At 44.5% G+C, this 72,089-nt stretch overlaps 3 pseudogenes; 1 reads left to right on the top strand and 2 right to left on the bottom strand.

Moving 5' to 3' along the window:
• Positions 1 to 14,158: 14,158 nt before the first annotated feature.
• Positions 14,159 to 19,607, bottom strand: LOC125521336 (annotated as a pseudogene).
• Positions 19,608 to 23,350: 3,743 nt separating this feature from the next.
• On the bottom strand, positions 23,351 to 26,369 carry LOC125521290 (annotated as a pseudogene).
• Positions 26,370 to 41,274: 14,905 nt separating this feature from the next.
• On the top strand, positions 41,275 to 51,168 carry LOC125519115 (annotated as a pseudogene).
• The last annotated feature ends 20,921 nt before the right edge of the window (positions 51,169 to 72,089 follow it).

Below are 72,089 nucleotides of genomic sequence, written 5' to 3'. Positions count from 1 at the left end.
AGACAATCTGAGAACAAGCTCAACAATTGAGCTTTTCTCCCTTAGTTGCAGGCTAAGAAAATCGTCGGAGGTCTTATACCTCTTGACGTGGGCACGAGCCTGAAATCCCAATTTCAGTCCTTGGAACATCTCATATGTTCTGCGATGTTTCAAAAACGTCTTTGGTGCCTCAATTCTAAACCATTTAGCATTACGCACTGAACTATCATGTAGTCATCAAAACGTGTATGTCAGATGTTCGCAACATCCACAGACGACGTTCGAGGTTCAGCACACTGAGCGGTGCATTAAGGACATAAGCCTTCTATGAAGCAATGAGGACAATCCTCAGTTTACGTACCTAGTCCGCATAATTGCTACTATCAACTTTCAACTAAATTTTCTCTAGGAACATATCTAAACAGTAGAACAGAAACGTGAGCTACGACATAATTTGCGAAGACCTTTTGACTATGTTCAGGATAATTAAGTTCATCTTATGAACTCCCACTCAGATAGACATCCCTCTAGTCATCTAAGTGATTACATGATCCGAGTCAACTAGGCCGTGTCCGATCATCACGTGAGACGGACTAGTCAACATCGGTGAACATCTTCATGTTGATCGTATCTTCTATATGACTCATGCTCGACCTTTCAGTCTCTTGTGTTCCGAGGCCATGTCTGTACATGCTAGGCTCGTCAAGTTAACCTAAGTGTTTCGCATGTGTTCCGAGGCCATGTCTGTACATGCTAGGCTCGTCAACACCCGTTGTATTCGAACGTAAGAATCTATCACACTCGATCATCACGTGGTGCTTCGAAACGACAAACTTTTGCAACGGTGCACAGTTAGGGGGAACACCTTCTTGAAATTTTAGTGAGGGGTCATCTTATTTACTACCGTCGTTCTAAGCAAATAAGATGTATAAACAAGATAAACATCACATGCAATCAACTAGTGACATGATATGGCCAATATCATATTGCTCCTTTTGATCTCCATCTTCGGGGCTCCATGATCATCATCGTCACCGGCATGACACCATGATCTCCATCATCGTGTCTTCTTGAAGTTGTCTCGTCATCTATTACTTCTACTACTATGGCTAACGCTTTAGCAATACACTAAAGTAATTACATGACATTTATGTTGACACGCAGGTCATAAATAAATTAAGACAACTCCTATGGCTCCTGCCGGTTGTCATACTCATCGACATGCAAGTCGTGATTCCTATTACAAGAACATGATCAATCTCATACATCACATATATCATTCATCACATCCTTTTGGCCATATCACATCACATAGCATACCCTACAAAAACAAGTTAGACGTCCTCTAATTGTTGTTTGCATGTTTTACGTGGCTGCTATGGGTTTCTAGCAAGAACGTTTCTTACCTACGCAAAGACCACAACGTGATATGCCAATTGCTATTTACCCTTCATAAGGACCCTTTTCATCGAATCCGATCCGACTAAAGTGGGAGAGACAGACACCCGCCAGCCACCTTATGCAACTAGTGCATGTCAGTCGGTGGAACCGGTCTCACGTAAGCGTACGTGTAAGGTTGGTCCGGGACGCTTCATCCCACAATGCCACCGAATCAAGATTGGACTAGTAACGGTAAGCATATTGAACAAAATCAACGCCCACAACTACTTTGTGTTCTACTCGTGCATAGAATCTACGCAATAGACCTAGCTCATGATGCCACTGTTGGGGAACGTAGCATAAATTCAAAATTTTCCTACGTGTCACCAAGATCTATCTATGGAGTCATCTAGCAACGAGGGAGGAGTGGATCTACATACCCTTGTAGATCGTGCGCGGAAGTGCTCAAGAGAACGGGGTTGATGGAGTCATACTCGTCGTGATCCAAATCACCGATGATCCTAGCGCCGAACGGACGGCACCTCCGCGTTCAACACACGTACGGAGCAGCGACGGCGTGGTGGTGGAAGTAGCGGGATTCCAACAGGGCTTTGCCAAGCGCTGTGGGAGGAGGGAGATGTGTCATGGGAGGGAGAGGGAGGCGCCAGGGCTTAGGTGGTGCTGCCCTCCCTTCCCCCCACTATATATAGGGCCAAGGGAGAGGGGGGGCGCAGCCTTGGCCCTTCCTCCAAGGAAGGGTGCAGCCAAGGAGGAGTCCATCCTCCCCAAGGCACCTAGGAGGTGCCTTCCCCCTTTAGGACTCTTCCTTTCCCTTATCTCTTGGCGCATGGGCCTCTTGGGTCTGGTGTCCTTGGCCCATATAGGCCAAGGCGCACACCCCTACAGCCCATGTGGCCCCCCGGGGCAGGTGGACCCCCTTGGTGGACCCCCGGACCCCTTTCGGCACTCCCGGTACAATACCGATAATGCGCGAAACTTTTCCGGCGACCAAAACAAGACTTCCCATATATAAATCTTTACCTCCGGACCATTCCGGAACTCCTCGTGACGTCCGGGATCTCATCCGGGACTCCGAACAACTTTTGGGTTACCGCATACTAATATCTCTATAACCCTAGCGTCACCGAACCTTAAGTGTGTAGACCCTACGGGTTCGGGAGATAGGCAGACATGACCAAGATGACTCTCTGGTCAATAACCAACAGCGGGATCTGGATACCCATGTTGGCTCCCACATGTTCCACGATGATCTCATCGGATGAACCACGATGTCAAGGACTTAATCAATCCCGTATACAATTCCCTTTGTCTAGCGGTACGATACTTGCCCGAGATTCGATCGTCGGTATCCCGATACCTTGTTCAATCTCGTTACCGGCAAGTCTCTTTACTCGTTTCGTAACACATCATCCCGTGATCAACTCCTTGATCACATTGTGCACATTATGATGATGTCCTACCGAGTGGGCCCAGAGATACCTCTCCGTTTACACGGAGTGACAAATCCCAGTCTCGATTCGTGCCAACCCAACAGACACTTTCGGAGATACCTGTAGTGTACCTTTATAGCCACCTAGTTACGTTGTGACGTTTGGCACACCCAAAGCACTCCTACGGTATTCGGGAGTTGCACAATCTCATGGTCTAAGGAAATGATACTTGACATTAGAAAAGCTTTAGCATACGAACTACATGATCTTGTGCTAGGCTTAGGATTGGGTCTTTGTCCATCACATCATTCTCCTAATGATGTGATCCCGTTATCAATGACATCCAATGTCCATGGTCAGGAAACCGTAACCATCTATTGATCAACGAGCTAGTCAACTAGAGGCTTACTAGGGACATGGTGTTGTCTATGTATCCACACATGTATCTGAGTTTCCTATCAATACAATTCTAGCATGGATAATAAACGATTATCATGAACAAGGAAATATAATAATAACTAATTTATTATTGCCTCTAGGGCATATTTCCAACAATAGTTGTCCATGTTGCATTCTAATCCCTTATTTGAGTTGATGCTTCCTGATTATCCATGTTGCATGTGAATGTGTTGAGTAGATAGAATTGGAGTGAGCAGATCACTATAGGACTAAGGAAAAATCAAAAAGTATGTGTAGGAAAATATCATCGTTCTTGCTCACTTTGCAAAAATGACGAGTACTAGAAATTGTCCCCTTTCACTAATATTTGCTGTTTGCTGATGGTTATACGTCTTTTGCTTGATCTATTATGATTCATGCACACAGGTTGGCTAGAAATAGCCCTGGTTATAGATATTTTTATTATTTTATACATTAATGTATGCTGTTATTATTTGTATGTGTGATGCTTTCAGCCTGTTTTACTGTTTCCTCCTCGATTGATCTATTCATGTAATGTTCTGTTCTTGTAGGAAGGCAAGTTGTCGCACCTGGAGAACTTGCCCATCAGAGGGAGCAATGAAGACATTGTTAGGACAGTACCATATGTGCTCCTACATGTTGAACAATGTTATGTAGTAGTGAGATAAGGCAAATTATGTAGACATTGTTAGGACAGTACCAGATGTACCAAATCTGCGTGTTGAACAATTCCTGTGTAATGAAATTTTGTATTCCCTGTGTACATGTTGCTTTAATGCCAGATTGTGAAAATTACTCAATTGCCATGATAGTATTGGGCCTGAATTGGCCATGACCCAGAAATAAACGTGGCACAAACGTGGTCTGGGGTGAAAAGGCCATGGCCCAAACAATATTTTTCTGGAAGAACAAAAACTAATAAGAAATGCATTATAAGAGGCCATGGCCCAGAAATAAAAAGGCTAAAATTTGGGCTTGGCCCATGTAGTCAGCCAAATTAATACGGAAAAAATATACAGTAAAAAGGCCGAATTGTTGGGCTAGGCCCATGTAGAAAACTGAATTGGACCGGGCTGAATCTTATGCCACATCAGATTGCCACGCTGGATGCCAACGTGGCCTGGGGAGGTTGCTAGTGACCAAAACGCCACAGTGGACATATTTTGGTCATAAACGTCTTCGACCATTCCAGAAGAAAGGTCGCTATAGTCAGTTTATGACGGCCAGCTTTTGACCTCATGTTTTTGGTCACAAAAAGGTCACAAATGGAAATTTGTGACCATTCAGTGACCAATAGTGGTGGTCACAAGTTGACATATTTCTTGTAGTGTAACTCTCAGATAGAGCTCACGAGGTTCTTCATCTTCTTTCATTGCAAACTCATCGGCTTCATCTTGCACCACTTCATAGTTGGAACGTTGAATGCTTGCGCTTCCTCGATAAAGGGAAACCACCTTGTGCCAAGCATCTTTGGCTAGGGAGTAGGGCCGGAGATGAGGGAGGTCTTCGGGAAGGATTGCTTCTTGGATGATGAAGAGAACATTCTCATTGAATTGATGGTCCACGACTTCTCTAGGAGAGAAGTTGCTCGGGTCATGTGGATAGAAACCTTCTTCAATGATTCTCCAAAGGTTAATGTTCACATGATTTAAATGACGCTTAAAATGATAAACCCAAGAATCAAAATCCTCCTTTTTATCAATCTTAGGAGGTGGACCGGCATGATTCAAATGAGTAGAAGGAATCGGTCCACCATAAACGGGAGGAGGTTGCACATGGGTAAAGATGTCGGTGCCATTCTTACCACTAGACGAGGGGGCTTTCTCACTAGTAGCTTCCCCCTTATCGGGGTTAGCATCCGTCCCTGTGTTGGCGGGATCACCCACTTTCACGGGTGCGGTGGAAAGTTTAAGCCCTTCTAGGAATTCCTTAAACATGTCCTTGACCTCGGTCGTCATGGAGGTTTTCAATGTGTCCAATGCCACATTGAATTCCTCACGTGAGATCGAGTTACCCCCATCTCTCGTAGACGATATCGGATTCGCACCGGAGTGCTCTCCCACATCGTCTACAACATCAACCATACTCTTCGGACGGTAAAGTCTTTAAAAAGAAACCTGGCTCTAATACCAATTGAAAGGATCGATATAGTTGACTAGAGGGGGGTGAATAGGCAACTAACAATTTTTAGCTTTTCTTAACCAAATTAAACTTTGCATCAAAGTAAGTTGTCTAGATATGCAACTAGGTGGACAACCTATATGATGCAATCAACACAAGCACACGAGCAAGCAATGATAGAAGCACAAATAAGCTTGCACAAGTAAAGGGATAAGATAACCAAGAGTGGAGCCGGTGGAGACGAGGATGTGTTACCGAAGTTCCTTCCTTTTGAGGGGAAGTACGTCTCCGTTAGAGCGGTGTGGAGGCACAATGCTCCCCAAGAAGCCACTAGGGCCACCGTATTCTCCTCACGCCCTCACACAATGCGAGATGCCGTGATTCCACTATTGGTGCCCTTGAAGGCGGCAACCGAACCTTTACAAACAAGGTTGGGGCAATCTCCACAACTTAATTGGAGGCTCCCAACGACACCACGAAGCTTCACCATAATGGAATATGGCTCCGCGGTGCTCAAACACCCAAGAGTAACAAGATCCGCAAGGGATAAGTGGGGGGAATCGAATATCTCTTGGTGGAAGTGTAGATTGGGCCCTTGTCACCCAATCCCGAGCAAATCAACAAGTTTGATTGGCTAGGGAGAGAGATCGGGCGAAAATGGAGCTTAGAGCAACAATGGAGCTTAGAGGTGGAAGAGGTAGTCAACTAGAGGTAGGAGACGCCCCTTATATAGTCTAAGAAAAGATCCAACTGTTATCCACTTAGACCAGCCTGCGACACGCGGTACTACCGCTCCAGGGGCGCGGTACTACCGCACGGCCACGCGGTACTACCGTGGGGAACCACGGTACTACCGCGGCAGCTGCAGAGACTATACCATAGGCAGAACTACCGCTAGCGCGGTACTATCGCACCCACCTGCGGTACTACCGCGAGGCAGGTTAGGTAAGGTCTGGAAATGGCACGGATGAATAAAATTACATCCGTGCCTACTTCCGTGGTAAAAGAGACGATGCAAATATCCGTCACGGTACTACCGTCCATAGGGCGCGGTACTACCGTGCGGGTGCGGATGTAAAAAAAGTACGTCCTCCCCTACTACCGTGAAGCCACGGCACTAGGCCAGGGAACCACGGTAGTACAGCTCAGAGGGAGCGGTACTTCCGTGGGACCCACTGGTACTACCGCCCTAGGCGTGCGATACTACCGTGCGGGCACGGACGTAAAAAATTACATCCGCGCCTACTACCGCGGTACAGCGGTACTTAGCCTAGCCGCCACGGTACTATGACTCCGAGGGAGCGGTACTACCGTGGGCTCCCGCGGTACTACCGCGCGTTGGCACAGTACTACCGCGTGTGCCTGCGGTACTACCGCTCCAGGGAGCAGTACTACCGCAAGCTCAGCAACAGTAGACAGACATTCACATAGAGGATAGACGGGGAGAGCTCCAAGGTGCAAGAGAAAGGAGGAGACAATGAAGAAGACGTGTACGTGATGATTCCTCCCAAACCTTTCCGACGCGGACCCCCTCTTAATAGTACGGCTTTCCTACGACTCAAATCCACCAAAAGAAACGTAAAACAATGCCGTATTCAATAGTCTCGAGGGGCACCGAATCTTCTCGTGCCTAGTGATGAAGCGTCTGAGAAACTCAAGGCACACGATTAGTCCGCAAATGCATTGTCATCAATCACCAAAACACCTAAGGGATAAGTATGCCCACTCATCAATGGAAATTCTCATGGTTTTGAGAGACTCATTGATATCATGCTTAGGAGGAATAGATCACAGTTTTAAAGAATCAACATCAAGAGAAATTCTATCAACGTTCCTAGCCAATTCATCAATTTTAAGCAATTTTTCTTCAAGCAAGGCATTGAAACTCTTTTGCGAATTCATAAATTCTTTAACACTAGTCTCAAATTCAGAGGGCATCTTATTAAAATTTCCATAAGAATTGTTGTAGGAATTACCATAATTATTAGAAGAATTGCTAGGATAAGGCCTAGGATTAAAGTTTCCTCTATACGCGTTGTTACCAAAATTATTCCTACCAAAAAAATTCACATCCATAGATTCATTATTATTCTCAATCAAAGTAGACAAAAGCATATCATTAGGATCAGAAGAAAAAATCTTAGTAGCAAATAATTTCATAAGTTCATCCATCTTTCCACTCAAAACATTAATTTCTTCTACCGCATGCACTTTTTTATTAGTAGATCTTTCAGTGTGCCATTGAGAATAATTAACCATAATATTATCTAGAAGTTTAGTAGCTTCTCCTAAAGTGATTTCCATAAAAGTGCCTCCCGTGGCCGAATCTAAAAGATTTCTAGAAGCAAAATTCAATCCGGCATAAAAAAATTGTATAATCATCCACAAATTCAAACCATGAGTAGGGCAATTACGTATCATTAATTTCATCCTCTCCCAAGCTTGTGCAACATGTTCATGATCAAGTTGCTTAAAATTCATAATATCGTTTCTAAGAGAGATGATCTTAGCGGGAGGAAAATACTTAGAGATAAAAGCATCTTTGCACTTATTCCAAGAATCAATACTATTTTTAGGCAAAGACGAAAACCAAGCTTTAGCACGATCTCTAAGAGAAAAAGGAAATAGCTTCAATTTAACAATATCATTGTCAACATCTTTCTTCTTTTGCATATCACACAAATCAACGAAGCTATCTAGATGAGTAGCGGCAACTTCACTAGGAAGGTCGGCGAATTGATATTTCATGACAAGATTCAACAAAGCAGCATTGATTTCACAAGATTCAGTATCGGTAAGAGGAGCAATCGGAGTGCTAAGGAAATCATCATTGTTGGTATTGCTAAAGTCACATAATTTGGTATTATCTTGAGCCATCGTGACAAACAAGCAATCCAACACACGAGCAAACAAGAAACGGGCAAAAGGAGGCAAACAGAAAAGAGAGGGCGAATAAAACAGCAAGGGTGAAGTGGGGGAGAGGAAAACGAGAGGCAAATGGCAAATAATGCAATGCGGGAGATAAGGGTTTGTGATGGGTACTTGGTATGTTGACTTTTGCATAGACCTCCCCGGCAACGGCGCCAGAAATCCTTCTTGCTACCTCTTGAGCACTGCGTTGGTTTTCCCTTGAAGAGGAAAGGGTGATGCAGCAAAGTAGCGTAAGTATTTTCCTCAGTTTTTGAGAACCAAGGTATCAATCCAGTAGGAGGCTACGCGCAAGTCCCTCGCACCTACACAAACAAATAAATCCTCGCAACCAACACGATAAGGGTTTGTCAATCCCTACACGGTCACTTACGAGAGTGAGATCTGATAGATATGATAAGATAATATTTTTGGTATTTGTATGATAAAGATGCAAAGTAAAATAAAAGCAACAGAAATAACTAAGTGTTGAAAGATTAATATGATGGAAAATAGACCCGGGGGCCATAGGTTTCACTAGTGGCTTCTCTCAAGAGCATAAGTATTTTACGGTGGGTGAACAAATTACTGTTGAGCAATTGACAGAATTGAGCATAGTTATGAGAATATCTAGGTATGATCATGTATATAGGCATCACGTCCGAGACAAGTAGACCGACTCCTGCCTGCATCTACTACTATTACTCCACACATCGACCGCTATCCAACATGCATCTAGAGTATTAAGTTCATAAGAACAGAGTAACACTTTAAGCAAGATGACATGATGTAGAGGGATAAATTCATGCAATATGGTAAAACCCCATCTTGTTATCCTCGATGGCAACAATACAATACGTGCCTTGCTGCCCCTACTGTCACTGGGAAAGGACACCGCAAGATTGAACCCAAAGCTAAGCACTTCTCCCATTGCAAGAAAGATCAATCTAGTAGGCCAAACCAAACTGATAATTCGAAGAGACTTGCAAAGATAACCAATCATACATAAAAGAATTCAGAGAAGATTCAAATATTGTTCATTCATAAACTTGATCATAAACCCACAATTCATCGGTCTCAACAAACACACCACAAAAGAAGATTACATCGAATAGATCTCCACGAGAGAGGGGGAGAACATTGTATTGAGATCCAAAAAGAGAGAAGAAGCCATCTAGCTAATAACTATGGACCCGAAGGTCTGAGGTAAACTACTCACACTTCATCGGAGAGGCTATGGTGTTGATGTATAAGCCCTCCGTGATTGATGCCCCCTCCGACGGAGCTCCGGAACAGGCCCCAAGATGGGGATCTCGTGGATACAGAAGGTTGCGACGGTGGAATTAGGTTTTTGGCTCCGTATCTGACCGTTTGGGGGTACGTAGGTATATATAGGAGGAAGGAGTACGTCGGTGGAGCAACATGGGGCCCACGAGGGTGGAGGGCGCGCCCAGGGGGGTAGGCGCGCCCCCCTACCTCGTGGCTTCCTGCTTGATCTCTTGACGTAGGGTCCAAGTCTCCTGGATCATGTTCGTTCCGAAAATCACGTTCCCGAAGGTTTCATTCCGTTTGGACTCCGTTTGATATTCTTTTTCTACGAAACTCTGAAATAGGCAAAAAACTGCAATTCTGGGCTGGGCCTCCGGTTAATAGGTTAGTCCCAAAAATAATATAAAAGTGAATAATAAAGCCCAATAATGTCCAAAACAGAAGATAATATAGCATGGAGCAATCAAAAATTATAGATACGTTGGAGACGTATCAACCCTTTCGCCCCCTAGAATATATATACTCTTCTTCTACCTATGTTTTAGGGTCAGCATTGGTTTTAGCTCATATGAGAGATAGACCTTTTCTCATCCACTTGATACCTACTCCATTGGAGACCGAGGCCTCCTAGGAGAAGATCCCCCAAGTGGATTCAAGACCCCGTCAAGGGAAGATCCTCTTGTGGATTCAAGCCCCCATCTCCTCACGGATTGGGAAGAACTACCGACCGTTTGTATTATCCCTCGTTGTGTTTGGATCATGTGTCTCGTTGTGTACTCGGATCTAGCACATGTGTAATCGAATCCTGTTGATTTGAGTGTTTGCCCTCGTGTGTTCATCGTGTTCTTCGCGGGATCCGCTCTAGTTGTGAAAGATTGGCCCCTAGGGTTCCACCCTACATCACCCCGTGTCGGGTTTCACGGTCAATGGGCCAACCCCCGTTAAACTGTACTGTCAGTAGCCCCCGGGCTTGTCTAAATTTTGGAGTCTTACTTCTTCGAGAACGAAATCCAAGCATGCCCCTTTCATATTGGCGATAGGTGCAGTCTGGTCTTAAGTAGCCTGGCTTCGAGATTCTTCAAGCTCATCAACCGTGCGGACTATATAGTGTATCTTCGAGGCCTTGGAGCTTCTCATCTCGAGGTACCGTGGTCTTAAGGCTTCGCGGCCTATAGTTTTTGACTATGTGGCTTCTAATATTGCAGCCTACAACTCCTAGCTTCGTAGGGTCGAGGCATCATAGCTTCTAGGCATGCGTCTTCGCAGTAGGGTTTATGGCTTCCCAGCTTACATCTTGATGGTTTTGCGTCATGTGCCTTCATGTCTTCGCAACCTACGTCTTCACGGCCTCGCATCGTCCACCGCTAGCCATAAGAACCAAGGCGTTGCTGCCTCTTGCCCCGTCACATCACGTCACCACTGTCGTAAAGGTAGGGAGACGACTAGTTGTCGGTCCTGCTTTGACCACATCGTCGTGATGATAAGGCATGGATCTCTGTGCCCATATTTTGTGTAATGGGAAATCGTAGAGGAAATGGGACATGTGTGATTCACCGAGGCTGTCGCTTGGGTTTCCCGACAGGATTCCTAGAGAAAGAGGCATTTCCCCACCTTTTCGTTCCCATCACAGATCTGCCAGTGCTCCTCCTTCCAAGAAGGGGATGGTTGTCATGCCCCCTGAGGAGGAACATGACAATGACGACAGCAAGGAGGACGAGGACAAAGATGACGAGGATGATGATGAGCCCTCCGGGAAGGAGGGAGACCTCGCCGGTGAGGAGGAGGCGCAGCCGGCTTTGCCCGTGCAAGGTATGAAGAGGGGCCGCGGCGACAGGACTTCCGCCACCGGGGCTCAGCCACCGAGGTCTTCCCAAAGATACGAAGATCTCTTGAGGAGGCTGACGCACCCCCGATGTTGGTCCTGCCGATCTCGGTGGTGAGGCCTCCAAGTAAGCACAACACTTTTGCGCCCAACCGATGATCCCTTCATCATTTACTTGACCATAGTATGTGGTAGTTGATTTGCCTAGCCGTTGATTTCGGACTTTGTCATTTCAAACCCGCCCACGCCATCGACGAGGACAACGTGGAGGCGTCCTCAATGTTGAGGATTGCGGCTATTGAAGCCCCTAAGTTTGGTCTACTAGGGCGGGGTTGGCAGCTAGAGTACGCCGCCGGAGGTTGCCGCTTTGGAGATCGTTAGGTACAATGTCTTTAGGTCCTTGTTCATTGAGTCCTTACGGATTTTCACCACTGTATAGTGTGAATCTTGTCATCCTTATGGTTTGCAAGTGTCCTGCCTCCAGCCAGCAATCCTGAGGCCACGGAGGCAATAAACTCTGAGCCGCAAGTTCCGGATCGGTCTGCCGTTGGCAAGGTGGAGATTGGAGGCCCTGGCCCCAATGCAGGTGAGGCCACGGGGTCAGGCGGAAATTGGGCGGTGCGAGGCCGGACGGCTGAGGCCACTGTGTCGCCTGTGGCACCACCGGGGACGAGGCACATTGCCTTACCTTCTGTTCCACGGTCTAGTGTGTCGCCCACCTCCTAGCCTAGTTGTACAAGGTGGGTGTAGAGGTGGCCTAGCCGTGACAATGTCCTGCGAGAGCTATATCTCGCTTATAGTGAGTATAGCTCTCGTCTCACTTAAATGTTTTTCCTTCCCAGTCGTTAATGGGCTGACTCGTTTTGGTGTTTTTTCGCTCGCTCACTCTCCTTCGCTCGATCAATCATCTGTTGCTCGGTTCGATTTTTTTTTGTTGTCTTTATTTATTCATGGTTTTCTTCAGTTTTTTTACTTTCTTTTTTTTCATCGGTTTTTTAGTTTCTTTCTCGGTTTTCAATGGGTTTCTTTCTTTTTCCTACGATTTATTTGGTTCCTTTGTTTCTTCTCAGTTTTCACTGGTTTCTTCCTTCGTTTTTTATTCCCTTTTTGGTTTTCTTTGTCTCTTTCTTATTTCCATTCTTTATCATTGGTTTTCACTGGTTTTCTTTTTCTTTTTTAATTTTTATTTGTCTCTTCTTTTATTTTCATTGCTTTTTTCGTTTCTCTTTGTTTCTTTGTCATTTTTCATTGGTTACTTTTTTGTCCAACACATGTCCATTTTTTCAATACACAATGTACATTTTTAGTGTACACGTGAAACGTTTTGTTGATACACATTAAACATTTTTTAATGCATGATGAAAAGTTTTTAAAATATATGTTTTGAACACATTGGAATACATGGTCAACACTTTCTCAAATACACGGTGAACATTGGTTTAATGGAAATAAACTTTTTTCATGCACAATGTTCGTATACATAAAAAATATTTGTATATACAGGATTTTTTTTTAAAATGAAGTATAATTTTTTATGTTCGTTGTACATTTTCCGTACACAACATGAACATTTTTATACATGTTATCATCTTAAAATACAGATTGCACATCTTTTGTATACATAAGAAAAAAATCTATATACTTTAAACAATTTTCAAATCCATGTTTAACATTTTTTTTAGATATATATTTTGATGTCTACTTTTTTCATACACATTTTATGTTTTTGTATACATAAGAAACATTTTTCTTTTACACGTTTAACATTTTGCATGTACATGATTAATATTTTCTTCAAATATGTGTTATGATGTCTACATTCTTTATACATACTATACATTTTTGTATACATATGAAAAAAATTATACATGTTCAACATTTTTAATACATGAGCCACTTTTTTTCAAATAAATGTCTTCAAACATTTTCTGACACACGTGGACATTATTTTAATGTATCTACATATTTTAAAATTAAGCTAACAATTTCTTTACACAGCATTTAACATTTTTTATATTCATAGTTTTTTTCAAGTATTTTTAAGTGCTCGAATTTATGTTTTTAGAACGTTTTCGAAAATATGAACAAATGTAAGAAACAAAAAAAACAGAGTGAAAAAAATGTACGGATATGCCAGGGGTCGCTACATATAGTCATGCCCTTAGAGCTTCTGCAATAAGGATGGCCGGCATAACCAATCCAGCATGCCTTGAGGCTCTTGCCTGTCGGGAGGCTCTAGCCGTATCTACGGACCTGGCATTATCGCATGAATTGATTGCTTTGGATTACCAAAGGGTAGTCAATGACATTCACGGGGACACATAAGAGCATGGTTAATAGCTCAGCCGGCTGCTGGCTTTAAATCATCTCCACGTCACCTATAAAGCCTTCACGCACAATAGACAGGCTTTTAGGCTGGCTGTAAGACTGGCCCTAATAATTACTTAGACATTTAATACTGCATGTGTATATCACCTGTTGTGATCCAATATAAACAACAACTTTGTGGCCATTTCAATCAGCCTCCTAGTGTCAAGTAGGAGTATACTAGATGATCAACTCATACCACATCTAAATTAGAAGTATCAGATGAACATGCAGCCATGACAGAGGAAAGGACAATGCAGCCTAAAAGAGCAGAGTTGAGATAAGTAGGGGCACTAGTGTAGCTACAAGCATCAGATATATAGAGCATGTCATATATGGAGCCATATATGATACAGATTCAGCCTAAAAGAGCATGGCATATATGGAGCCATATATAATAGAAATTCAGCCTAAAAAAACATGGCATATATGGAGCCATATATGAAACAAAGCACAGCAGCTTCACATCATACAGATTACAGAGCATGTCACATATGGAGCCATATATGATACAAATTCAGGGTTAAAAAAATGTCATATATGGAGCATATATGATACAAAGCACAGCAGCTCCACACCGTACAGAGAAAAGACGCCTCAAAAGCATCTGATTTTTCAGAGTTGAGATAAGTAGGGACACGAGTGTAGCTACAAGCATCAGATTCTGATTAACTATGTTAACCTAGATGCATACCATGCTTGCGGATCGGAGTCGTCAATATTCTCAGTCGTGTAGCCAAGCAGATGTAGCAGGCGGCGCCCAGCAACGGCTTTGACCCGAAGTACCTGCTACACTCGTTGCTGCAGCCTCGTGAGCAAACATGTCCGGTGCAGAGGAGGCCGCCAGCGGGATGAGGCCGTCGCAGGACGGGCTGCGGCGCCGGCGGGATGAGACGAGGCGTCGCCGGTGAGACGGGTTGAGGCGCCGGCTGGACAAGATGTGGCGTCGACGCCCACCTGCTTGCTTGATTTGACGCCGCCGGTGGTTCTAGGGTTGGGGATGGGCTGATTTATGGGTGATTTGGAGGCTTTGAGGCTTCGATTTGTGGCGTGCAGGAAGCGATTTGGGGCTAGGCATGGGAAGAATTGGCGCGCAGGGAGAGGAAGAAGCGCGGGAGGCGCACCGGATCGGAATCGCCAGCTCTGGCGCCCGCCTCAGGCTGCAAGCGGGCGGCTATTCTTTGGTTTTGGCGTTGTGCGCCCGCTCCCTTCTCTTTCCTCCCTTCTCTTTCCTCCAGGTAGGATTTTTCTGACGTGGAGTGGCTTGCAGCCGGCTGACTAGGATTTTTCATGTGAGCACAGTGAAGGAGATCATGACACGGCGGAACAATTCGACAAGCGTTCCTTCATCTAGGCACATAGTCTCGCTAGACTGGATTTTGGTCGCCATATTGGGCTGCTCACACCTAAAGACGTTCATTGTATCCCTATGTTTACTGATTAATAAAAGTGTGTTTAGACTAAAAAAAACATACAGTCGAGCCCACTTTGTCCCGCTAGCAGAAGGTAGTCAGCCGAAAAGAAGTGTCATCACCGTAGAAGAAGACAGGACATACAGTTTTCTTTTTTGAGGGGTGACAGGACATACAGCTGAAACAGATGCCGAAGTTCAACAACGGAATGAATGAGTAATCAGCCCGGCCCACCACCACAATCAGGACACTTCCATACTGATGAGAAATGCCTTCCCTGGAGCTCCAAGCTTCTGAAGAAAATCGTAACTGTGCAACCGCGTGGCCAATATGCTCGTTAGAGTACACTTTCGTTCACACGCTGCTGGAGCTGCTCACCTCCGTGTCGTCGTCGAACAAGGTCTTTGACACGGACCCGATCGACATCATCTCGTCAGACCCCGACCCGGCCTGCTCCGGCTGCTGCTTCTTCGCGGCCGTCATGGGCGTCTCGCAGACCATGTCGGTGCACGCCGCGCGCCGCTTCCTCCGCTTCAAATGCTGCCTGGACCGAGGCACCGCAACTGCCAGGGGAGGCTCCTTCCCGGGGTGCTTGAGTGCCCACACGCGGCGCAGGTCCGGCACCCAGCTGGTGAAGGAGGAGAGCCTGCGCTCCCTGTTCCGCCGCTCACTCGCTCGCGCCAGCTGCTCCTCGTGCCTGTCCTGGTGTCTGCTCCTCGTGTGAAGCGTGGGAGCGCTTGAGCTGCTGGCGCAGTTCCTCTGGCTGCTCCGGCTCTTGTTGCCCTTGCCCTCATCCTGGTTGCTGCTGCTAGGTAGAGAGTCTGAACATGGCAAGTCATCTTCGTCAAACAGATCAAACTCCATCTCTGTGTATATCTTCTTGATCACATCCTCCATAGAGTCCATGTACCTACACAATTTTCAGCAGTCTCATTATAAATTTGAACTGCCTGTAAGTTACTGAGCAGCAAATTATACATTTAACTCGGTGTCACCGTAGATGTAAGTTATTGAGCAGTCAAATTATAAATTTGAACTCCCTGTAAGTTATTGAGCGGCCAAAAATTGGACAGGAATCCAGAGTTCACTTTTGTTACAAAATGGCTCCAAGAGATCTAGTATGCACTGCTGTTCGGCAGGATAGTATTCTAAATTCAGCATATAAAATTACCATTATAACTTTCAGTTTCTTCTTAAGGAATAAGCAACAAAGATACATGACTCAACAATGAGAACAAATAAAGGCTAAAACAACGCATGTGTCATATACTCATATTTATGACCATTCAACACAAAATATCATCTCGTTTCAATTGTCATTAGAAGTTACAACAATGTGCTCTACAATGTCAGCAATGCTTTCATGCTCCTCAAAGGATCAAGGAAAATGAGCACCACTTCTTTTTCTTTTCTTTTTTTGAGGGGAATGAGCACCACTTCTTTGTGATGCTCCTATCTCACAATTCTTTTCACATGATTGGAACTAAAGCATGAGAGCAGTTATAGGTTATAATAGCACACAGCAAATCCCTAGCAGTAAAATGGGTTGTAGCCTGCAGTTTAGCAGTAGTAGAAGAGATAAGTATCTCAAGTTAAGATTTCCATCAATATGTAGCGATAAAAGTGATCAAACCAAAGATTGTATTGAAGCACAAGGTTTTCATCTGGAAACGGAAGCAGTACCGAGCATGCATATATTTTTTATCAAAAGGTATTATGTTTACTTATAATGATGCATGCAATACTGGTTTTTCTAACCAAATGCATGATCAATTTGTTTGTATGTTCCTTGTACAATTTTCTTGAAGTAACCTGGCATGGTTCTGTTGGCTCAGGTAGCAAGAAATGCAATCATCACTGTACCTTACAAAACTACTTATGCTTCAACGCTAAACATTCACAAGCATCAACAGAGCTAATAGTTCAACAAATAAAGCCCAGTAATGGTTACAATGCATTCAAAACACAGGCCAATGCTAAACATTCACAAGCATCAACAGAGCCAATAGCTCAACAAATAAAGCCCTATAATGGTTACAATGCATTCAAAACACAGACATACCTGGACTTGATGGTCTTCTCAGCAAACTTAACAATACTGTCAGACTGAAATGAATCCCCTTGGAGGTTTATATCAATAAACTGCAAAAGAGAGCAGATCTATTTTATCATCTTCTGTTTTGAACCTTCCTCAAAGTCTGGGCCAAGTTTGGACCTGATTATTTCCAACCTAAGTAATATCTGCAGTTCATGCCTGATACATGCTTGTTAAGGCGTACAAGACAAAAAAAAATCGTATTGCCTACATGTTACTATCGTAGTGGATATTACCATATGAAATAATTGCAGGGCTGGAAGAAAAAAAACTGAGGACTAAAAAGGATACTCTCGGATTTTGTAATTTGCGTTGTATTTTGAGGTTTGTTCTGATCCAGCAGATGCTGAATTGTTGTCTTTGTACTTCAACAGAAGCTCTTTGGGTTCCCTCAACAGAATAATGGAAGCTTCGGAAATAAGTTTTGCATCAGAAGCATCATCTACTTCCCTGTGTTCAAAATATCTCACCGTAATCTTTCCATTCTTAATCATCAGCGCATCGACAGACAAGCCAACCAAGCGTTCAGCTAGATTTCCCAAATCAGCATCTTCAGAACAAAGACCTTGCTCAATCTTCTGAGGGATGCTCCCAAGAAATGCTTCTAAATCTTCCATTGAAGAGAATGCTGAAGTCTCCTCGTCCACTTGTTGCTCCACTTTGTTGCAATCTGCATCATCCACTGGTTTGTCAACTTTGTTACAATCTGCTTCATCCACCGAATGAGGAGCCCCATCCTCCTCTGAGACTTGAAGTTTTGCTTCTCCTTCATCCTTTGAGGAAGGACGTGTCTCGCCTGTATGAAGGCTCGATGAAGTACCAAGAGATGACAATTTCACTTGTTTCAGCCAACATTTCAGAAACCGCAACTTTTTGGATGCAGTGCCATACCTACTGAAATACAGGTCTTCCAACTCCACCACTGGCATGCTGCCATCAGCATGTTTGAGGAGCACATCACAGAAGGTGCTCCAACTGGCTGCCTCAAGTAGCTTACTGACCATCCTGATTCTCTTCTTCCTCGCACTCAGCTCCTTTGGTGGATCAGGCATGGAACTATCCAATGTTTCAGGACTCTTTGCAACCACCTGTTCTAAATCAGTGCCATTCTTGTCGACATGCAGTAATGCATAGTTCATCGAGAAAGGTACGAGAAGGCCGTCTACAGACTTCTCCTCTCCATCAGAAATCGAAACCATTGCACAATAATTTTTCCTATGAAGAAAAACCAGAATGAGCTGCCAAATAGGCATTCCAGCCCGAAGGCAATTGCCCTCATCGGCAAGAACCAACTCCAGAAGCCGATGTGGGAAAAACTCCCTGTCCACAGCTCCTTCACCATCACCCTTGCTCCTATCCTGTGGCAACCCACGTACCACAACAACCTCGCCATCTCTGCCCATCAACTGCTCGCAATTCCCCACCTCACACACCGCCTTCACATGTATCCTGGACACACCATGTCTACCCACCTGCCACGGTGTGGAGCTAACAATCTCAACCTCGCAGCCCTTGCAGACCAGTGGCTTCCCTTTCACATCGGCGATCTCCAACACTACCTCACCTCGCCGTCCACCTCCCCCACACCCAAATCCAACACCTCCCCAGACGAGCCCTGGCGGGGCAACAGCCGACCCCAACGTGACTGCATCTGCTGTCGTAAACCTCCACCCTAGGTCTGTCACCGCCCTCCGTATCCCCTCGCCGGTGGAACCAACGGCAACCCAGCACACCTGTATGCCCCTGGATTGAAGTCGGTCCCTCACTGGCTCGAAAACCCCACGAAACCTCTTTTCAGAGCCCGTGGCCTCCCCGAATTCCTCGAAATCAGAGACGGCCGTGAAGAGAACCGCCAAATTGGGCGGCCGGTCGAAGACGCGGCGGCGGCGGCCGTGTTGGGACTCGGCGTCCCAGGAGTATTCGTGCTCGAGCTGGAGGAGGAGGCAGTGACGCGGGGGTGCGGCGAGGCTGGGAGGGCGAGGCGGCGGAGCGGGGGGAGGGAGGCGAGGGTGGCCGGGGGGAGGTGGAAGGAAAGCGGGGTCGGGGCGGAGGGAAGGTGCTTGGGGAGGAGGGAGGAGGAGAGGATCGGGGAGAGGGAGGAGAAGAAGAGGCGCGCGGCGGAGAGCGAGGCGGGCGAGGGGGGGGCGGCGAGGAGGGAGGCCGCGGTTGGGAGGACGGCGGCGAGGTAGGAGGAGGAGGCAGCGGACTGGGCAGTGGGGGCGCTAGGGTTTGGAGAGGGGAGGAGGGGATTGAGGTCGACGAGGAGGACTACGCGGTGGGGCTCGCCGGCGATGGCCGTCATGGGTGGGGGGCGACGGCGGAGGAGGAGGGGTGGGGAATTTGGTTGGAGCAGTAGATCTGTGTGAGGGCTTCAGATTTTCTTTCTTTTTCTAGTGTGGGCCTGTGGAGAGGGATTCTAAAATTTTGGCGGGAAAGCTGAGCGAGCCGGCGAACGTAGGCGGTGCCCCCGTAGTTATGGTGCAACCCTTTCACCGATGACCAGCGAACGTTTGCTCGGGAAGGAATGATTTTTTTTAACACAGTACAGATGCAAGCGTTTGTAGCTGGTCAAATTGGCCGGTCCGGCACGACATGGCCCATCCTAATCGTGTCTGGCACGGCCCGGCCCGCCGAGGCATGATTATCATACGGACCGTGCATTGAATTAAAAAGAAGAAGGTTGGAGGTTCCCCGCGAACGTATCCGGTGCAACCCTTACACCGGTGACCAGCGAACGTTTGCCCGGAAGGAATGGTATTTGTGAATGATGTTGATGACAATTTGTGTTAGGTTGAGCACGACAATTTTAGTTAGCCTTTTTTTAGAACAAAGCCTTAAGCAGAATCCGGCTTTGAATTAACAAAGCCATCAATCGGCAAAGATTACAACTTCAGGTTACAACCACACACACCAACTAAAGGAAAGGAAAAAAAGGAAAGGCAAAGATAAAAGGTCGTCGAGGAGCAGCTCACAATGAACATACAACAAACTAGCTAGAAGAAGGACATAGAACATGTAGCTTGGAGATGCCAGGGACCCCTTACACGCCGAAAACCAAGGCGAAAGTGCTAACCGGCTCAGGAGAGGGCAACCGACGACGATGCAAGGCACGCCGTTGCCAAAACACCTAGGCTTGAAGAAGACACATCCATCCAGATCCATCGTCAAAGAAGGCATATGCCTCCTCGCCTGGCTCGAAGGCGCCGCACCATCGAACGATGGACATGCTCACCCTAGAACCTGGATGTATGGCATCGAAGAAAACCACTGGGGCGGAACCAGGCATTCCAAACCTGTCGACGGCGACTCACCTAGAGCAGAGCAACGCCAAGTGCTAGAGTTATGGCTTGAAAGGGGGTGAGCAGTCATAATGCACAAATGGGCAGTAACAATGGCCAACACCAAATCGGGAGCTTCAGCTCGCTCGACAAGCTGAAGTGCAACCACCGAAGGAGGGGAACCCTATCCCCTCCCGCCCTGGAAGACCCACAGGCACCGGAGGAACACATTGCAGCCCAACGAAGAGCACAAAAACGACTTGACCCCACACCAAGGGAGACATCGTCGCCGCTGGAGACACGCTGCCGCCACCGACACACTCCACCTCCACAAGGAAGCCCATAACCTATCTTTGCTCCCAAAACAGCATTTCAAGAAGGTCACGACGCCATGGGCGTCGCCGTTGCCCAACAATGTTGAGGATTTCACCCGGGAGACAAATGGGAAGGGGGTAGGGGCAAGACCTGACCGGCGCGCACCAGGAAGGTGAGTGGTGCCCGCGCGCGTCGCCGCTAGCACGGCTGGCTAGGGTTTCCCCCGGTCTTGTATCCCCGTCACCCACTCCCACTTGAAGAAGACAGAACCCCCCCCCCCTCCGTTGAAGCAGGGGATCTGGGGGGGAGGAGCTCGCTGGAGAAGAAGGGCAGTGAAGGCGGCCAGATCTGACACAGCCGGAGCCGAAGTCGCCGTTGTGCGCAGGCCTGCATCCTCCGGGGATCTCGCCGCCCGCACGGCCGAGAAACGCCGACCTGCGCCCGCGCCACTTGGTGCCGAAGAGCCGGCGACGCCACACAGGTCGGGGCTGCCGCCCCGGATGCAAAGGCCCCCCGCGGGCGAGGGGGCGGCAAGGACCCCGCCGCCACCTTCATCAGCAGCGCGCCAAAGCTTTCCCGGTGGCAGCTGCCTCATGCGGCTGCGAGGGGAGGGAAACGGCGGGGCTAGGGTTTCGCCCCTCGGGTCGCCCAAGCGGGGCGACACGAGGGAGCGTAGCGAGCATGGCAACTCGACTGCAGTTCTACTTTTTGTTAGAAAATTGTCATGCTTGCGAACTAAGATTGCCATCTTTGCCATCCTCACAACAACTGAATTTTTCATCAAAACGTTCGCAATTGTCATCCCTCCCAATGAACACTTGCTGATTATGATTACTCAAAATTTACTTTACACGTTATCAAAATATTTGAAAATAATTTAAGACATACTAGACATAATATACATAATGACATGAAATTTGAATCTAGATATGAAACAATTGCTTGAGAAATAAAAACAACAAATCCAACATTGACTATGTTGGAGGCCCAGATTCGTGGTCTAACATTGATAACTACTATTCAAAATATGAGTTGACGATTTTGTTTCTCTAGATGTAGGTTGAATTTTAATCTAAGATTTTGCAACATGGCTAACATATATTGTATTAGAATTGTGTTTCATAATATGATTTGAGTATTTATAATCTCGGGCTGCATAGGATATGTTTTCAAGATGGTTTTTCAGAAATTGGGCGGGCTATGTAATCTGATAGTGGATCCCTTATCGCCATCAGGGGATAAAACACCCCCTCGGCTTAGTGGGATACCTAATGGGGGTGTTGGCCATAGCGACGTGGTGGCAAGAAAAAAAGAGGAGACAATTCTAATACAATAACAATTCGCTATGTAGCACTGAGTGTTTTTTTGTTGTTAGAATTGAATTTGTACATAACAATTCTATGTTCCATGTTCCTTCGGTGTCTCACTTTTTCCCATTCTTGTCGCCCTCCCTCTTCTCTCCCCTCAACGAGCTCGTAGTCTTTCTCTTCGTTGCCATTTACACTAGGATCAACCGCCATTACTAACAAGGTTGGCATGATGATAGTGCACGGGGAAGGGCGATGCGGCGAGGGACCACTGTTGGGAAGAGAAGGTGATCAATGTGTGTTTGTCCGATGTTCCTCAAATGACGGGCAAATATTTGGACAATGAAGGAAACATACATTAGATCTCTTGACTCGTTGGATTCTAAAATACACGGGATTAGAATGCCATGCCCATTCAATTACTTTAGGATTTTGGTATGTTTGTTTACATCACAAAAGGATATTTTTCAAGAGGTGTGAACTGATGTTGAATTTCTTATAAAATGTAGTGCGGATGTTCTTTAGGGAAAAAAAACTTAGGGTCTTTTTGATTATCAGGATTGTAAAAGTGCAGGAATAGGAATATGATGCCCATTCAAATCCTACACGATTTGAGTTTGTTTAATTGTATCACAAAAAAAAGAATTTTTCTAAAAGGTTTGAGTAGATGCTAGATTTCCTATGAAATGTCGTACAAATGATTCATTAGGAAAATTCTTATAGGATTCAATCCTACGCAACCAAAGGATCGACATAAGAAAAATTTCTAAGGATTATAGTACTTCAAAATTCTTATAAAATTTCTTTGATTCAAAGAGTCCCTAAAGGATTCAATCCTATGAATCAAAATATATAGGAAAAAAATTCTAAGGTTTTCAATTCTCCAAACGAGAGCATTCCAATCAATAACCTATAATGGGGAAACAGACGTTCCATATTTTAGGTGTTCTGTTTACTGTCCCCATGATTATTGAACCCAAAAGGCTTTATCCTATTCATAATTTCAAATGGATTATCTTAGCCATGATTAGGGATACAAATCGGTGATACTTAGGATACCCTCAAACTCTCTCTAGTTCAATGAAATAAACTAAGTTTTGAAATAGATTTTAAAAATTATATTACTTTTAGAAATGTACTACTTCGTTTGACTGAATGAAAAAGGGCACCTAAGGGTACACCCCTGGCAACGATGACATCCCCTACTAGTGCTATCTGTGCGATGTGTCAGTCAACACTTCTTCTTAATCAGATATATGAAAATCGAAGAGGCCAATTTCATCAAGGTAACAAATTACGTTGTACACGTAAATGGCATCACTACACACATCAATGCCTTATTAAGAGAAATCGCCCAATGACTGCGTAGTTCATCTTATTATGCTTGCCTGGCGCAATTAAGTCTCGAGTCATCGGTGACAAAGGGCTTTTCCCCCTGACAAAAGAGTGAGCCTGTGTAAATTACTGGTGAACCACAAAAATGATTTCTCGAAGATCATCATCAAGAGGAGCCGAGCAGCAACTGTGCAGCGTTCTGTTTACAAGAATTGTTCATGCAGCTACCTGCCCAATAAGGCTTTGACGGATCTGAAAAAGGTACATGTGCCACACAAACGTTAACAGATCGTGATAGCAAGGAGAGAAGACATATCGCTAATTACGCAGTCATATAATATGCTCAACAGAAAGGCAGACGACCATGATCAAGTGGGGAACATGACAATGGGCCCAACAAGAGCCTTTCTTTCTTTCAGAAAACAGCATACAGTAAAGGATCAAAGGTATATTTGTGTTGGATAACTGCAGGGCTGGAACATGGAAACTGTAAGTTGCATATGTTCACCAACAAGATAGTTTTACTATCCCACACAAAAAAAAGGCTTTACTACCAACCACAGGCACATCAAATACACTAAAATGCTAAACTTATCTGCATGATTTCCCATTGTGTACATTCAACAGGATCACTTAAGAAATGACAAGGCCAAATAAAAAGGAACACAGTACATACCTCTGGCAGCTTCTTTCTGAAAACCACTTCTAGTCTAGCATCCAACGTGTTCTCAAAGACGATTTTTCCATCTTGAGAAGCCATTACAACTCCACCAGAGCTAAAGTAAAAGGTACAAGAGTAAGCTTTAGACATTCAGATCTACACTATTATTCAATGAGCATGAGGACTTGTGGCTTATTACCCACAGAAGATTGCTAGTATTACCAGGACAGGTCATGTTCCTTGTAATGACTGGGAGCAGGCGGCAGATAGACATGGCGGTCTACCATGATTTCAGGCGGATATACATTTTCCTTTTCCGCATACTCATTCCTCGCAGATTCCAAGACGACTCAACAAGCTCAAGATCCTCCTTCCTGCAGCGGAGAATGACCGCCGACTCTTTCAGATGCAGCAAGCTCTGGTCAGGTAACTTTATGCGTTAGATAATACTCAAGCACCAATTACATTCAATTTTCAGATTATGAAAGAATCATGGAAATGGAGGCTATTAAAAAAAAGGCAGGTCCAAGTCAATGATTCCAGAACAACAGCAACGAGTACTTTGCATGCAACTATTGCCTACTTATGCTATAAAGTTCGTAAAATCAAAGAATATATATAAATTTTGAAAACTAGCACATACAAAAAGTTGAAAACACAGTAGAGTATTACGATTAGAAATCCATTCTAACAAGTAGAATGTTACTCTTCAGGGAGACAGAGAACACTTTTTTTTTTGAAAAAAAAGTTTCACATCAAGTGCTGCGATTTTGGCTGACTAAATTCCAGAACAACCGACTCAAATTCATTACCACCCCAGGGTGACCAGGGATTGGCTTGAAAATGGTAGATGCGGCACTAAGGGAACCGGTTAGTTACTGAAATTCCGTGCGTCTCATTTTGAGGGCAGCCATTTGTACATGCCTAACAGGGGATGCATTCACAACCCATATGGAGATGTGTGTTGATTCAAATGAGCTATTACTTGCAATAGCTGCAACAATATTTATGCTTAATATTCACGTTACAGAAAATGATGCAAATTCCACTATGCTGACCTGAACAATGAGTATCCTGAGAAGTTTCTTGTAAGATTGATGGTCTCGGCTTTGGTACAGTAGCTCTTTCCGTGCTGAATCCATCATGGACTTTACTAAATCATCTTGAGCTTGAAGAACTTCAATTCGGGAAGCATTGAGCTGCATTGAGTATTCACTGCATAAGGTAACACACAATCAACTTCAGAGAGTTATTCTTCTGTTCTGTTTTCAACTTTTCATTATATCCACATGAGCAGGCCATGTGCCAAAAAGGTGAAAAATTATATAATATCAATGACTTATGAGGAGCAAGTATTTGCCAGTGTGCAATTTGTAAAATAAAATAAAATAAACAGCACAGTCACCAGTCGGGAATGAGAACTTTTACATTTTCTTCTTGATATCAACTTGTTTCTCTTTCTTTTCATAGTCCTGCCTGATCTTCTTCTTTTCAGCTTCCACCAGTTGTAGTTTCTCGATTTGGAATTCCTGAGAAATTATCATTCATCAGTTCCAAGTTTCAAAAAGGCATCACACAAATCATGACAACACTAAAATATGCTAATTATCCAGAAGAACGGATAACTCAATGAAGGAAACAGAGTAATTCACGGGAACATAAGTATATCTGAATTTCTAGCTTTTCACTTTTCTGAATTTGCATTGTATCTTAGGCTCTTAGCACGCGCTTTTGTAATAGAGCTTGCTATTAAACGCAAGACAAACAACTCCAGCAAGCACTCGGGTAAGCCATGGAGCCCCAACACAGACCCCTACGATGACGCCACTGCCCGATCCACGCCCCAGTCCGCTCCAGTGCGCGACCCCAGCAGCAATGCAACAGATCCAACCCTCCGCGACGCGGATCTCGCCGATCGCAGCCGAGATCCGAAACAATCCAGTCATCTAGAAAAGATGCGCAATATAAGGGAAAACCATAGTTACCTCGGCGGCGGCGGCCTCGATCTCGAATGCCTTCTCAACGGCTTCCAAGCGGATGAAGTCCGTCATCTGCTTGAGCTGCTGCGCCACATTCCCTTCGTCCATCTTCGCGTTTGGAGAGAGAAGTACACTGATCCCTTGTTCGCCGGTGATCGCCGGGGTCGGTGACAGGGAGGCGACGACGGGTTTTGAGTTGTCGATGCGGGTGGCGTTGTGGAGAGGGGATTCGTTTTCCTTCTTTGACGTGGAGGTGATTCGTTTTCAGTTGTTTATACGGAAGACGTGGCCGCTGGGGCTGGGGTCCGAAGAGGAGAGGTTTTGCACGCACGCAGGTGTTCGTGTCTGTGTGGACATTAGAGCATCTACACGCGGACTTGGGAAATCCGCTCCGTCAAACATTCACGGACGTGTCCAGTTCGTCTGCGTGATAGTGATTGATCAATACTGATTTTTTTTTCAGCGAGACATCATGGGATTGGTCTGGTATCGGAGGTCATTAATAAGTAGAAGGTGCCCATGTGTGCACTCTGAACCTTGCTGAGTAGTTTGGTTTCTGTTTGTTGGATAATAAAGTTGTTTTCTTGTATGGGATAATTACTATCATGTCATGTTTTTTTTGTGTTCTCTTAGTTTGGAAGAGGAATGCTGTTGGCACACTTCTAAATCTGATTGTAGACTGACTATATTCTGTATGCCTTCATCGTTAGAGAATAACTGAAAACCGATTTGGTCCTCATTGCAGCACTGGCTAGTGGATTTTTAATCATGTTGGCTAAGTCCTTTTCTTGTTTGGACCCTGAAATAAGGGTACCTGCTAAGGTGGTAGATTTCTGTCAGTAGTCTGAAGTGCTATCTTCATCGTTGGTGATCCCATGCCTGCTCCTCCACACCATTTTCTCTAATCTATTGCTTTGTTGTGCCCCTGGGATGGTGATTCTTTCTAATGGTCTGGCCAAGTCTTAGATCTAAATGATTTTGCTAGTTGGCTCTAGAGATAGTAATATTTCTGTTTTAGTAACAAATGGACTATGGTTAGCATTATTTATCAATTTGCAACAGTTTTCCTAGTTTCTATTAATAGGAGCCAAAACAGGAGAGAACCATTATGTCCTGTGTATAGCTTTCATCTGTTACGCTGTGTTCGGAACAAAGGGAAGAAAAACACAGGATTTGGCTAAAACAAAGGAAATGAAAAGGAACGGAGATGCATAACATAGGAAAGGGAAAAATTGTATAGATGCGCAGAGCTGACGTTCTGAACGTAGGGAAAGAAACCAAGGAAAATCAGTTCACATGGGCCCCTCTATGATTTTTAAAAGGTTATAAAAATTCAAGTCCTGCCTTGTGTATGTGGGTCCTGACATGTACACATCAACCCAACATGGGCCCCAATGGGTGCATGGCTCAGCAGCTTTTCATTGCGCTGCCTCGGGCCCGTGCGAAACAAGAGCTTTCGGTGGATGTTTATTTTCTTGTGAAAACGCAGGCAGGAGAACCTTTCCAGAGGATTGGCACAGACAGATTCCTTTGTACCGAACAGCCTAAAAGCTAGCGATTCCTTAGGAATGAGTTTCCTCCGGTTTTCCTCCGTCCCGAACAGGGCCTTAGATTTGAATGGCAAGAAACCTATGAACTTGAAGCTATGGAGATTTTGTGCTATATTAAATGCGGAACATCTGCGCTCATTCATTCTTTAGTAGGTCAAGTAAGAGATAAATTTGGAATATCTTTGTGCATATTTCCTGCCAACTAGCTTACTTGATTGAAATTGTTGCTGCTGATTGCTTTGGCATAATTTACATCTATTTGGTTTTGTTAAATAACTCCATATGATAGAAGTCTCAGAGTTTTGACCGCAATTACTTGATTTGATTCTGCTCACTTCTGAACATCTGTTAGAAAAAGTATTCAACACGTGAGAAACCTGGTTGTCAGTCAGATATTGTCAGACAATAAACGGCTAGCTGCCTAGCTCCCCGTGGACATCCCCCTGTTGTGATTGTTTTCTGCTTGAACTTAATGTTCTGCCTATTTCTAGGGCAAGCTGTTCTTTTTTGTTAAGCACAAGTAACTTCATAAGTTCTGATGCTCTGCTTACCGCAGATAGAATACTGGCAGGTTGGTGGTAACTGCATATATGCGTTGCATCATTTTGCTAGACTTTGCCTTCATCAAATAGATTATATCTAGTGTATAGTTTAAGATCGAACTTATGGTGGTTCTTTGCCGATTAGGTCTATTGATCATTTCTTGATTCATTCACTTGATCCAGTAGGGTTTCAGGCTTTCAGCCATGTAATATCTATGAAACATATATGGTCGAAATGATTGTTGTAGAATGCAGCTGTTGAAGTATAGAGTGGATCTTTTTTTGTGCTCTAGATAAATCCTTCCTAGTTCTCAATGATTTGGTACTCGGCCTTAAAAATAGTAATGTTTATGTTTTAGTAATTAGTTAACTATGCTTAATATGATTAGCTATGTGCAACTGTTCTCCAAGTTTTTAGATATTAAGAGCCAAAATAGGAGAGAACTATCATTTAGTTGATGAATTGTAGAAAACTCATTGGTTGATGAAACTGTAGAAAACTGATGCGTGATTGAAGCTAGGATTGTTTCGGGGATGCCAAAGCACAAGAGAAATAGAGTGTGCATGTGTGTGGGGTTCTGGGGTATGGGGAACCTTAGTGTTCTTGTGAAATGTGGTATGGTCGTGGCACTCGTGGCTGTAGGTACTGCTGTTGTGATTTTCAGTTCATGATATACTTATTTTATCTGTAAAGCATGGTGATACTTACTGGCTTCCTACTCTTGGTTGATAGGTATACTTTGAGCTGCACGATTTTACTTCTGGAGAAGCAAAGTGAAAGGGCGTTCACTACATTTTCCTGTATGAAGACCTTGTTGTCCTTCACCAAGTGCTTGCGAGAGAGTTCTTTTTGTAAAGTTTGGCCGGTGGGTCGGTTCCCAGAATTTGACAGACCTGTGTGCTCTCATCTCGCTGGGGGCTCGTAGCTTTCTCTTGGGTCGTGCCGTTCTGACTGGTCATGCGTAAACTTGTTAGCGCGTACTTTCTGGTTGCTTGGTTGTGAAACTCTTAAATGCTGGAGACAGTTTGTAATTGGTCCATGACACTATGTTTACTTTCTGGTTGTTTGGTTGTGAAACTCTTAAACGTTGGTTGAGGTTTTTGTTTTGTTTTTGAAATTCCTGAGGGAGACCGCAGGTTGAGGCAGTAGAAACGGTATGTGGATATCAATCTATCATTACACGTAAGCAGCTAGCATGGTACTCATCTGCGTGAGCACTAAGTAAGCACTTGGTTGGATGATATTGACATATGAGTGAATCCACCGCCACGTTAAAGTGATGTTTTGTCACGCATTGGATGACATCATATCAAATCTTTAGTTTTCCAAACCACTTTTACCTGCAGTACCCATTTCTTTCTCGCCCATCCGATCTGGCCCCATTGATGGCTCTGATCCCTCATATTGCCCGTCCGTTCTAGGGCCGCGCCATGCGTGGGGGGTCGCGGCAGGCTGGATCTGGAGGGGGGGTTCGGTTAGAACAGAGGAAGGAGGAAGAAGTGGCTTGGGGCCGGCCGGCCGTGCTTGGGCTTAAATCCCAAGGCACGACGCCAAGCCGGTTAGCGCCCAGGTTCAACGGTACGACGCCAAGGGCTGTGGCGTCGTGCTAAGGTGCCACGACGCCATGACTTTTGGCACCGTCCTTTCCATACGAATTTCCTCCCCACCACGGAGGATTCGACGTGGCAGGGGATGGCGCCATGGCCTGTGGCGCCGTGCTATCTTACTCCGGCACCAAGACCCTTTGGCGTCGTTCTCGGGGTCCATTTGTGGAATTGTTTCCACCAGAAGTCCATATCTAAAATTGTTACCAAAAAAGGGCCAAACTGCAAAAATAACTTGCCTCCCTCTCCCCGAGCCGCTCCATCAGTGTGACTCCCCCAACGGGACTATACCTGAGATTTAAGAAGGATTGCAAGACGACGTCGACCTCAAGGGACGATGGCCCTCTCATGCCTGAATTGACAATTCTTGTGGATCAGCAGCGTGATCCTGATCCCCCTGGCTGTCCGCCTCGCCGAATTAACTACCTGACCGTGATCCGCCAAACGTGTCGCGGCAAGTTGTTCTCGATCGGCAGCCCTGCCTAGTGCCTGCCCTATCGTCTAATTCTTCACGCTCGCCCTGCCTAATCACGCCAACATTGACGCGCCGCCCCTCCCTCCCCAGTCCAGTCCCCTAGCTAGATGTCAATGTCATGCACGGTTCCACTGAAAAGCACAATTAGAATCCACTGGAAGCTTGAACCAAAAGCACAATTATTCAAACGCGACAATCCTTTTTACATCTTCATTAGTCAGTTAAGTTATTTCTTCCATTGCTTTTACGCCCAACCAACCAACCGACGGAAAGAGGCATGCGTCTGTCAATGGGGAAAAGATCTCCAGAGTTCTCCAGTCCACCTCCTCCTCCTCCTGCTAGGTGGGCCTCCCTCGCCAACTACCCCCCTCAGGTTTGACCAAACTCAAGCGGGCCTGCCAGAAAACAGAAAACAAGAGGAGGAGACAGGAGCCAATTTTACCTCTTTTGCCACTACGCTCCCCACCCCCACCTCCTCCTTCCACCGTTCTTTGCCTCCCGGCGAGGCTCCGCTCGACGTGCCCGTCGCCGTGCCGCACCCCCCCGGATATCAGCTCCCGCGAGCTCCTTAGTGTAATGGACCCTTGGCCGCCGACGATCGCCGGCGACGTGAGACAATCACAGAGATCACAGACAGGATACGACGGGGACAGATGAGGAACCCTAAACCCCTGAGCAACGCTCAATTCAGTTTAACTGGTTTGTACACATGAGTCTCTCCCCTCCTGAGCTCTCTCTTTTAATCGTTACAGCATCGGCCTTGGGCCCACATGTCATCGACTAACACACTGTAGGATCTTGAGAAGAGATGTCTAGAGAGGGGTGATTAGACACTAAGTACCAAAGTTGTAGTTTTTAATCTCTTTAGGTTTAAGTGGAGTTTAGGCACAAATTCAACATTCACAATACATAACAAGAAAGCATGCAAAGAGTATATGAGCAGCGGAAAGTAAAGCATGCAACTTGCAAGAATGTAAAGGGAAGGGTTTGGAGGATTCAAACGCAATTGGAGACACGGATGTTTTTTTCGTGGTTCCGATAGGTGGTGCTATCGTACATCCACGTTGGTGGAGACTTCAATCCACGAAGGGTAACGGTTGCGCGAGTCCACGGAAGGCTCCACCCACGAAGGGTCCACGAAGAAGCAACCTTGTCTATCCCACCATGGCCGTCGCCCACGAAGGACTTGCCTCACTAGCGGTAGATCTTCACAAAGTATGCGATCTCCTTGCCCTTACAAACCCCTTGGTTCAACTCCACAATCTTGTCGGAGGCTCCCAAGTGACACCTAGCCAATCTAGGAGACACCACTCTCCAAGAAGTAACAAATGGTGTGTTGATGATGAACTCCTTGCTCTTGTGCTTCAAATGATAGTCTCCCCAACACTCAACTTCTCTCACAGGATTTGGATTTGGGGGAAAGAGGATTTGAGTGGAAAGCAACTTGGGAAGGCTAGAGATCAAGATTCATGTGGTTGGAGTGGAATATCTTGGTCTCAACACAAGAGTAGGTGGTTCTCTCTCAGAACTAGTAAGTTGGAAGTGTAGGTTTGTTCTGATGGCTCTCTCCACGAATGAAGAGGAGGTGGAGGGGTATATATAGCCTCCACACAAAATCTAACCGTTACAAACAATTTACCAATCTCGGTGGGACCGAATCAACAAACTCGGTCGGACCGATTTAGTAAACCTAGTGACCGTTAGGGTTTTCGGTGGGACTGACATGCATCTCGATAGGACCGATATGGTTAGGGTTAGGGCATAACGTAATCTCGGTGAGACCGATTACAGAAACTCGTCGAGACCGATTTTGGTAATTAGCTAACCAGAGAGTTGGTCAGGCAAACTCGGTGAGACCGATTACTCAAACTCGGTGAGACCGATTTTGGTAATAAGCTAACTAGAAAGTTTGCATTGTAATCTCGGTAGTACCGATTGCACAAACTTGGTGAGACCGATTTTGGTAATGGACATACACAAAGAGATTACAATCCCATCTCGGTGAGACCGAGATCCCTATCGGTGAAACCGATTTGCCTAGGGTTTGTGGCAGTGGCTATGACATTTGAACTCGGTGGCGCCGGATAGAAAGAATCGGTAGGGCCGAGTTTGACTTTAGGTTTAGGTCATATGAGTGGAAGTGGGAAAGTAGTTGAGGGTTTTGGAGCATATCACTAAGCACATGAAGCAAGAGGCTCATTAAGCAACACCTCATCCCTCCTTGATAGTATTGGCTTTTCCTATAGACTCAATGTGATCTTGGACCACTAAAATATAAAATGAAGAGTCTTGAGCTTTTGAGCTTGAGCCAATCCTTTGTCCTTAGCATCTTGAAGGAGTTCCCACATCCTTTAGTCCATGCCACTCCATTGTTGAACTCATCTGAAACATACTAGATAAAAGTGTTAGTCCAACAAGAGATATGTTGACATTAATTACCAAAACCACCTAGGGAGCACTTGTGCTTTCAGTCTCCCCCTTTTTGGTAATTGATGGCAACATACACCAAAGCTTTAGATAAAGATATAAAGAGTAGCAAGTAAAGCTTCGGAAAGACATGTAACAAGCATAGGCTCCCCCTACATGTATGCAATCATGTAAATATGGAATATAGAAGCATATGAGAGCATAACCATGATAGAGTAGGCAATGTGTTACATGTATCTTGGCCATATGCATCAAAGCAAAAGATTATTAAGGAAAACACCTTCATGCTCATGAGTCCTTCTTGCAAACAGTATGTACATCAGCAAGAATTCCTCATACACATGATTGTGATGCATATACTTACCTTGTAGTCTTGAGTTGGCTTAGGATGGAATGAACCTGCACAAACAAGGTTAGATAACACAGGTACATCTACTAGCCAGAGCAAACAAAAGAAACCACAAGAATACCAAGACTGGGATGACATGTAGAAAGTGAGTATTAAGTACCACATTGGATTAGACATGTCCCCAAGAATAAAGATATGCAATGAATTTAAATGATTTCCTTCCCTTAGGTGTCTTGCTCCCCCTGAATCTAGCATGGGATATTGGGAGAAGATAGGGAACAGAAAATCAGAGCAGAAAATCAGAGCTGAAAGATATGAATGAACAGAGCTTAAAGCAAATAAGCACATATGAACATGTCTTTCCCCCAAAAATACATGTGGCATCTCTCCTCTTGAACATAAAGCATCTAGGATCCTTGAGAAATACTTTCTACTTGAGTATTCTCTCCCCCTGGAGATCTCTTTCTCCCCCTTAATATTCTCTCCCTTTTGGAAGTGATAGGCTTTGATGTGATCTCTCTCTCCCCCTTTGACATCAATTTCCAAGAAGGGTCTTCTGGAAGTTGTTGTGGATGGGTTCGGTCCTTGAGTCGCATCACAAAGCACTGGATAAAATTGTGATGCTTGTAGAGGACAAGATTCATTGAGTGGAGCTGGATCAGAAGAAACATAGAATAAGTGGCAAACTATTTTTCCTGTTGTGAAATCGGTGGCACCGAGTGGTATGCTTCGGTTGTACCAAGTGGATTCGGCTGGACCGAAAGCAACAAATCGGTGAAACTGAGTTCATCACAGAGAAAACACTGGTCACCTCAGCTCACTAGACTAGTAAGACCTCACAAAGATTTGCAAGGAATTAACTGAAGGATATGCAATGAATTGGATGCAGGAAATGCAGAGCAACTGAAAAGAAAGAACAAACGAAAGAAACAAATCTAGATGAAGTTTTTTTGAAAGGGAAAGCAATTATGCATGAGACAAATGCAAAAACACAGACAAGAACACGAGAGAACTTCATCTAGAGATGGTCGGTGACAAAGTCACCTATGTTAGAGTATAATGACTTATGAGTCAAGTGAGATCACTTGATCATGGGTCATACTCATCGTTTAAGCTCAAAATGGGGTTACCATTTTTCGTTTAAGCATTTTGATGTATTCACATCTTGTCGAGTTGCTTTAGCTCATGTCTCGGAGTAAAGCTTCTCTAAGATGGAATGACATACCTTGGTTGGTGGTGTTGACCATGTAGTTGAACTTGTGTGGGTTGCTCAAGGTTGATGTAGCTCATCAAGAGTTGGGAGCACCACTTGGAATTTGAGTCCATCTACCTACATGGGTTAGTCCTTGCAAGGAGTAGCACTTGTGTAAAAGAGAATTTAATCATGAAGCTCAATCATCAAGATTGTCAAAGGATATGTTTGAAAGATTCCGTGCTTCCTTGATTTCAACCACCATAGTGTAGTGACTTGGTGATGTAGAGATTGCTCAAGATGTGAGTGGTTTACAATCTCATGGAATTTGATTTAACCAAGTACCTACATGGATTAGATAACATGCAAGATGCAAATATATCCAATAATATATTCATCATAAGAGAGATATCATGGATTAGTCATAAGCTCATGTCTTGCATGTATCCAATGGAGTTTCTACTCCAAGTTTGAGGCATCAATGATGTTCAATTCTCCTCTTAACCTGCAAAACACTTTCTCATCAAGGGGTTTAGTGAATATATCCGCTAATTGCTTTTCGGTGCGAACATGCTTAAGATTAATGTCACCCTTAGCAACATGATCTCGAATGAAATGATGACAAACTTCAATATGCTTAGTTCGAGAATGTTGTATGGGATTATGACCAATTTTGATAGCACTTTCATTGTCACAAAGCAATGGAACATGTCTCACGTATATCCCATAATCTTTAAGAGTTTGGGTCATCCAAAGTAATTGAGCACAACATGAACCAGTGGCAATGTACTCCGCTTCGGCGGTAGATAAGGATACCGAGTTTTGTTTCTTGGAGGACCAAGACACAAGAGATCTACCAAGAAATTGACAAGTACCCGAAGTGGACTTTCTATCAACCTTGTCTCCGGCATAGTCCGAGTCGGAGTAGCCAACAAGATCGAAAGAGGCCCTCTTAGGATACCAAATGCCAAAATTTGGTGTGTGAATTAAGTATCTCACTATCCTTTTTACGGCCTTAAGATGACATTCTTTAGGAGCAGCTTGATATCTTGCACACATGCACACACTTAGCATAATATCTGGACGTGAAGCACATAGGTATAACAATGAACCAATCATAGAGCGATAAACCTTTTGGTCCACGGGTTTACCATCTTTGGTCAAATCAAGATGTCCACTAGTAGGCATGGGTGTAGACATACCTTTGCATTCTTGCATATTGAACTTCTTGAATAAGTCCTTAGTGTACTTCGTTTGAGACACAAAAGTACCTTCCTTAGTTTGCTTGATTTGCAACCCAAGAAAGAATTTGAGTTCACTCATCATTGACATCTCAAACTTCTCCGACATTAGCTTTCCAAACTTTTCACTAAAATGAGGGTTAGTTGATCCAAATATGATATCATCAACATAAATTTGGCATACAAATAATTCTCCATTAACCCTTTTATTAAAAAGTGTGGAATCAATTTTCCCAATTTCAAAGCCTTTTTCAATAAGGAACTTGGTCAAGCATTTATACCAAGCTCTAGGAGCTTGTTTAAGACCATAAAGAGCTTTGTGAAGTTTGTAAACATGATTTGGTTTCTTAGGATTGACAAAGCCGGGAGGTTGTTTGCCATAAACTTCCTCCTCTATTTCACCATTTAGAAAAGCACTTTTAATGTCCATTTGGTACAAGGTGATATTATGGTGATTAGCATAGGCAAGTAAGATGCGAATGGACTCAAGTCTAGCAACGGGAGCATAAGTCTCACCATAGTCCATACCTTTGACTTGTGTGTAGCCTTGGGCGACGAGACGTGCTTTGTTGTGAACTACTTGTCCATCTTCATCTTGCTTGTTGCAAAACACCCATTTGGTACCGATGATGTTATGGTTGTTGTCGGGCTTCTCAACCAATGTCCAAACTTGGTTTCTCTCAAAGTTGTGTAGCTCTTCATGCATAGCATTTATCCAATCCGGATCTTCCAATGCTTCTTCAACCTTCATAGGTTCAATGCTAGAGATGAAAGAATAGTTTTCACAAAAGTTAGCTAAACGAGTTTTAGAGCGAGTGATTCTCTCGGTTTGAATATCATTGTAGATTTGCTCGACAGGATGCTCTTTAGCAATTCTTGCTCGAACTCGTGAAAGCTTTTGCTTGGATTTCGGTTGAACATCTTCTTCATCTTGTTCTTCTTCTTCTTGATCTTCTTCATTGTTGGCGTCGTTGTTCTCTTGTCGTGGTGGAGAAGGAGGTTGTTGATGTTCGTGATGTTCTTCCTCGTTTTCTTCATCTTGGTGTGATCCACTTGTGGATGCTTCCGTATCAACTCTTGGTTCACCTTGTCGTGAAGTAGAAGCTTCCACTTGGACAGACGAGGTACTCTCCTTCACCTCCGTTGGACGGACCTTGCCAATAGACAAGTCTTGGATTGCTTCTGAAGGGTCTTTGTCTATCAATTGGCAATTGCTCTACTTGCGAGCCATTAGATTCATCAAACTTCACATCTACCGTCTCTTCAACCTTTCGGGTGAAATTTTTGTAGACACGGTAAGTGTGAGAGTTTGAGCCATAACCAAGTAGGAAACCTTCATGAGATTTAGGAGCAAATTTTGAACGACGATGCTTATCAAGAATGTAGCACTTTGAGCCAAATACTCGAAAGTATCCAACTTGGGGTTTGTTACTGGTGAGGAGCTCGTATGTCGTCTTGCCGAGTAGCTTGTGAAGATACAAGCGATTTGTTGCATGACAAGCCGTCTCAATTGCTTCCGCCCAAAAGTGCTTCGGTGTCTTGTACTCATCAAGCATCGTTCTCGCCATTTCGATGAGCGTCCGGTTCTTCCTCTCAACAACTCCATTTTGTTGAGGTGTGTACTTAGCCGAGAACTCGTGTGAAATCCCTTCCTCGTCAAGAAAGGTGTCCACATTAGCATTCTTGAACTCCGTTCCGTTGTCGCTGCGAACCTTCTTGATCTTCACTTCAAATTGGTTTTGGGCCTTCCTAGCGAAGTTTTTGAAGATCTTTTGGACCTGCAATTTATCATCGAGAAAGAACACCCACGTAAATCTTGAAAATCATCAACTATAACTAGACCAAAAGAATTTCCACCAAGACTTTTGTAAGCGTTGGGACCAAAGAGATCCATATGAAGAAGCTCGAGTGGCCTCCTTGTGGTCATGATGTTCTTCACGGGATGCCTTCCTCCAACCTGTTTACCTGCCTGACAAGCACTGCACAGTCTATCCTTATCAAATATGACATCGTTAACTCCAAGGATATTATTTCCTTTAATAAGCTTGTCAAGGTTTCTCATGCCAACGTGACCTAGTCGTCTATGCCATAACCAACCTTTTTGAGGATTTAGCAATGAAGCAAGTTTTAGGTTGTGCCTTTTTAGAGAAATCAACAATGTAAGGATCACCTCTACGTATACCGGTAAATACCATTTTATGATTGTCTCGACGAAACACTTGGCAATCTACTTCAGTAAATAGGACATTTAAACCGAAATCAGCAAGTCTAGATACTGAAAGTAAGTTGTAGCCAAGAGACTCAACGAGCATGACATACTTTCGAGGACTATCATTTTCAGCAAGCTCACGAAACATGTCTTTATCTCCGGTCATGTGATCGGTACATCCACTGTTAAGAACCCATTCCTTTCCTCCTGACACATATCCCCAAAGATTCGCCATAAGACCAAAATGTCTCATTGCATCATCAAGATCGAAGTCACTACCATCATCCTCATCATAGTATCCATGTTCAACATCGTCAAGTGGTGGATCAAGTCCTAGAGAGGGTAATTCGTTAGAGTGAGTTTGACAATGATCTTGCTTATGAATTCTTATAGCTTCGGAAATAATATCACCAATAATTCCAACATCTCCTTTGGCACGCATAAGGTCGGTGAGTTCAAACAGACGATCACCAAACATAGGATCGCTAGTATTCATCTTACTCAAGGCGATAGACTTATAGAGAATCTCATCTAGATTTTTCAAGGAATAATTTGGAAAGCGTTCCTCAAAAAATTCCATATGGTGTAGGCACACTCAAAAGTAGGCAAGATTCTAATCAAGTTTCTAGGCAAGACTCTAGTGATAAGATTAACAGTTCTAAGATTTCTAGTCATGTCAATAGCTTCATCAAGGGTAGGATGCATAGGATCAACATGAGGTGCACAAGGGCTAGCAATGTACTTGTTCAAATGATATTGATTGAAAATTACAAGCATCTCATTTTTCCACTCATGAAAAATACTCTCCATCAAGAATAGGCACTCTATGTCTAAGACTCCCCAAAGTAGACTCATCCATCTTCCTCCAATGGTGATTAAACCAAGGCAATAGAGACCAATGCTCTAATACCACTTGTAGGATCTTGAGAAGAGGTGTCTAGAGGGGGGGGGTGATTAAACACTAAGTACCAAAGTTGCAGTTTTTAATCTCTTTAGGTTTAAGTGGAGTTTAGGCACAAATTCAACATTCACAATACATAACAAGCAAGCATGCAAAGAGTATATGAGCAGCGGAAAGTAAAGCATGCAACTTGCAAGAATGTAAAGGGAAGGGTTTGGAGGATTCAAACGCAATTAGAGACACGGATGTTTTTGTCGTGGTTCCGATAGGTGGTGCTATCGTACATCCACGTTGGTGGAGACTTCAACCCATGAAGGGTAACGGTTGCGCGAGTCCACGGAGGGCTCCACCCACGAAGGGTCCACGAAGAAGCAACCTTGTCTATCCCACCATGGCCGTCACCCACGAAGGACTTGCCTCACTAGCGGTAGATCTTCACGAAGTAGGCGATCTCCTTGCCCTTACAAACTCCTTGGTTCAACTCCACAATCTTGTCGGAGGCTCCCAAGTGACACCTAGCCAATCTAGGAGACACCACTCTCCAAGAAGTAACAAATGGTGTGTTGATGATGAACTCCTTGCTCTTGTGCTTCAAATGATAGTCTCCCCAACACTCAACTCTCTCTCACAGGATTTGGATTTGGTGGAAAGAGGATTTGAGTGGAAAGCAACTTGGGAAGGCTAGAGATCAAGATTCATGTGGTTGGAGTGGAATATCTTGGCCTCAACACATGAGTAGGTGGTTCTCTCTCAGAACTGGTAAGTTGGAAGTGTAGGTTTGTTCTGATGGCTCTCTCCACGAATGAAGAGGAGGTGGAGGGGTATATATAGCCTCCACACAAAATCTAACTGTTACACACAATTTACCAATCTCGGTGGGACCGAATCAACAAACTCGGTCGGACCGATTTAGTAAACCTAGTGACCGTTAGGGTTTTCGGTGGGACTGACATGCATCTCGATAGGACCGATATGGTTAGGGTTAGGGCATAACGTAATCTCGGTGAGACCGATTACAGAAACTCGTCGAGACCGATTTTGGTAATTAGCTAACCAGAGAGTTGGTCAGGCAAACTCGGTGAGACCGATTACTCAAACTCGGTGAGACCGATTTTGGTAATAAGCTAACTAGAAAGTTTGCATTGTAATCTCGGTAGTACCGATTGCACAAACTTGGTGAGACCGATTTTGGTAATGGACATACACAAAGAGATTACAATCCCATCTCGGTGAGACCGAGATCCCTATCGGTGAAACCGATTTGCCTAGGGTTTGTGGCAGTGGCTATGACATTTGAACTCGGTGGCGCCGGATAGAAAGAATCGGTAGGGCCGAGTTTGACTTTAGGTTTAGGTCAGATGAGTGGAAGTGGGAAAGTAGTTGAGGGTTTTGGAGCATATCACTAAGCACATGAAGCAAGAGGCTCATTAAGCAACACCTCATCCCTCCTTGATAGTATTGGCTTTTCCTATAGACTCAATGTGATCTTGGACCACTAAAATATAAAATGAAGAGTCTTGAGCTTTTGAGCTTGAGCCAATCCTTTGTCCTTAGCATCTTGAAGGAGTTCCCACATCCTTTAGTCCATGCCACTCCATTGTTGAACTCATCTGAAACATACTAGATAAAAGTGTTAGTCCAACAAGAGATATGTTGACATTAATTACCAAAACCACCTAGGGAGCACTTGTGCTTTCACACACACATACCTATCGAACACGGTTTACTTTTTTCCCGCCTTGTCTTCAGAAGAAGTCGTCGCTGTGGATGTTGCTTCATCAACAGGCTTCACACCCCCACTTCAGATATTGCTTGACCCCAAGCAATGGCATCAAGAAATCTTTTCCGGAGAACATAGAGATCTTCCCATGTTGCAGAGGCCGCCGGGATGCCCAACCACTTGATCAAGCACCTGTGGAATGGCTCTTCCACCTTTATTCACCAGGCGCCTGTCAAGAATTGATTCCGGTGCCAAGTCATGAACACTGAGATCAATGAGCTTAGGGAGTTCAGAAAATACAGGAGTATAGTTAGTGGTGAATGGCTTGAGTTGTGACACATGAAAAAACGGATGTATATGACTTTCTTTAGGCAAAGCCAATTTGTAAGCGGCCACACCAATTTTGTCAGTCACTGTATATGGTCCATAGAACTTATAGGCTAACTTGGGGTATGGCCTATTCACCACTGAATGTTGAGCATATGGTTGAAGTTCCAGAAGAACTTGTTCCCCAATTTGAAATTGCCTGTCAGTTCTGCTCTTGTCTGCTTGAATTTTCATTCTATTATGTGTTGTTGCCAAATGTTGCTTAAGTGCTGCCAACTGAGCTTCCCTGTCTTGCAGGAAGTCCATTGCTACATTGTTCTCTTGTTCTGTCAGTGAAATGCCCATACCCAATTCTGCTGCATACCCATAAAGTGCCTTAAATGGTGAACACCCTAATGAAGTATGAAAAGTAGAATTATACCACAATTCAGTCAAGGGTAGCCATGCTTTCCATTGTTTAGGAGATTCATGAACATCACATCTAAGATACATTGATTGGCACGCTCTATCTGGCCATCTGTTTGTGGATGGTAGGAAGTACTCTTCAGCAGTTTGGTGCCCATCAGAGAAAACAGACTGGTCCAAAAATTGCTTGTAAAGATTTTATCTCTGTCTGAAACTACAGATTTTGGTAGGCCATGGAGTTTCACCACCTGATCCAGAAACAATCTAGCTACCCCAGGAGCTGTGAATGGACGTTTCAGAGGAATGAAATGACTGTACTTGGTAAGTCTATCCACCACTACCAAAATAGCATTGCTGGATTCAGACACAGGCAGTCCCTCGACAAAATCCATAGATAGGTCTTGCCAGGCACCCTGAGGGATAGGTAAGGGCTGTAGCAATCCACCAGGATGATGTTCTCATGCTTAGCTTGTTGGCAAATTTAACATTGCTTAACAAAGTTTTCTACATCTAGCTTGATACCCTTCCAATGGAATACACATTGAAAGCTCTTCTTGTTCTGTATCTTTCAGCTGCTTATCTATTTGAGTTGTTTACTTTGGGTTCAGAAAGCTGGCTTTTTCACTAGTATCAAGAATGCATGTACTTTTGTTCTTCTTCTTTTGGGTATGGTTACGAATAGCATGTCGTCAGTACAACCAATGGTATGTGCTTCACTCACCGGTTAATATTTGTGTTTCAGACATCTGGCAGGGCTGCTAATCTTCTTAAAGACGTATTCCAGAATTCCTATGACGAGGCATTAAACTGTCTCAATACCAATTACTATGGATGCAAATGGGTAACAGAGGCCCTTCTGCCACTTTTGAAGCTATCTACATCAGGTGCAAGGATTGTTAATGCCTCCTCCCTTGCGTTGGAGCTGAAGGTGCATCGTCTATATCTATTTTTTTCACCACTAAAATTCCTGCATTTCCACAAAAACTAAGAAGATATAGATACTAGCAACACTTACCGTAGCACATGTAATTGATTTTGTTACCAGAGAATGCCAAACGAGTGTTGGGTTTCGTAGTAATTTCAAAAAATTTCCTACGCACACGCAAGATCATGTGATGCACAGCAACGAGAGGGGAGAGTGTTGTCTACGTACCCAACGCAGACCGACTGCGGAAGCGCTGACACAACGTAGAGGAAGTAGTCGTACGTCTTCACGATCCAACCGATCAAGCACCGAAACTACGGCACCTCCGAGTTAGAGCACACGTTCAGCTCGATGACGATCCCCGGACTCCGATCCAGCAAAGTGTTGGGGAAGAGTTCCGTCAGCACGACGGCGTGGTGACGATCTTGATGCACTACAGCAGCAGGGCTTCGCCTAAACTCTGCTACAGTATTATCGAGGGCTATGGTGGCAGGGGGCACCGCACACGGCTAAGGAATAGATCACGTGGATCAACTTGTGTGTTCTAGGGTGCCTCCACCTCAGTATATAAAGGACCAAAGGGGGGGGAGGCTGGCCGGCCACAAGGGGTGTGCCAGGAGAGTCCTACTCCCTCCGGGAGTAGGATTCCCCCCCCCCCAATCCTAGTTGGAATAGGATTCGCGAAGGGGGAAAAGAGAGAGAGAGGGGGCCGGCCACCTCTCCTAGTCCTAATAGGACTAGGGGAAGGGGGAGGCGCACAGCCCATGTAGGGCTGCCTCTTCTCTTTTCCACTAAGGCCCATCATGGCCCATTTAGCTCCCGGGGGGTTCCGGTAACCTTCCCGGTACTCCGGTAAAATCCCGATTTCACCCGGAACACTTCCGATATCCAAACATAGGCTTCCAATATATCAATCTTTACGTCTCGACCATTTCGAGACTCCTCGTCATGTCCGTGATCACATCCGGGACTCCGAACAACCTTCGGTACATCAAAATGCATAAACTCATAATATAACTGTCATCGTAACCTTAAGCGTGCGGACCCTACGGGTTCGAGAACAATGTAGACATGACCGAGACACGTCTCCGGTCAATAACCAATAGGGGGACCTGGATGCCCATATTGGCTCCTACATATTCTACGAAGATCTTTATCGGTCAGACCGCATAACAACATACGTTGTTCCCTTTGTCATCGGTATGTTACTTGCCCGAGATTCGATCGTCGGTATCCAATACCTAGTTCAATCTCGTTACCGGCAAGTCTTTTTACTCGTTCTGTAATACATCATCCCACAACTAACTCATTAGTTGCAATGCTTGCAAGGCTTATGTGATGTGGATTACCGAGAGGGCCCAGAGATACCTCTCCGACAATCGGAGTGACAAATCCTAATCTCGAAATACGCCAACCCAACATCTACCTTTGGAGACACCTGTAATGCTCCTTTATAATCACCCAGTTACGTTGTGACGTTTGGTAGCACCCAAAGTGTTCCTCCGGCAAACGGGAGTTGCATAATCTCATAGTTATAGGAACATGTATAAGTCATGAAGAAAGCAATAGCAACATACTAAACGATCGGGTGCTAAGCTAATGGAATGGGTCATGTCAATCAGATCATTCAACTAATGATGTGACCTCGTTAATCAAATAACAACTCATTGTTCATGGTTAGGAAACACAACCATCTTTGATTAACGAGCTAGTCAAGTAGAGGCATACTAGTGACACTTTGTTTGTCTATGTATTCACACATGTATTATGTTTCCGGTTAATACAATTCTAGCATGAATAATAAACATTTATCATGATTATAAGGAAATAAATAATAACTTTATTATTGCCTCTAGGGCATATTTCCTTCAGTCTCCCACTTGCACTAGAGTCAATAATCTAGATTACACGGTAATGATTCTAACACCCATGGAGTCTTGGTGCTGATCATGTTTTTGCTCGTGGAAGAGGCTTAGTCAATGGGTCTGCAACATTCAGATCCGTATGTATCTTGCAAATCTCTATGTCTCCCACCTGGACTAGATCCCGGATGGAATTGAAGCGTCTCTTGATGTGCTTGGTTCTCTTGTGAAATCTGGATTCCTTTGCCAAGGCAATTGCACCAGTATTGTCACAAAAGATTTTCATTGGACCCGATGCACTAGGTATGACACCTAGATCGGATATGAACTCCTTCATCCAGACTCCTTCGTTTGCTGCTTCCGAAGCAGCTATGTACTCCGCTTCACATGTAGATCCCGCTACGACGCTTTGTTTAGAACTGCACCAACTGACAGCTCCACCGTTTAATGCAAACACGTATCCGGTTTGCGATTTAGAATCGTCCGGATCAGTGTCAAAGCTTGCATCAATGTAACCTTTTACGACGAGCTCTTTGTCACCTCCATATACGAGAAGCATATCCTTAGTCCTTTTCAGGTATTTCAGGATGTTCTTGACCGCTGTCCAGTGATCCACTCCTGGATTACTTTGGTACCTCCCTGCTAGACTTATAGCAAGGCACACATCAGGTCTGGTACACATCATTGCATACATGATAGATCCTATTGCTGATGCATAGGGAACATCTTTCATATTCTCTCTATCTTCTGCAGTGGTCGAGCATTGAGTCTTACTCAATTTCACACCTTGTAACACAGGCAAGAATCCTTTCTTTGCTTGATCCATTTTGAACTTCTTCAAAATTTTGTCAAGGTATGTTGTTTGTGAAAGTCCAATCAAGCGTCTTGATCTATCTCTATAGATCTTTATGCCTAATATGTAAGCAGCTTCACCGAGGTCTTTCATTGAAAAACTCTTATTCAAGTATCCCTTTATGCTATCCAGAAATTCTATATCATTTCCAATTAGTAATATGTCATCCACATATAATATCAGAAATGCTACAGAGCTCCCACTCACTTTCTTGTAAATACAGGCTTCTCCGAAAGTCTGTATAAAACCAAATGCTTTGATCACACTTATCAAAACGTTTATTCCAACTCCGAGAGGCTTGCACCAGTCCATAAATGGATCGCTGGAGCTTGCACATTTTGTTAGCTCCCTTTGGATCGACAAAACCTTCTGGTTGCATCATATACAACTCTTCTTCCAGAAATCCATTCAGGAATGCAGTTTTTACATCCATCTGCCAAATTTCATAATCATGAAATGCGACAATTGCTAACATGATTCGGACAGACTTAAGCATCGCTATGGGTGAGAAGGTCTCATCGTAGTCAATCCCTTGAACTTGCCGAAAACCTTTCGCGACAAGTCGAGCTTTGTAGACAGTAATAATACCGTCAGCGTCAGTCTTCTTCTTGAAGATCCATTTATTCTCAATTGCTTGCCGATCATCGGGCAAGTCAACCAAAGTCCATACTTTGTTCTCATACATGGATCCCATCTCAGATTTCATGGCTTCAAGCCACTTTGCGGAATCTGGGCTCACCATCGCTTCTTCATAGTTCGTAGGTTCATCATGATCTAGTAGCATGATTTCCAGAACGGGATTACCGTACCACTCTGGTGCGGATCTTACTCTGGTTGATCTACGAGGTTCAGTAGTATCTTGTTCTGAAGTTTCATGATCATCATCATTAACTTCCTTACTAACTGGTGTAGGTGTCATAGAAACAGTTTTCTGTGATGAACTACTTTCCAATAAGGGAGCAGGTACAGTTACCTCGTCAAGTTCTACTTTCCTCCCACTCACTTCTTTCGAGAGAAACTCCTTCTCTAGAAAGTTTCCGAATTTAGCAACAAAAGTCTTGCCTTCGGATCTGTGATAGAAGGTGTATCCAATAGTTTCCTTTGGATATCCTATGAAGACACATTTCTTCGATTTTGGTTCGAGCTTATCAGGTTGAAGCTTTTTCACATAAGCATCGCAGCCCCAAACTTTTAGAAACGACAACTTTGGTTTCTTGGCAAACCATAGTTCATAAGGCGTCGTCTCAAAGGATTTTGATGGTGCCCTATTTAACGTGAATGCGGCCATCTCTAGAGCGTATCCCCAAAACGATAGCGGTAAATCAGTAAGAGACATCATAGATCGCACCATATCTAGTAAAGTACGATTAAGACGTTCGGACACACCATTACGCTGAGGTGTTCCGGGTGGCGTGAGTTGCGAAACTATTCCACAATTTTTCAAATGTACACCAAACTCGTAACTCAAATATTCTCCTCCATGATCAGATCATAGAAACTTTATTTTCTTGTTACGATGATTTTCAACTTCACTCTGAAATTCTTTGAACTTTTCAAATGTTTCAGACTTATGTTTCATTAAGTAGATATACCCATATCTGCTTAAATCATCTGTGAAGGTGAGAAAATAACAATATCCGCCACGAGCCTCAATATTCATCGGACCACATACATCTGTATGTATGATTTCCAACAAATCTGTTGCTCTCTCCATAGTACCGGAGAACGGTGTTTTGGTCATCTTGCCCATGAGGCACGGTTCGCAAGTACCAAGTGATTCATAATCAAGTGGTTCCAAAAGTCCATCAGAATGGAGTTTCTTCATGCGCTTTACACCGATATGACCTAAACGGCAGTGCCACAAATAAGTTGCACTCTCATTATCAACTCTGCATCTTTTGGCTTCAACATTATGAATATGTGTGTTACTACTATCGAGATTCAACAAGAATAGACCACTCTTCAAGGGTGCATGACCATAAAAGATATTACTCATATAAATAGAACAACCATTATTCTCTGATTTAAATGAATAACCGTCTCGCATCAAACAAGATCCAGATATAATGTTCATGCTTAACACTGGCACCAAATAACAATTATTTAGGTCTAATACTAATCCCGAAGGTAGATGTAGAGGTAGCGTGCCGACTGCGATCACATCGACTTTGGAACCGTTTCCCACGCGTATCGTCACCTCGTCCTTAACCAATCTTCGCTTGATCCGTAGTCCCTGTTTTGAGTTGCAAATATTAGCAACAGAACCAGTATCAAATACCCATGTGCTACTGCGAGCATTAGTAAGGTACACATCAATAACATGTATATCACATATACCTTTGTTCACCTTGCCATCCTTCTTATCCGCCAAATACTTGGGGCAGTTCCGCTTCCAGTGACCAGTCTGCTTGCAATAGAAGCACTCAGTTTCAGGCTTAGGTCCAGGTTTCTTCTCTTGAGTAGCAACTTGCTTGCCGTTCTTTTTGAAGTTCCCCTTCTTCTTCCCTTTGCCCTTTTTCTTGAAACTGGTGGTCTTATTGACCATCAATACTTGATGCTCCTTTTTGATTTCTACCTCCGCAGCTTTCAGCATCGCGAAGAGCTCGGGAATAGTCTTGTTCATCCCTTGCATATTATAGTTCATCATGAAGCTCTTGTAGCTTGGTGGCAGTGATTGAAGAATTCTGTCAATGACGCAATCATCTGGAAGATTAACTCCCAATTGAATCAAGTGATTATTATACCCAGACATTTTGAGTATATGCTCACTGACAGAACTGTTCTCCTCCATCTTGCAGCTATAGAACTTATTGGAGACTTCATATCTCTCAATCCGGGCATTTGCTTGAAATATTAACTTCAACTCCTGAAACATCTCATATGCTCCATGACGTTCAAAACGTCGTTGAAGTCCCGATTCTAAGCCGTAAAGCATGGCACACTGAACTATCGAGTAGTCATCAGCTTTGCTCTGCCAGACGTTCATAACATCTGGCGTTGCTCCTGTAGCAGGCCTGGCACCCAGCGGTGCTTCTAGGACGTAATTCTTCTGTGCAGCAATGAGGATAATCCTCAAGTTACAGACCCAGTCCGTGTAATTGCTACCATCATCTTTCAACTTTGCTTTCTCAAGGAACGCATTAAAATTCAACGGAACAACAGCACGAGCCATCTATCTACAATCAAACATAAACAAGCAAGATACTAATCAGGTACTAAGTTTCATGATAAATTTAAGTTCAGTTAATCAAATTAATTAAAGAACTCCCACTTAGATAGACATCCCTCTAATCCTCTAAGTGATTACGTGATCCAAATCAACTAAACCATAACCGATCATCACGTGAGATGGAGTAGTTTTCAATGGTGAACATCGTTATGTTGATCATATCTACTATATGATTCACGCTCGACCTTTCGATCTTCGTGTTCCGAGGCCATATCTGTATATGCTTGGCTCGTCAAGTATAACCTGAGTATTCCGCGTGTGCAACTGTTTTGCACCCGTTGTATTTGAACGTAGAACCTATCACACCCGATCATCACGTGGTGTCTCAGCACGAAGAACTTTCGCAACGGTGCATACTCAGGGAGAACACTTCTTGATAATTTAGTGAGAGATCATCTTATAATGCTACCGTCAATCAAAGCAAGATAAGATGCATAAAAGGATAAACATCACATGCAATCAATATAAGTGATATGATATGGCCATCATCATCTTGTGCTTGTGATCTCCATCTCCGAAGCACCGTCGTGATCACCATCGTCACCGGCGTGACACCTTGATCTCCATCGTAGCATCGTTGTCGTCTCGCCAAGCTTATGCTTCCACGACTATCACTACCGCTTAGTAAAGCATTACATCATGATTTCATTGCATACAATAAAACGACAACCATAAGGCTCCTGCCAGTTGCCGATAACTCGGTTACAAAACATGATCATCTCATACAATAAAATTCAGCATCACGTCTTGACCATATCACATCACAACATGCCCTGCAAAAACAAGTTAGACGTCCTCTACTTTGTTGTTGCAAGTTTTACGTGGCTGCTACGGGCTTAAGCAAGAACCAATCTCACCTACGCATCAAAACCACAACGATAGTTTGTCAAATAGACTCCGTTTTAACCTTCGCAAGGACCGGGCGTAGCCATACTTGGTTCAACTAAAGTTGGAGAGACAGTCGCCCGCAAGCCACCTATGTGCAAAGCACGTCGGGGAACCGGTCTCGCGTAAGCGTACGCGTAAGGTTGGTCCGGGTCGTCTCGTCCAACAATGCCGCCGAACCAAAGTATGACATGCTGGTAGGCAGTATGACTTATATCGCCCACAACTCACTTGTGTTCTACTCGTGCATATAACATCAACATAAATAACCTAGGCTCGGATGCCACTGTTGGGTTTCGTAGTAATTTCAAAAAATTTCCTACGCACACGCAAGATCATGTGATGCACAGCAACGAGAGGGGAGAGTGTTGTCTACGTACCCAACGCAGACCGACTGCGGAAGCGCTGACACAACGTAGAGGAAGTAGTCGTACGTCTTCACGATCCAACCGATCAAGCACCGAAACTACGGCACCTCCGAGTTAGAGCACACGTTCAGCTCGATGACGATCCCCGGACTCCGATCCAGCAAAGTGTCGGGGAAGAGTTCCGTCAGCACGACGGCGTGGTGACGATCTTGATGCACTACAGCAGCAGGGCTTCGCCTAAACTCCGCTACAGTATTATCGAGGGCTATGGTGGCAGGGGCACCGCACACGGCTAAGGAATAGATCACGTGGATCAACTTGTGTGTTCTAGGGTGCCTCCACCTCAGTATATAAAGGACCAAAGGGGGGGAGGCTGGCCGGCCACAAGGGGTGCGCCAGGAGAGTCCTACTCCCTCCGGGAGTAGGATTCCCCCCCCCCCCAATCCTAGTTGGAATAGGATTCGCGGAGGGGGAAAATAGAGAGAGGGGGCCGGCCACCTCTCCTAGTCCTAATAGGACTAGGGGAAGGGGGAGGCGCACATGCCATGTAGGGCTGCCTCTTCTCTTTTCCACTAAGGCCCATCATGGCCCATTTAGCTCCCGGGGGGTTCCGGTAACCTTCCCGGTACTCCGGTAAAATCCCGATTTCACCCGGAACACTTCCGATATCCAAACATAGGCTTCCAATATATCAATCTTTACGTCTCGACCATTTCGAGACTCCTCGTCATGTCCGTGATCACATCCGGGACTCCGAACAACCTTCGGTACATCAAAATGCATAAACTCATAATATAACTGTCATCGTAACCTTAAGCGTGCGGACCCTACGGGTTCGAGAACAATGTAGACATGACCGAGACACGTCTCCGGTCAATAACCAATAGTGGGACCTGGATGCCCATATTGGCTCCTACATATTCTACGAAGATCTTTATCGGTCAGACCGCATAACAACATACGTTGTTCCCTTTGTCATCGGTATGTTACTTGCCCGAGATTCGATCGTCGGTATCCAATACCTAGTTCAATCTCGTTACCGGCAAGTCTCTTTACTCGTTCTGTAATACATCATCCCGCAACTAACTCATTAGTTGCAATGCTTGCAAGGCTTATGTGATGTGCATTACCGAGAGGGCCCAGAGATACCTCTCCGACAATCGGAGTGACAAATCCTAATCCCGAAATACGCCAACCCAACATCTACCTTTGGAGACACCTGTAATGCTCCTTTATAATCACCCAGTTATGTTGTGATGTTTGGTAGCACCCAAAGTGTTCCTCCGGCAAACGGGAGTTGCATAATCTCATAGTTATAGGAACATGTATAAGTCATGAAGAAAGCAATAGCAACATACTAAACGATCGGGTGCTAAGCTAATGGAATGGGTCATGTCAATCAGATCATTCAACTAATGATGTGACCTCGTTAATCAAATAACAACTCATTGTTCATGGTTAGGAAACATAACCATCTTTGATTAACGAGCTAGTCAAGTAGAGGCATACTAGTGACACTTTGTTTGTCTATGTATTCACACATGTATTATGTTTCCGGTTAATACAATTCTAGCATGAATAATAAATATTTATCATGATTATAAGGAAATAAATAATAACTTTATTATTGCCTCTAGGGCATATTTCCTTCAACGAGAAGCTTCGAAATGATTTGTGCGACATCAACCTCTAGGATGAGGACCGAATAGAAGCAGTGTTGAACACATTCTTGGAGGACCTAAAGAATGGGCGACTTGAACAGGCCGGGTGGCCCATCATGCTGCCAACATACAGTGTATCGAAAATGATCATCAATCTGTACACCAGGGTCATGGCAAGGAGGTATCCAGAGATGCGCATCAATTGCGTTAGACCTGGCTTTGTCAAGACTGACATCTGCTGGAATCTAGGTTTATTTACTCCTGAACAAGGTGCAAGAGGGCCAGTCATGCTAGCTCTTCTCCCTGACGATGGACCAACTGGGTGCTATTTTGATCAGACATAAATGGTGAACTTTTGGTGATCAACAGCTGACTGGATCATTGTCAGATAGTTTGAGTGATATTATTTCCCTTATTGTGAGACAATAACGGCATCATCATATCCTGACATAATAAACACAAAACACACGGTAAAATCTTCTCATGACCAGATGGTTGCTTGATAGTCTCTCAACTTTTCCCCTTAATACGATAGGTTACAGTACAAACACATTTCATAATTAAAGATATCCATTGATCATTAAAACCCAATTTCTGCATCATATTTTGTAGGAAACTCCATTCCACCCTATCGTATGCCTTACTCATGTCTAACTTTATTGCAGCCACCCCATGATGCCCCTCCTCTTGGAATTTAAGTAATGGATAAGCTCATAGGCTAATAAAACATTATCTGTAATAAGACGACCTGGCACAAAAGCACTTTGGGAAGGGGAAATAATATGTGGCAGCAGACCTTTCAGCCTATTAGCTAGTACTTTAGAAACAATTTTATATAAAACAGTACATAAGCTGATAGGTCTGAGATCATTTAAATTTGAAGGATTTCTTACCTTTGGAATGAGGACAATAATTGTGTCATTCCACCCTTGTGGCATATCATCCCCATTCAAAACTGCCCTCACTTCTTGCTCCACGCGGTCTCCAATTAAATACCAGAACCGTTTATAAAAAAATACCAGGGAAACCATCGGCTCCAGGAGCTTTTAGATCACCTATACTGCATCCCAAATCTCTTCATCTGTAAATGGCTTCAAGAGGCTTTCATTCATTTCCCGTGTCACTTTTCGTTGAACACATGCAAGAATTTCCTCTACACACGCTTCAGAATCTAACAGCTGACCCAAATAGAGTAGAAAGTGACACTCCAGAGAAAGGCATAGAAGATACGGCAGCTGGTACTACAGGAGGATTGCCCTGGAGTGTTGCTTGTGGAGCTCCTGGTAGACCTGAAAGAGTTGTGTCAGGCTGAGTGAGAAGCTGAGACAGAATGCCAAAGATAGCCTGCACACTCTGCTGCATGGCTGCCATCTGAGCGTCCTGTCGCTGCACAATCCGCTCGACCATGCCCATCATGCACTCCTCAGACTGAGCACGCTCCTGAGAGACCTGCTGCTGAAGCGGTATCACTCTCTGCTCAACTGCAGCACGCTATCGTACCTGCTCTGCCCGCTCCTGTGCCTGGTCCTGCTGCATCTTCAGAAGCAACTCATTATGGCTCTGCTGGTTCTGAGCCAAGGTGGCCAGAACAGACGTGAGCTCTGCGGGCTGCCGGACCGTCGTCTCAGTGACTGTGACAAGCGTCTCTGTGTGTGGAGGAGAAGAGACTGCAACCTGTGTGGATCCCCCTGCCTTTGAGTCATGAGCACCCTGTGGTGGTGGTAAGTACTCAAGCTCCTCACTATCAGACTCTGAGAGGTCACCCCAGTGGACTTCATCAGAGAGTCATGCCTCTACCTCATCAAGCGCTGCATCCTCTGCCTCAGATGCAGCCCTCTGTGCTGGTGTGAGCCTCTCCATCAACTCCTTGAGAGCCTGACGCACCCTTCGAGAATCCTTCAAAGCTGCTGGTCTGTATTCCTTCAGCCTGGAGGTCTTAGGTCTATCATAATAGGCTCTGTGGGGACTGTCCTCTCCTCCGAGCCTCAAGAGAAGATGTGAGATCAGGTGGGCATATGGTAGTCGACGCCGAGCTCCTGCACCATCTACGGTAAAGTCCTCCATCTTAGCAACAAGCAGGTCTACTACATCAAATTGTATGTGGCTCATCAGGTGATAGACAAGTTGCTGCTGAAGACCAGTGAAGCCCTCAGCGTACCCAAGCCTGGGTAAGATAGTCCTTCGGGTGGCATTGAGCACCACCGAAGCCTCTGGAATAAGCAGATCAGGTGCTCTCTGGTAGGACACAGGGAACGACTGTCGAAAGAGAAAGGAGATCTGCTCATGTGTTGGCGCCTGTCCTCCAATCAACGCTCTGTGAGGAGGGTCTGCTGAGCCATAGACCAGATGATGTAGAGAAACCTCTCCAAGCTGCAGACCTAGACTATCTACAATCTGTTGACGAGTGAGTCTGTATGGCTCTCCACCAAACATGAACCAGATGGACATCCTATCCTGAGCAATATATAGAGTGGCGTAGAACACTCTGACCCAATCCTCGACCACCCTGTCAAAAGGAGTCTCCAGCAACTCTTCCAGCCCTGGGATATAGGAAAAATGCCTCCTAATATCCACATCTCCTGCAGCCTCACTCAGAGCAACCCAATCCATCACTCTGTGCTCGAAAAGCAAGTGGCTCCTGTGGGTCTGATATAAACTAGCCCGAAGCATTGTCCAGAACCTGTCATCAATATCCCTGGAGCGTGGTTGTGGCTGCCACTCGTGTAACTGCACCATCCATCTCAACTTCTTCATCTTGGGAGCCTTTGCAGTGGAACTCCCTCAGCCACACGAACAGCTGTGTCCATCCTCCTGATAGCTTCTTCAGCCTCCTTGTCCTCTGCACGGTCCTCTGTTGTGGGACGAGTGGAGCGAGCCTTCGTGGGGACAGTCTTGCCCCCACGACCACCCCTTGTGTGAAGAACCGAGCGAGTGGTAACTGGAGCATCAGTGGCCTCCTATGTCTCCTCGGCTGACCCCTGGCTAGGCTCATGGATCCGGAAACCACGAGCACGACCGGCGGCAATATCATCGGCTGCCTTTGCCGCTCTCTCGGCACGCTCGGCCGCTTTCTTGGCCTTTGTCTTCTTCTTCTTCTCTTGAACGATCTCCTTGCCATGCCTCTTTTGTCCGGCCATCTCGCTCTGTAAGGATTATGATTGAAATAATAAGAACGAGATCGATGCATGAAACATGGGAAACAATGAGCCGGATAAGGGAGCTAGAAAGATTGGAAGAATTAAGCCTAGATCATGGAGATGTTTTCGGACTAAGGAAAAGAGGGCTCTAGGTATTGCTAATCTAAGAGATTAATTTTGGCCTTAATCAAATTTTCTTTGGATTAGCCCTAGTAGATGCATTCTTAGGAACAAGACTAAGACATGAAACCCTAAATCTATTTGTCCTAAGAACTCTACCCTATGGTCACATTAGCCCTAGAGCAATTTAGCCTTAAGTTCAAATTTGCCCTATGGTTAACTAGGTATAGTCCTAAGGAATTATTAGTTTTATCAACCGGAAATCATGTGAAGAAAACTAGGACCGAAGAATCAAGGGAGCTCACAAAGTTTCGGAGGTGAGGCAGACGACGGGAGGATCACGGCGAGGTTGGTCGCTGCGCTGGGTGAAGGAGGTCGCCGGCGGCAGTGACGAGTGAACTCGGCGGCTGGAGAAGAGGACTCGTATGCATGGGAGAGCAATGCAGGTCCTGGCGACGACTTTAACAGTGAGAGGGTGCGACGATGGTGCCGCACGGCAATGGCGCACGGCGTCGACGAGGTGGTGGTGCGCGGGCGCTGGAGTCGGCAAGGGTCTCCAAGCATCGCTGGAAGATGGAGGCCAGCGAGGTGGTGGCGCACGGGCGCTGGAGCCAGCGAGAGGGCGCGCGCAGGACGGAGGAGGTCGGCAGCATAGTGCTGTCGGCGGCGACGGCGTGGAGAGACTAGGGCGATGACGCACAATGGAATAGATCGATTTGGAGAAGAACGTTTATAAGAGCGGGACCTACTAGATAGAGACAGATTTGGAGTCAAATGCGCGAAAACTGAAAAATGTCGGAAGCTCCGATGACTAGGGTTTGTGCGCCGGAACAATCGTCGGAGGAAAACATCAGTAACATGTATTTCCGGGATAAAAGGATCGTCGGATGTTCCGGCGTATATTTGTGATAACGCGTTGGAACATCCACTTTTGTTCCTTTAGAAGACTTTGACGAACTGCACGTCGGATGTTCTGGCGATGTTGATGTTAATCCTGTATAGCTTAACATATAGCGGTAGGAGGGACTTTACGTTTTTTACATTTTATCTGCAATTGCTTCCGGTGAAGTGGAATGGGTGTCCTTTTGCTTGGTTTGGTTCATGGCATGTGCTTCTCTTATCTGAGGATGAGACATGTGATAGAATATTAGCATGTAATTATCTGATCTAGAGTGGTGTAATAATGTGTTTGTTATCTTTGTTTTATTTTGCAAAGTGATACAACGTACCTGTGCTAATGTCGTGCTTGTTGGTGGGGACGATGGGGTTGCTAGGTGGCTAATGAGCTGCGAAAATACAGATATATCATATGGTGTCGCAAAACCAAAGTTCTTTTTACATATCAGTTTCTGTTGGGCATGTGGACGGACAATTTAACGTAAGGGAAATATCCTTGATATTGTGTTGTTTGTACGTATGAATGACAAAGGCAGTTGCAGTATGAAAGATATTTGGATTAGAGGAAACATACCGATGTTGGGTGCTCATGCTCAGGTGAAGGGAGGAAGTTCTCTGCATCTGTAGTTTCCTGCGATGTTGCGTGTGTCTTTGGGTTATAATTTGTTTCTTGAACGTATTTTCGTAACCGTTTATGGTTTTGGTTGGAGAGTGTACCTTGGCAGTTTTTTTGCCTTTGCTGTCATGACGGTCGTCTTTGGGGCCTGCTGTTTCTGCATTTTGAGGTTCTTCTGTAGGAGAGCAAGGTAAGAGTGAATTAGTGCAGGTCGTCTGGGACGAGATCTGAGTCTGATGTGCCTTACCGCTGTCAGTTCCCATTACATTGAGGAGGTTATCCACCTGGTATGAGACGTGTGGGTTGTCGAAGTCTGCAAATGAAATGGCCGAGAGGCTGATACGAACAGTGAGAATTTTGCCACACAGTTCCTTTATGATATGTGGCATAAATGTTTCGGCGTCCTCATATCTTGACATGAGATCGTCCACAGGTAGGCGAATAATTCGCTACGCATTTGGACCAAATATGGCAAGTTCCATCGAAGGTGCAGTAGCATCTTCAAGTGAGATATGGGGCTCAACAACCCTAACAGGGACACGGTATCTGCATACGCATAAAACATCTTCATCTCAGTAGGTTTTTATGCAGAGTGGAGTGGAGGTGCTTTGGAGAATGGAATTTTTACCTGGGAACAGCTTCTGTGGAGTGGCAAGTTGTGTCACTGCATCTATATGTGTTGCCGCTGGGGAAAACCTTCTTCTTGCAAGTGGTGCATGCTAGGTACCACCATGGTTGGTTGCGTGGAATCTTTTGAATCTTAGCAGTGATGACAAAGCGTTTCTTCTGCAAATAGTATGTTTGAGATGATTTAGGAAATTGCTGTGCAACACACGTATGGATATTAAACTGGAGTGTGAAAGATATGATCACATCCATCTCATGAGGATCAGTGAGTGTAGCCAGTTCGGAGACAATTGCGTCCTGATGCTCTAATCTTCGTGTCGGTGTTGTCATGAACTTGGAAGCGGATGAATTGCCGGAGCATCTGTTGGCAGTTGACAAAGGGAAAAATTAGTTGCTATGATGACAGTGAACGGGTGGTTCGTTCTGTAAAGGTTCTGAAGTTAATGTTTTAAAGCAGCGATGCGACATATGTTGGGTAATGCTGTTTTCTGCATATGCATTTACCTTTGTTTGAGTTCATGAGCCTCTGGTATATCGGGATTAGGGTACCAGCGACACACTAAGGAACCCTGTATTAAGAGTTTGTCTGCAGGATGAAGAGAAGCATGTTATTTTTTTTGTTATGTAATCTGAAACTATTTTGGCTGTAGATAATGTAAAATATTATGTAAAGGATTGTGGTAGGTTGTGGAGGAAACCATTATATTTGCGGCATGTCATAGCACAGAATAGGACGATCAAAGGATCCTCGGGCTGCACTGATATGAAGCTATCAACATCAAACATTTCAGCATGTTTACCCCAAAGCGCGACAGGGACATTCTGGCTGCCTGTGACAATCAGTTACAGCAAGTGATGAGGTCATCGGACATGTAAAAAGGTTTGGGTAAGATGTAAGCAAAACATACCTTGCATCAGAGATGTAGACGTTTCTGAGTTTCTTTACATTGCCTCTGCGTGTAACCTGGTCAACGCAACGGGCGAAGGCAATGACAATACCGACGACATCTACAGTAAAAGTAACTTGTTAATTTTGAAGTGCTAAATGCATGATAGGCTGTCATTTTCATGCATTTGTGTAAGGTGGACGGTCAATGTGTATGTGGTGTTGTAGCTTTACAGGTTATTGCCGAAGTACCTGAAGTTAGCTGGTCGTTGTTGATCCTTGTCTCTAGCATATGGAATGGCACAGCTGAATAAGCGTACATTGGGAATGCGGACGGCAAGGGACAACTTCTTGCCATCTTGTATAAGGTGTGAAAACAGCCATGTAGTCATGGGCAGTAGTGCGAAACATATTCTTTGCATTCTGCACCTTGAAATGCTTAATACAGTAGATTTTGTCTTCCTCAATTTGCCCTTTGAATCTTTGAAGCCAGCTCTCTGGGACCTGTCCTTCCATAGCAGTTCCCTGTCAATTTATGGGTCAGTAGACAGTAGTGGTAGGAGTATTTGCCTTCCTTTTTTTAATATGTGGAGCTTTAACGTCACTGTAACGGTATATGTTGCCATACTGCTATGGTTAATATCTATGAAGCATGGCAGCTGGTTGTGGCACAAACCTGTTCATCAAGCATGATAAGATCGATTCTGATTCTCTTTTGTGGGACGCTGGTGGTCATGAAATCGGAGAACCGTACTGTTCTGACCTTAACAATCCAATTATGGCAATTTGCGTTTACGTCCTTAAGCATGACATAACCCATCCTGCAGAGAACAAAGGGCATAACATTGAGTTCCATTCTTTAAGTCCTATTTACGGCATCGAACATTAATGTTGGTAACATTAGAAGTGTACATGGTGGAAGTATTCGAAAGGTTATAGCCGTCGAGACGAATGTTGCGACTGTGGTGCAGGGGTGGGTGCACAGGGAACTGTTCATGGCAGGGAAACAGCGACTCGAAGTGTATGGACCATGTCGGTGTATGTCCGTGGGTCCCAGGCGGGGGGGGGGGGGGGGGGGGGGGGGGGGGGGGGGGGGGGGGGTTTGAGGCTGTCGGTGGTGGAGGAGGGGTTGCGTTGTCGGCGAGGTTACATAAGAAGGAACAGATCTAGTGTTGTAATGGCTGTTGAAAAAAAACCGGATGCGAATGTCTTACCTGCAAGGTCTTGGCTCGTATTCGTGGTTGCTGCCCCGGAATGTAGGACAGCGCGTTGTTCCCGGAAGTTACTGAATCGTGGCACCTTCACCGGAGATTCTTTGAGGAAAGCAATAGGCAGTGGACAATGGGGAGAAAAAGAACGATGCACAGTGTTCTTTTTGTGGGGGGGGGGAGTAAAGCGAAGATTGTCGGTGCGTAGATGTGGAGTGCGGTAGGTGGCCTTTGTTTGCCCCTCCTTCCCCTTTTCTTATTCCGGCCCATATGTTTGGTAGTGGTCTGTTTGCAACCATGGGCCGCAGTAGTTGGATCCTGCCTGTTTTTTGCTGTAGGCTTCTGCACATGGGCCATTTGTCATGAATGCTACACTGCTGCGCTAGATTTTCAATTGATTCAATGGTAGCAACTTTATTTTCAATAATTTCAAGTCTTTGCATAACATGCTCCAAAGTTAACATAGTTCCATTAACCAAAAGAGGTGGCGAGCCAAATAAATCTATCATAGCATTATAAGAATCAAAAGTATGGCTACCCAAGAAATTCCCTCCGGTAATGGTATCAAGGATATATCTATACCAAGGATTGGCACCTACATAAAAATTGTGAAGAAGAACTGAAGTAGATTGCTTCTTGGTAGATCTATTTTGAGCATTGCAAATTCTATACCAAGCATCTTTCAAATTTTCTCCCTCCCTTTGTTTAAAATTTAGGACTTCGTTCTCGGGAGATAACGAAGAAGATAAAAGACTAGCCATGACGACAAGGCAAGCGAGAGAAAGGCAAGCAGAAAGAGAGAGGAGGAGATTGGAAAAGAGAGGGCAAATAAAACGGCAAGGGTGAAGTGGGGGAGAGGAAAACGAGAGGCAAATGGCAACTAATGTAATGTGAGAGATAGGGATTGTTATGGGTACTTGGTATGTTGACTTTTTGCGTAGACTCCCCGGCAATGGCGCCAGAGATTCTTCTTGCTACCTCTTGAGCACTGCGTTGGTTTTCCCCGAAGAGGAGAGGATGATGCAGCAAAGTAGAGTAAGTATTTCCCTCAGTTTTTGAGAACCAAGGTATCAATCCAGTAGGAGGCTACGCTCAAGTCCCTCGTACCTGCACAAAACGATAGCTACTCGCAACCAACACGATTAGGGGTTGTCAATCCCTTCACGGTCACTTACGAGAGTGAGATCTGATAGATATGATAGATAATATTTTTGGTATTTTTGATATAGAGATGCAAAGTGAAAAGTAAAAAAGCAAAGCAAAATTTAAGTGATGGAGATTAATATGATGAGAATAGACCCGGGGGCCATAGGTTTCACTAGTGGCTTCTCTCAAGAGCATAAGTATTCTATGGTGGGTGAACAAATTACTGTTGAGCAATTGACAGAATTGAGCATGGTTATGAGAATATCTAGGTATGATCATGTATATAGGCATCACGTCCGAGACAAGTAGACCGACTCCTTCCTGCATCTACTACTATTACTCCACTCATTGACCGCTATCCAGCATGCATCTAGAGTATTAAGTTAAAAACAGAGTAACGCCTTAAGCAAGATGACATGATGTAGAGGGATAGTTTCATGCAATATGATAAAAACCCCATCTTGTTATCCTCGATGGCAACAATACAATATGTGCCTTGCTGCCCCTTCTGTCACTGGGAAAGGACACCGCAAGATTGAACCCAAAGCTAAGCACTTCTCCCATGGCAAGAAAAACCAATCTAGTAGGCCAAACCAAACTGATAATTCGAAGAGACTTGCAAAGATAACCAATCATACATAAAAGAATTCAGAGAAGATTCAAATATTATTCATAGATAGACTTGATCATAAACCCACAATTCATCGGTCTCAACAAACACACCGCAAAAATAAGATTACATCGAATAGATCTCCACGAGAGAGGGGGAGAACATTGTATTGAGATCCAAAAAGAGAGAAGAAGCCAACTAGCTAATAACTATGGACCCGAAGGTCTGAGGTGAACTACTCACACTTCATCGGAGGGGCTAGGATGATGTAGAAGCCCTCCGTGATGACGGCCCTCTCCGGCGGAGCTCCGGAACAGGCCCCAAGATGGGATCTCGTGGATACAGAAAGTTGCGGCGGTGGAATTAGGTTTTTGGCTCCGTATATGATCGTTTGGGGGTACGTAGGTATATATAGGAGGAAGGAGTACGTCGGTGGAGCACCGAGGGGCCCACGAGGCAGGGGGCGTGCCCTAGGGGGGCGCGCCCCCCACCCTCGTGACCGCCTCTTTGACTCCTTGGAGTAGGGTCCAAGTCTCCTGGATCACGTTCGGTGAGAAAATAACGCTCCCGAAGATTTTATTCCGTTTGGACTCCGTTTGATATTCTGTTTCTCCGAAACTCTGAAATAGGCAAAAAAACAACAATTCTGGGCTGGGCCTCCGGTTAATAGGTTAGTCCCAAAAATAATATAAAAGTGAAAAATAAAGCCCAATATAGTCCAAAACAGTAGATAATATAACATGGAGCAATCAAAAATTATAGATACGTTGGAGACGTATCAAGCACGATGCTCCTTATCCCACTCATCAATTAATCCGTCATACCAAGGTCCATCATCATCCGCCATCCTACAAAATAGATCACAAACATCTATGAATACATGAACAATATCAAACAATACAATTGCCTTCTCCAAGTCATGCATTCTTTTTTCCATATGACCACATCATTCTTCTCAAATATATGCACATCATCTTTCAATCAAATAAAATTCTCAAACAATATGGTGTCACATAACCATATGCACAATTTCATCATATGCAACATCTCTCTCTCCCTTAAAACACTCCTATTCAAAAAATATGCAAATACATAACATCTAATTTATACAACCCAATCTGTGGAACAAATCATGTCACATACAACCATCAATTTCATCATCTCTTTTGCAAAAAAATAAGCCAATAGGATAATCTACATATGAACCAAAAAATTTCAAATTGCATACATATTCAACAACACATCATCTACTATCTACAAATCAACTATACCATCTAACAACTACACAAAATTTACTAAAACAAAAACAACAAGTACTCATCTAACATCTCCCAATGATGAATAATGCAACCAAAAAGAGATGTTCTAATCAAAACAAATTGGAGGGAATGGGGGAGAATACCTCAAGGATGCTTGGGGGCCTCAGATCCACAAATTTGGGTGGAGGATGGAGTAGATCAAGGGGGGATTTGATGTGAGGGAGAAGAGGGGCGAGAGAAAAGTGGACTCTGCTCTTGTGTTCGGCCGCCGCCAGGGAGAGGTTGGGGATGGATGGGCTGGGCCCACGCATGGTGTAAACCTACCAGGGCCAGACACCAGGGTTCCTGGCGTCTGGCCCCTTTGCCACGTCAGCAGGTCAACGGGCAGGCGGGCAGTGCGGGCCAGGGGCCAGACGCCAAGGTGCCCGGCGTCTGCTTCACAACCCAGACGCTAGGGATGTTGGCGTCACCCAAAGAGGTCAGAATCGAAATTTCTTTTGAAACGAGGTCAAATCGGGATTTTGTTAGCCCTTTAGGTCATAACAGTAATTTTGTCCTCCATAATCCATGGATCAATCAATTCAAGTTGCTGCTAGGCCGGCCGAGCTAGAGGCATCAGACACCAACTAGTAGCACTACAAAAAAATACACTTCCGTGATGATACGTGTTTGTCACAGTAGGTCGCGTTTTCTGTCATGCATGTACATCCATGACAAATTTATGACAGAATCAAGATAGTCATACCTGTGCTGTCGTAGAAGTGTTCCATGACATTGCCAAAATTATCATCACGGAAGTGTCCACTTCCATGACGATAAATCGCGCGTCACAGAAGTGCTTTCGTCAAGGGTGACCGACACGTGGCATCCACCGTAACGGAACGCCGTTAAGCTATCGGGTCGGGTTTTGGATCTGATAACCCGTTAACAGCCCTGACCAATGGGAAATTTCCACATGTAAAATTCTTATTAGCCGGACGAAACACGTGTCAGCTCGTCATTGGGTCAGATAGGCGCCTATGATACGTCGACACGTGGCACGACCCAACAGAGGCCCATTCATGTGAAAAGGCCGGCCCGTTTGACTTGGTCAAAAGGTGGCGGGCCAGCCCATGGAAAGCCTGTTAACGGCCTGTTCGCATATAGCCCATTTACAGCCCGCTAACCCAAGGCCCATTACGCCCTATTCGAATTAGGCCCAGTAGCATCATGTGGGCCATCCAATATGATTCCAGCCCGTTTTCACTTCTGGCCCATGTATGGCCCATGACGTCTTTCTGCCCATATGAGGCCCTATGTAACTCTTGGCCTATTAACGGCCCGTGGTGAAACTGGCCCGTAATGAACAGTGTATCACTTTACACCCATTAACGGCCCGTGGTGAAACTGTCCTGTAATGAATAGTGTGTCGCTTTACACCCATTAACGGCCCGTGGTGAAACTGGCCCGTAATGAACATTGTATCATTTTAAACCCATTAACGGCCCGTTATTCCGTTGGGCGGTTTCCAGCCCATGTTATCTTTCGGCCTTCTTAGAGCCCATTTATTCTTGGGCTCATTTCCAGCATTCATTTACTTACGGCCCGTTACTGTCATTTTCTGCTTGTGGGCCAAATTCAGCCCGTGGTTACAGTCGGCCCGTTTGTGGTCCGTTAATACATTGGGCCGATTTCATAGCGTCATCAAATACGGCCTATTAATGATGGCCCGTTATGGTCGGCCCATGAACGGACGATTCCAACTCTAACCCTTTTACGGCCATAATGCGGTCTGTTTGACCCATGTTTGGCCAATCGATTATACGGCCCGTATAAGGCCCATTGATAATACGGCCCGCAGAAGGCCCATTGTTTCTACGGCCCATAGAAGGCCCATTGTTTCTACGGCCCGTAGAAGGCCCACTGTTTCTACGGCCAGTAGGAGGCCCAGTGTCACTACAGTAAATATTAGCCCATGGTTATTGCGGCCTAGTTTCAAAAAATAGGTTATTGCAGCCACTAGCTAACCGCGAAAAAAGAACTGCTATGACTACATGTTGGGGAACATAGTAATTTCAAAAATTTCCTATGCACACGCAAGATCATGGTGATGCATAGCAATGAGAGGGGAGAGTTTGTCCACGTACCCTCGTAGACCGAAAGCGGAAGCGTTAGCACAACGCGGTTGATGTAGTCGTACGTCTTCACGATCCGACCGATCAAGTACCGAACGCACGACACCTCCGAGTTCAGCACACGTTCAGCCCGATGATGTCCCTCAAACTCCGATCCAGCCGAGTGTTGAGGGAGAGTTTCGTCAGCACGATGGCGTGGTGACGATGTTGATGTTCTACCGACGCAGGGCTTCGCCTAAGCACCGCTACAGTATTATCGAGGTGGACTATGGTGGAGGGGGGCACCGCACACGGCTAAAATATCAAACGATCAATTGTTGTGTCTATGGGGTGCCCCCTGCCCCCGTATATAAAGGAGTGGAGGAGGGGGGAGAGGGCCGGCCCCTATGGCGCGCCCTGGAGGAGTCCTACTCCCACCGGGAGTAGGATTCCCCCCCTTCCAAGTAGTAGGAGTAGGAGTCAAGGAAAGGGAAGAGGGAAGAGAAGGAAGGAGGGGGCGCCGCCCCTCCCCCTAGTCCAATTCGGACTAGTCAATGGGGGGGCGCACGGCCTGCCTCTCCCTCTCCTCTAAAGCCCAATAAGGCCCATATACTTCTTCCCCCGTATTCCCGTAACTCCTCGGTACTCCGAAAAATACCCGAACCACTCAGAACCTTTCCGATGTCCGAATATAGTCGTCCAATATATCGATCTTTACGTCTCGACCATTTTGAGACTCCTCATCATGTCCCCGATCTCATCCGGGACTCCGAACTCCTTCGGTACATCAAAACTCATAAACTCATAATATAATTGTCATCAAAACTTTAAGCGTGCGGACCCTACGGGTTCGAGAACTATGTAGACATGACCGAGACACGTCTCCGGTCAATAACCAGATGCTCATATTGGCTCCCACATATTCTACGAAGATCTTTATCGGTCAGACCGCATAACAACATACGTTGTTCCCTTTGTCATCGGTATGTTACTTGCCTGAGATTCGATCGTCGGTATCTCAATACCTAGTTCAATATCGTTACCGGCAAGTCTCTTTACTCATTCCGTAATACATCATCCCGCAACTAACTCATTAGTTGCAATGCTTGCAAGGCTTATAGTGATGTGCATTACCGAGTGGGCCTAGAGATACCTTTTCGACAATCGGAGTGACAAATCCTAATCTCGAAATACGCCAACCCAACAAGTACCTTCAGAGACACCTGTAGAGCACCTTTATAATCACCCAGTTACGTTGTGACGTTTGGTAGCACACAAAGTGTTCCTCCGGTAAACGGGAGTTGCATAATCTCATAGTCATAGGAACATGTATAAGTCATGAAGAAAGCAATAGCAACATACTAAACGATCGAGTGCTAAGCTAACGGAATGGGTCAAGTCAATCACATCATTCTCCTAATGATGTGATCCCGTTAATCAAATGACAACTCATGTCTATGGTTAGGAAACATAACCATCTTTGATCAACGAGCTAGTCAAGTAGAGGCATACTAGTGACACTCTGTTTGTCTATGTATTCACACATGTATTATGTTTCTGGTTAATACAATTCTAGCATGAAAAATAAACATTTATCATGATATAAGGAAATAAATAATAACTTTATTATTGCCTCTAGGGCATATTTCCTTCAGTCTCCCACTTGCACTAGAGTCAATAATCTAGTTCACATCGCCATGTGATTCAACACTAATAGTTCACATCACCATGTGATTAACATCCATAGTTCACATCGTCATGTGACCTACACCCAAAGGGTTTACTAGAGTCTGTAATCTAGTTCACATCGCTTATGTGATTAACACCCAAAGAGCACTAAGGTGTGATCATGTTTTGCTTGTGAGATAATTTTAGTCAACGGATCGTTCACATACAGATCCTTAAGTATTTTGCAAATTCTATGTCTACAATGCTCTGCACGGAGCTACTTCTAGCTTAATAGCTCCCACTTTCAATATGTATCCAGATTGAGACTTAGAGTCATCTGGATTAGTGTCAAAAACTTGCATCGACGTAACTCTTCACGACGAACCTTTTGTCACCTCCATAATCGAGAAACATATCCTTATTCCACTAAGGATAACTTTGACCGATGTCCAGTGATCTACTCCTAGATCACTATTGTACTCCCTTGCTTAACACAGTGTAGGGTATATAATAGATCTGGTACACAGCATGTCATACTTTATAGAACCTATGGCTGAGGCATAGGGAATGACTTTCATTCTCTTTCTATCTTCTGTCGTGGTCGGGCTTTGAGTCTTACTCAATTTCATACCTTGTAACACAGGCAAGAACTCTTTGTTTGACTGTTCCACTTTGAACTACTTCAAAATCTTGTCAAGGTATGTACTCATTGAAAAAACTTATCAAGCATCTTGATCTATCTCTGTAGATCTTGATGCTCAATATGTAAGCAGCTTCACCGAGGTCTTTTGAAAAAACTCCTTTCAAACACTCCTTTATGCTTTGCAAAATAATTCTATATTATTTCCGATCAACAATATGTCATTCACATATACTTATCAGAAATGTTATAGTGCTCCCACTCACTTCCTTGTAAATACAGGCTTCACCGCAAGTCTGTATAAAACTATATGCTTTGATCAACTTATCAAAGCGTATATTCCAACTCCGAGATGCTTGCACCTGTCCACAGATGGATCGCTGGAGCTTGCATATTTTGTTAGCACCTTTAGGATTGACAAAACCTTCTGGTTGCATCATATACAACTCTTCTTTAATAAATCCATTAAGGAATGCAGTTTTGTTTATGCATTTGCCAGATTTCATAAAATGCGGCAATTGCTAACATGATTCGGACAGACTTTAAGCATCGATACGAGTGAGAAACTCTCATCGTAGTCAACACCTTGAACTTTGTCAAAAACCTTTTTCGACAAGTCTAGCTTTGTAGATAGTAACACTACTATCATCGTTCATCTTATTTTTGAAGATCCATTTATTTTCTATGGCTTCCCGATCATCGGGCAAGTCAACCAAAGTCCGTACTTTGTTCTCATACATGGATCCTATCTCAGATTTCATGGCCTCAAACCATTTCGCGGAATCTGGGCTCATCATCGCTTCCTCATAGTTCGCAAGTTCGTCATGGTCTAGTAACATGACTTCCAGAACAGGATTACCGTACCACTCTGGTGCGGATGTCACTCTGGTTTACCTACGAGATTCGGTAGTAACTTGATCCAATGTTACATGATCATCATCATTAGCTTCCTCACTAATTGGTGTAGTAGTCACAGAAACAGATTTTTGTGATGAACTACTTTACAATAAGGGAGAAGGTACAGTTACCTCATCAAGTTCTACTTTCCTCCCACTCACTTCTTTCGCGAGAAACTCCTTCTCTAGAAAGGATCTATTCTTAGCAACAAATATCTTGCCTTTGGATCTATGATAGAAGGTGTACCCAACATTTTCCTTTGGGTATTCTATGAAGACATATTTCTTCGATTTGGGTTTGAGCTTATCATGATGAAACTTTTTCTTATAAGCATTGCAACCCCAAACTTTAAGAAACGACAACTTTGGTTTCTTGCCAAACCACAGTTCATATTGTGTCGTCTCAACGGACTTAGATGGTGTCCCTTTTAACGTGAATGCAGCTATCTCTAATGCATGACCCCAAAAAGATAGTGGTAAATCGGTAAGAAACATCATAGATTGTACTATATCCAATAAAGTATAGTTATGACGTTCGGACACACCATTATGTTGTGGTGTTCCAGGTGGCACGAATTTGTGAAACTATTCCACATTGTTTTAATTGAAGACCAAACTCGTAACTCAAATATTTGTCTCCGCGATCAGATCGTAGAAACCTTATTTTCTTGCCACGATGATTTTCCACTTCACTCTGAAATTCTTTGAACTTTTCAAATGTTTCAGCATCAAGTAGATATACCCATATCTGCTCAAATCATCTGTGAAGGTCAGAAAATAACGATACCCGCCGCGAGCTTCAACACTCATCGGATCGCATACATCAGTATGTATTATTTCCAATAAGTCAGTTGCTCGCTCCATTGTTCCGGAGTACGGAGTCTTTAGTCATCTTGCCCACAAGGCATGGTTCCCAAGCATCAAGTGATTCATAATCAAGTGATTCCAAAATCCCATCAGCATGGAGTTTCTTCATGCGCTTTACACCAATATGACCTAAACGGCAGTGCCACAAATGAGTTGCACTATCATTATTAACTTTGCATCTTTTTGCTTCAATATTATGAATATGTGTATCACTACGATCGAGATCCAATGAACCATTTTCATTGGGTGTGTAGCCATATAAGGTTTTATTCATGTAAACAGAACAACAATTATTCTCTAACTTAAATGAATAACCGCATTGCAATAAACATGATCAAATCATATTCATGCTCAACGCAAACACCAAATAACACTTATTTAGGTTCAACACTAATCCCGAAAGTATAGGGAGTGTGCGATGATGATCATATCAATCTTGGAACCACTTCCAACACACATCGTCACTTCACCCTTAACTAGTCTCTGTTCATTCTGCAACTCCCGTTTCGAGTTACTACTCTGAGCAACTGAACCAGTATCAAACACCGAGGGGTTGCTATGAACACTAGCAAAATGCACATCAATAATCTGTATATCAAATATACCTTTGTTCACTTTGCCATCCTTCTTATCCGCCAAATACTTGGGGCAGTTTCGCTTCCAGTGACCAGTCCCTTTGCAGTAGAAGCACTTAGTCTCAGGCTTAGGACCAGACTTGGGCTTCTTCACTTGAGCAGCAACTTGCTTGCCGTTCTTCTTGAAGTTCCCCTTCTTCCCTTTGCCCTTTTTCTTGAAACTAGTGGTCTTGTTAACCATCAACACTTGATGTTTTTCTTGATTTCTACCTTCATCGATTTCAGCATCACGAAGAGCTTGGGAATCGTTTCCGTTATCCCTTGCATATTATAGTTCATCACGAAGTTCTACTAACTTGGTGATGGTGACTAGAGAATTCTTTTAATCACTATCTTATCTGGAAGATTAACTCCCACTTGATTCAAGCGAATGTAGTACCCAGACAATCTGAGCATATGCTCACTGCTTGAGCTATTCTCCTCCATCTTTTAGCTATAGAACTTGTTGGAGACTTCATATCTCTCAACTCGGGTATTTGCTTGAAATATTAACTTCAACTCCTGGAACATCTCATATGGTCCATGATGTTCAAAACGTCTTTGAAGTCCCGATTCTAAGCCTTTAAGCATGGTGCACTATACTATCAAGTAGTCATCATATTGAGCTAGCCAAACGTTCATAATGTCTGCATCTGCTCCTGCAATAGGTCTGTCAGCTAGCGGTGCATCAAGGACATAATTCTTCTATGCAGCAATGAGGATAAACCTCAGATCACGGATCCAATCCGCATCATTGCTACTAACATTTTCAACATAATTTTTCTCTAGGAACACAATAAACTGGGAGCAACATCGCGAGCTATTAATCTACAACATAGATATGCTAATACTACCAGGACTAAGTTCATGATAAATTAAAGTTCAATTAATCATATTACTTAAGAACTCCCACTTAGATAGACATCCCTCTAATCTTCTAAGTGATCACGTGATCCATATCAACTAAACCATGTCCGATCATCACGTGAGATGGAGTAGTTTTAATGGTGAACATCGCTATGTTGATCATATGTACTATATGATTCACGCTCGACCTTCCGGTCTCAGTATTCCGAGGCCATATCTGTTATATGCTAGGCTCGTCAAGTTTAACCTGAGTATTCCGCGTGTGCAACTGTTTTGCACCCATTGTATTTGAACGTAGAGCCTATCACACCCGATCATCACGTGGTGTCTCAGCACCAAGAACTTTCGCAACGGTGCATACTCAGGGAGAACACTTATACCTTGATAATTTAGTGAGAGATCATCTTATATGCAATCATAATAAGAAAAATAAGATGTATAAAAGATAAACATCACATGCAATCATAATATGTGACATGATATGGCCATCATCATCTTGTGCCTTTGATCTCCATCTCCAAAGCATCGTCATGATCTCCATCGTCACCGGCATGACACCATGATCTCCATCATCTTGATCTATATCAATGTGTCGTCACATGGTCGTCTCGCCAACAATTGCTCTTGCAACTATTGCTATCGCATAGCGATAAAAGTAAAGCAATTATTTGGCGCTTGCATCTTATGCAATAGAGAGACAACCATAAGGCTTTTGCCAGTTGCCGATAACTTCAACAAAACATGATCATCTCATACAACAACTTATATCTCATCATGTCTTGACCATATCACATCACAACATGCCCTGCAAAAACAAGTTAGACGTCCTCTACTTTGTTGTTGCAAGTTTTACGTGGCTGCTACTGGGCTTAGCAAGGATCGTTCTTACCTACGCATCAAAACCACAACGATAGTTTGTCAAGTTGGTGCTGTTTTAACCTTTGGAAGGACCGGGCGTAGCCACACCCGGTTCAACTAAAGTTGGAGAAACTGACACCCGCCAGCCACCTGTGTGCAAAGCACGTCGGTAGAACCAGTCTCGCGTAAGCGTACGCGTAATGTCAGTCTGGGCCGCTTCATCCAACAATACCGCCGAACCAAAGTATGACATGCTGGTAAGCAGTATGACTTATATCGCCCACAACTCACTTGTGTTCTACTCGTGCATATGACATCTACGCATAAAATCAGGCTCGGATTCCACTGTTGGGGAATGTAGTAATTTCAAAATTTTCCTACGCACACGCAAGATCATGGTGATGCATAGCAACGAGAGGGGAGAGTTTGTCCACGTACCCTCGTAGACCGAAAGCGGAAGCGTTAGCACAACGCGGTTGATGTAGTCGTATGTCTTCACGATCCGACCGATCAAGTACCGAACGCACGGCACCTCCGAGTTTAGCACACGTTCAGCCCGATGACGTCCCTCGAACTCCGATCCAGCCGAGTGTTGAGGGAGAGTTTTGTCAGCACGATGGCGTGGTGACAATGTTGATGTTCTACCGACGCAGGGCTTCGCCTAAGCACCACTACATTATTATCGAGGTGGACTATGGTGGAGGGGGGCACCGCACACGACTAAAAGATCAAACGATCAATTGTTGTGTCTACGGGGTGCCCCCTGCCCCTGTATATAAAGGAGTGGAGGAGGGGGAGAGGGCCGGCCCCTATGGCGCGCCCTGGAGGAGTCCTACTCCCACCGGGAGTAGGATTCCCCCCTTCCAAGTAGTAGGAGTAGGAGTCAAGGAAAGGGAAGAGGGAAGAGAAGGAAGGAGGGGGCGCCGCCCCTCCCCCTAGTCCAATTCGGACTAGTCAATGGGGGGCGCGCGGCCTGCCTCTCCCTCTCCTCTAAAGCCCAATAAGGCGCATATACTTCTTCCCCCGTATTCCCGTAACTCCCCGGTACTCCGAAAAATACCCGAACCACTCAGAACCTTTCCGATGTCCGAATATAGTCGTCCAATATATCGATCTTTACGTCTCGACCATTTTGAGACTCCTCGTCATGTCCCCGATCTCATCCGGGACTCCGAACTCCTTCGGTACATCAAAACTCATAAACTCATAATATAATTGTCATCGAAACTTTAAGCGTGCGGACCCTATGGGTTCGAGAACTATGTAGACATGACCGAGACACGTCTCCGGTCAATAACCAATAGCGGAACCTGGATGCTCATATTGTCTCCCACATATTCTACGAAGATCTTTATCGGTCAGACCGCATAACAACATACGTTGTTTCCTTTGTCATTGGTATGTTACTTGCCCAAGATTCGATCGTCGGTATCTCAATACCTAGTTCAATCTCGTTACTGGCAAGTCTCTTTACTCGTTCCGTAATACATCATCCCGCAACTAAGTCATTAGTTGCAATGTTTGCAAGGCTTATAGTGATGTGCATTACCGAGTGGGCCCAGAGATACCTTTCCGACAATCGAAGTGACAAATCCTAATCTCGAAATACGCCAAACCAACAGGTACCTTCGGAGACACCTGTAGAGCACCTTTATAATCACCCAGTTACGTTGTGACGTTTGGTAGCACACAAAGTGTTCCTCCGGTAAACGGGAGTTGCATAATCTCATAGTCAAAGGAACATGTATAAGTCATGAAGAAAGCAATAGCAACATACTAAACGATCGAGTGCTAAGCTAACGGAATGGGTCAAGTCAATCACATCATTCTCCTAATGATGTGATCCCGTTAATTAAATGACAACTCATGTCTATGGTTAGGAAACATAACCATCTTTGATCAACGAGCTAGTCAAGTAGAGGCATACTAGTGACACTCTGTTTGTCTATGTATTCACACATGTATTATGTTTCCGGTTAATACAATTCTAGCATGAAAAATAAACATTTATCATGATATAAGGAAATAAATAATAACTTTATTATTGCCTCTAGGGCATATTTCCTTCACTACAAGCAAACAAATAAACAAGACAACAAGGAAATAAATAAGCAAGCAACTAACGCTAGGCTATCACGACTATTACACATATTACATCCATTGGGCATCAAAGTTCGCCACCAGTGCAAATATAGGGAACAAAGCAGCATATCATATACACTGGTTGTCAAAGTTGGCGACCAGCGCAAATAAACG

The sequence above is a fragment of the Triticum urartu genome, chromosome 7, assembly GCF_003073215.2.
Source record: "Triticum urartu cultivar G1812 chromosome 7, Tu2.1, whole genome shotgun sequence".
Taxonomy (NCBI): domain Eukaryota; kingdom Viridiplantae; phylum Streptophyta; class Magnoliopsida; order Poales; family Poaceae; genus Triticum; species Triticum urartu.
Note: the sequence above shows the minus strand (reverse complement) of the source record. Positions and strands in the feature narration are given on the sequence as shown.